This window comes from Sinohyriopsis cumingii, chromosome 5 (genome assembly GCF_028554795.1).
Source record: "Sinohyriopsis cumingii isolate HCF-2022 chromosome 5, ASM2855479v2, whole genome shotgun sequence".
NCBI classification, from domain to species: domain Eukaryota; kingdom Metazoa; phylum Mollusca; class Bivalvia; order Unionida; family Unionidae; genus Sinohyriopsis; species Sinohyriopsis cumingii.
In genome coordinates this window covers 1,767-73,855 of record NC_142965.1, presented here as the reverse complement: position 1 = coordinate 73,855, position 72,089 = coordinate 1,767, and the positions used below count along the sequence as shown (strand labels likewise).

At 35.6% G+C, this 72,089-nt stretch overlaps 1 protein-coding gene across 1 annotated transcript; it reads right to left on the bottom strand.

Moving 5' to 3' along the window:
* Window positions 1–27,821: 27,821 nt before the first annotated feature.
* Window positions 27,822–67,141, bottom strand: LOC149798498 (uncharacterized). Its single transcript, XM_089957297.1, has 8 exons — window positions 66,932–67,141; window positions 60,398–60,540; window positions 57,698–57,809; window positions 53,916–54,031; window positions 31,355–31,478; window positions 30,662–30,804; window positions 29,103–29,229; window positions 27,822–28,727 (listed from the first exon to the last, which is right to left on the bottom strand). The coding sequence occupies exons 1-8, from the start codon at window positions 67,099–67,101 to the stop codon at window positions 28,511–28,513; spliced, it is 1,152 nt and encodes a 383-aa protein (XP_089813423.1). The 5' UTR covers window positions 67,102–67,141; the 3' UTR covers window positions 27,822–28,510.
* Window positions 67,142–72,089: the final 4,948 nt, after the last annotated feature.

Sequence of the window (72,089 nt, the reverse complement as noted above, 5' to 3'; positions counted from 1 at the left end):
AGAAACCCAAAGGCCCTTTTTAAGGATTATTCATATGCCTAAAAAAAGATTGCTTCCTGCCTAACAATTTCTTTTTTCGGTAGTATAGTTGTTTTGTATAATAGATTGATGTTCATCAGTCTATGTCTATATGTCTATACCTAGAGTAGCGGGTATTCACGTCAGCCACTTGCAACATTGTTGCCAGTGTTCCGTGCAATTGAGGTCAGCCCCATGCAACATTGTTAGCAATCTTCTGTTTATATTGTCCCTATACAAAACCCAACCATTTGTCTTGTCGCCATAGTGGCCCAGTGTGATTTTAATTATGTTCTTGCTATAGTGGACCGGGGGTGGGGGTGGGGGGCTTGTAATGCTAATCCCCTTTATCGCTAAAGTGACCCCATTCACTACCTATTATGCAATATACGCTTTTTATGCTCTAGAACAGAATGGAACGTATCGCTTTCTGTCAATCTTTCATTAACTCTTCAAAGTTTCGAAAATTATTTGAATGTCAATGATTTATGCAACATATTTTTTTAATATAATTAGTCAGTAAACATAAAATCAACTATATAGTATATCTGAAGAATATGAATTATATCAGACCATGACAATAAGTTAACATTTACTGAGTTTTATATTAATTGCCCCTGAAATATGGGGATGAATAGATGAAGCATAATTTCCATCCATCTATGCATACATCGACGTCCATATATCCAGATACATACACACATGCAAACATACATACATATATACATATATAATACATACATACACACATTCATACATACATACACACATTCATACATACATACATACATACATGCATACATACATACATACATACATAAACACATTCATACATACATACATACATACATACATACATACATACATACATACTAATACTAACCTCTTAATGTTGAGCGCCAAGCTAGGCAGATGTTAGTACCATTTTCGTAAGTCTTTGGCATGACTTCTCATTCCTACGTGGTTTGCATTGAGGGTATGAAAATATGTGTCACAAATGTTGTTAAAACAGAATGGATATCTTTTTAAGTTAAAATGTTTCATAACGGTCATTATATTTACATTAACATATAATAGTTCTTCTGAGGTTGCTCATAGCGAGAATTTATATTGAACCTATCGATGTGCATATTTAATAAATATCAGAGCATTGTTTGCTTCTGACCATGGAAGTAATGCCAAAGGGAAATATATTGACACAGAAAAAATATCGAATGGTCAGGCATTATCATTCTACAGAAGAAGAAAAAAATAATAATAAGCTCAATGTATAATAATTGCTAAAAACTTCTTGACTTATATTCATCGCTGAATATTTTCGCTGGTTAAAAACCTTATGTACAGCGGCATGATACTTTCATTAATAAATATCCAGGTTAAAAGATAAAAATTGAATAAAGACTGTCACGGATTTACATAGTGGAAGAGGATCTAATCTGAACAGATTTAAATAAACTGATGTCAAAACTTTTAATGTTAGTGAGTCAAATTTTTACATTTAGTACATTTAGTAGTGAAACATGGTATTGTCCACAAAATAATCAAAATTTTAATATCCCATTCCTGCAATTTAAAAATCAGTTTCTCAGAATCAAGTATGCAACAAATACATTTTTGAAGAAGCAAATATTCACTCTATAAATTACGGGGACTGGGTTTAGATATTTTTGTTTACCGTTGTCTCATTTATACCTTTATCAAGTTAGTTGTGTTCTCTACATACAGCGTGGATCAAAATGATATCCTTTTGTTGCAATGTACGCGATTTACCTACAGAATGGAACATGTTTCGGTTATGAAAAATTAACTTCTGTTGGGTTGCATCTTTCTCATAGAGGTTGATCAATTCCTAATTTGCCTTTTCAGTTTAACGTATGCCACCACGCTGTGCTCCGTCCAAATCCGTAGGAACCAGTATGTTCTTTACAAGGTTTATTTGAGTGATATGCAGAATACATGCATGCCAGTTGCTTTCTTCTCAAGAAGAAATCGTGTATGTAGACGCTAGCAGAATATGTTCGGTTGGTTATGATGAAAATCCCTCCGTGGTGTGTTACGTGAATAATATAACGAACACATAAATCTATACAAGTTGATATGAGCTAGCAAGTATATTTATCTTACTTTTATTCTATCCACAAACTAGGCGATCGATGTTATGAGACAGTATCTCTGAAAGGAAATAGGTTTCAGATCCGATTCTGGACACTGGACACTGGACACTGATAGACACTACCAGTTAACTCTGAGCTAAGTAATATATCTAATTTTGAAAGTGTGATCACACCGGTTGCACCATACGTATGAAACAACCCCACCCCACCCAACACCCATGCTCAACCAAACAAAAGCACACATATAGACTGATTTATAAGTTTTCCGTCATTCCATGTGCACGTGTGTGTCTGTATTTTTCTTCCATTATGTTATATGTTCATCTCGAAATATCCCATATATCTGTATTGATCAGTCTTCGCGCCAGCATGCTATATTACTCTCTGTGTTTAAGCCTAATTATTGATTATGTACATACAGGAAAAAGGCCTTTTCAATAAACGACTATATTACAGACGACACATACTTCGAAACGTAAACTTAACACTGACTGTGTTTTTCATTTTCAAAGCTGAAATAGGAACTTAAAATCTCAGAGTGTGAAGTACTAAGTAGATGTTCAACTACATTTGTAATAATAATGATGAAAAACCAAGAACGGATAAAACATGCGTAGCTCAAATGTTTTAGAAACTAATGTGGATAAGATTTTGAACGGAGGAAAATTGCAGAGAACCGCCAGCGGCATAAATCCCTGAACTGTAGAATATCTTACACTTATCATGCAACCCCAAGCGGCATCTTCTGTGCAGTTGAGAGTACAATTCAACCGGATCATCCTAATGACATTTCCCAAGAACACGAATATATTTCTTTGTTTTTTGCTTGTTTGTTTTTACATAACATTGGTTTCCCAAGAAAGTATGTTTCAATTGTGAGAGAAAAATAAGCTTATCTAAGATGTGTTCTCTCAGATCAGCCCAAAAAGTGTTTTCACCGTCGTTATTTTACTATTATCAATACTGATTGTATCGTTCTTAAAATGAATTCCAATAGTGCATTTACTGGCACTTCTGATGCCGACTGGATAGCTTCGTACCTCTTACGTGTAATGGAGAACGTGAAACATGTTATGCGGACAGAATAATTTCACAATTAATAAACGACTAGGGCATTTGTAGTGGTAAAATGCAGGCATTTTTGTTACAGGGACATTAAACTGTTGCAATGGGTCCCAGTACTCTATTTGAAATAGCATTGCATCAACTGAGGAAAAATGGTTGTTTTTGTTTTTTCTTTCAACTAGGAGATTTGTAAAATTGTATGAATATACATTATAGCGGCTCAGATACAGTCTGTGTCATTACTAGGGTCTTCACGCTAATCTGTTATATCTCAAGTACGTAATTAGTTACTGCATATCTACGTTAACAGTCCTGCTCTCTCTCTCTCTAACACACACACACACTCACACACACACACACACACTCAAACACACACACACACATAGTTACTGCATAACAATCATTAGAACTGAAGAAATGATCAACACTAATGTTATCAAATTTTCTATTTTAACCATATGTTTTGTCTATAACAGCGTATCTCCTTAATGCTTGATATTATTACAATACTGTATGCACGGTTTTCTTTTAATATTTCATTAAATTTGTTTGCAATCATCTGCTTTCATTTACTCACGTCAGACACATTATCTATACAAAGGTTACTGGCATATAAACAAGCTTGATAAACAATCTAACGTTTGTTGAATAATCGTCATTATCCCTTGACTCGAACTGACTTTTATATACTTTCTATGACAAAATCCACAAATAACGTGTGAATCAAGTTATCCTAACGTTAGCTACTCCAGTCTCGCTAGGTCTATCAATGCGACAATTACCAAAAATAAACTGCTTTCTTCTTACAGTTTTGTTTTATTCATTACCCAGATCATGAGCCTAAGTTCAGCTACACTAATAAAAAGTAGTTTTTGGTGGTATCTCACGATGTGTACATACACAATATAACTCAATACGTTTATATGAGTGATATATATATATATATATATATATATATATATATATATATATATATATATATATATATATATATATATATATATATATATTGTTACACGCACACGGGTATTTACTTGACCGAGCGGTTGTCAAACCCTGGTGCGATTCTCGCTAGAAGTCATAAGTTTCCCCGACTTTCGAAAGACTTCCATACAACCTCAGTTGTAAATCAGAAAGCCCGACGTGTCCATTCTATACTTAAATTTTCCTCTAATTAATGCAAGACCACAGATAAACCAAACTGCCAACTATCTATCAACCGTACATCTGCGTGTTTTGGCTACATTATGTTTCCGTACCACCAACCGTTCACGCCTTAGAACATATATGAGTACTCCCTAACAATGGGAACTATTTTAACTCCTCCACCTTAGACCAGTCAATGTATGCTTTCCAGGCACATTTCGCCGATATAACTGCACCATATTCGCCCACATGGCGACATCAACGGTGTCTGTCAAGTCCCTTTTTATTTATTCCCTTGAGTAATTTACCGGTTTAATACCGTAAGTACTGTCCTTGCAGTCACGCTACCAATGTATACCACTAGATTTTAATATGTACTATTTTACGACAGGGACATTCATTCGGTTTTGGTCGGAATTCACTACTAGTGAACCAGGACATCATGGAAACACACTAACACTTCACTCCGTGACGTTTGCTCCTATTAATTAGCTCATTAGTTCGGGCCAGGAATATCTCCATGGCGCCGAATTCCAATAATCAAACAAGTAATCATACAAATCTAAGAATTGCTTAAAACGGTGCACTACAACCACGTGCACATACTCTAAATTTACTACAATATATATATATATATATATATATATATATATATATATATATATATATATATATATATATATATATATATATATATATATATATATATATATAGTGTTAGGCCTGGTGTCAGGATAATGTGACTAGGTGGGACATGATGCTACATGTATGTGGCATCTGCCGGCACGTGAAAACACAACAGGAAGTCTAAAAAAATTCAAAACACAATTTTGTCACTATCATGTATTTACTTTTGCATGTTGGAGGTTTATTCCTAGCATACTATATCTTTCACCGTATTTCAACTATAATTTTCGCAATCAGAATAGAGCAGCCGTATGAAAAGTTGTCAATTATTAAGGTCCGTGTCCATACGTTGATGAAGAGTTAATCCCCCTCTTGACGCATCCGCTACACGGAGACGGTTCAACAGATGCTACCACTTTTTCCCGGTTCTGAATTCTTGTGTTAATTTATGAGCAAATTCTCAACTCCTCAGTTCAGAACTGCGACTGTATGTTTTTCAGATCCTATCGCGAGAAGCACTAAAAGACCACAGTCATAGAGCCATTTGGCTACTCGGGTTCATGAGGTAACAAAGTAAACTACAGCGTCCTATCAATGAATCTGCACCTAGGCAAAGTGCATCTGCTATATTTCGATGTCTTACTTTCATTATCAATAAAACATGGTTAGACAAACTCATGTATTTACTCGATTGTAAGTTCACCCATGTGTAGACTGGTTTCGATTCTTCCATATCATTTACACTACGAATCGTGAAATTGCCGAAGGATGACCGAGTGGATATGACGACTATTGACAATGAAGCTGGAAATGGTAATATCGCCTTTGTTTAGAGGTTACCGTTCTTGTTTGAATCATTTCATGCATAATCATGCCAGAAATGAAGATTGTCTCCTCGTATAGAGTACGCATGACAATACCGTACAAACACTAATATATACATGTACCGATCACATAAGACCATATTACAAGCAACATCATTATTGCAAAAATGTGCAAAATGGGCTATTAGCTTGGTCAATCGTTCCATAAAGTAAGAATCCAATAAATGGAAAGATAAGTATAGGAAACTATTCTCAATCAAGCCTCTTTTGTAATTTTTAATTTTTCATTAGATCGTTTTGATTCCTTCTTTTTCTAAAGCAAAGAATAAGAATATTGATAAAATTATAACGAAACAAATCATAATGTGAACGTGAATGTATGCATGATGTATGGATGGATGGATGCATGGACGCATGTATGCATGTATGTTCTTGTGTAGAATATATATGCAAATGCATACGTGTATGTGTGTATGTATGTATGTATGTATGTATGTGTGCGTGCGCGCATGCACGCCTTCAACTTCAATATATACGAATTAAAATAAAAGTATATAGCACTGAAGCGCTTGTCCTTCTCTATGGATTAGGAAATTCAGATTTGTAGAATTTTAATAGAAATATTGAGGATAGGTATTACAGCAGAGCTTTAGTAAATTAGTTTTTACGTCGGAAGCAGATGAAATAAAAAAAAATTGTCAATGATGACCAAAAGAACATCTATGATTAATGCTGGTAATCCAATGATGACACGATTCATGTCTTAAATTTGAGCTGAAACCAATTAATATTTAAAAAGTTATGGGCAGTTCTGAGCTCACGTGTATTTCTATGCAGTTGTTGTTCATCTTCATTGTTTTTATTTTAATATTGCTTTTAAAGAAGACTCAGCGAGCGTCGAAAGCGCTTAGGCTAGTTAAAACTACGTATTCAACAGCAAAAATGCAAGCTAAAGTATATCGTTTTCTGAGAGTATATATATATATATATATATATATATATATATATATATATATATATATATATATAATTAAATAATTAAAAGAAACAACAATTATGTATACAAAGACATATATTATACACAAGCGACAGGGTATTATTGCGATAATGCACCACTACATATGTAACCAATACGTTTGACGTGCAGACAAGTAATGTATGACTTTGTAAAAATAAATAAGTTGCATAAAGTTAGGGGAATATAAATATACTTAGGATAAGTTAAATTTACAAAAGGAACTTTATATGTTGTGATTATAGCTGTTTTCCTTTTAAAGCCAATTTTAACTCACTGAATTAGATCTTTAATATTAGATATATATAACTGCCAAATGTTCATATAGCCTTCTAAATTAAGCTCTCATAAGCATTCTATTTAGACAAAAAATACGATGTAATATAACACTTACAGTCGGCAACCTACGGCACGCGTGCCAAAAGGTGGCACGTCACGAGGTTTTGCTTGGCACGCGCTCGTTCGTTTAGTGATTAATCCAGAAATAGTGACACGCTATGTAAAAATGGATTACCGACCGTTGTATAAGTCATCATATCAAAAGTAAGAACATTCATCTTATTTAAACTCAAGACCTATATAACAACGTACGATGTGACGAATACAAACTGAAGGAAGAAGACACTTGTTGCAAATAAAGAGCGTGAAACAATGAATAAAGACCTGGGTGACTATTAATGCTTGATAATGGAACAAAAGATGAACATATTCAAGAAGTATGCATTGGTGTTTCTACAAACAGTACTAAAATTAAAAGCAGAGGAGAAAAATATATAATGCACTTACTTGCAATTGTTAATTCTGTTATGGTCGCTGAAACAAAGACAAAATCATTAGTCACCCGACTCACTTGTCTAGAACGATATTTATGCTGTCAAACTTATACTGCAGCCATTAACTATTGATAGACGGTTACTTTCTTGCTGGTATACGTTTTAACATAGATTTGATAGTGCTAATATAGGAGACGAAACAATTGTGCTAACTAAAATGTGTTATATAATTTAGGTTCTTACTCAGTTTGTGCATGCCCATTTACAAATCATGTAACATTTAGTTTGACAAGACAACACTGAAAAAGAACTCTACATATGCATTTTAACCTGATCATGCAAATTGTACTGTTACAATTTGGCACGATGCCAATACTGTCCACGTGTCTATAAAGAGTCCTACAAGTGTCGTCTATTAACCATTCATCTCTACAGCCAAAGAACATCGTACATTCTTATGAACGCCTGTACTTTCAATTACTCAAACCTTGACAATATTTATCTGAATTTGCAAATAAACACAAAAGATTAGACACTGCGTTATAAAACCAAAATTGTTTACTTTACTAGTAATCCTCCGGAAGACAAAGAGATTACGAGAGATGTATGCCAACTGGTGTCAGCGATACGGTACTTATCTCTGCATTGTAATCATAATCAATTAGTAAAAAGTGATGTTCCTTGCACGATTTACTTGCCTGGAGTACAATCTGAGGAAATTAACATCTTTTACGATCGAATGAGGTTCGGTTATATGGTCGTTTCTTAATAACTTTGGAATCACATGTTACTCGCAACAGACATTTCTCATGTATGTAGCAATCGGGGTCTCCACGGGGACTAATTACAAAAATAGTCACCGGAAATTTAAAAGGTACGTGTCACTCTTATAGTGTAGTTCTGGGAAAAACAATTTAGTTTTAACCTTATGACTTATTTTGGGACCATGATAAATGCTAATATGTAAAATTAGGTTCAAAGTTAAAATTATATCCACATATGTAAACTTACGATCCTGCCTTGTTACAAGTGAACATATTAGTGTTTGAAGTATACGTAGATTTAACGTGATCTTTTACTAACCATTGACCTACACCTGGTCGCATTGACAAGCACACCTAACTACTAACTATCACACCATTTGACTTACCAGCAATCTGCGTAAAGGTTGGTGTTAATTATGACATAAGGTATGGAAGAGTAATACCTAAAGCAGACAAAACAGCATTTTGACTTAGCCTAGATTCAGGCATGTCTGAGTATAATGGAGATTGAGCCCAAGTTTGGCAAACCTGTTGACACTTTGATCTTTATGCTATCGTGCAACCATAACACAACTTAAAAGTCCACATCTGCGATAATAGTAGCAATCAATCAATATCGGCAATCTGAGCTGACAGATCTGTCCTATTTGGTTTCAATCAATATAGGTTACAAATATTTGTTTTGTGGTGATGTGTTTTCAAAATCTGACTTGGTTGTTTCTTTGCTGTCCATAGGAAGTTCGTTGTTAATAAGAACGTTCAAAATACATTTGAAAGATGCTGATCAGCACACCCTGTGGTGACAAAGGGACAAATAACATAATTTCTCAAACAAGATTTTAGGAAGAATTAACGAATCGGAATCGAGGTAGCAAATATACTTATACAATTTGATGTTTCATGCTAACGCGTACAAAAGTAAGTTTTGTACTAAGAACGATTTCATTAAGTATGACGCGAGGAAGTCTTTCTAAATATTGGATCAGTCAAGGTCTTACAAAACCACAGTGAAGTGCCGGTGTTTATTAGCATCGAATGCAATGCTGCCATTAATAGAACACCACTGTAGCGTATGAGGTAGGGCGTACCCTTGAAACAACGATCTTTCTTTACAAAGTAAAGCACCTGTTAGCCTAACTAACAAAAGCATTTTTCCGGAAGAGAAAATTGATGTAAGGAACCCATATTTACGCCGCAATTGGAATATAGCTGATAAAATATGTAATTAAGGAAGAAAGCAGCAGCAGAGGAAGCGAACAGACCACTGGCTGAAAGGTCCATTTTTGAAAACTAAGTCTTACTACGAAAAACGAAACAAAAAGAAAAATAAGGGGGGGGGGGCGATTTTACTGTAATACGGTTTATTTTTGAAAACTTAGGCTTCCTATGAAAACGAAAATCAATAACGTCAAAAGTGTTGTGTACACATGAAGGCATTTATCTGAGGTAGCGTCTCCTCTGCTGCTGTAATCAGATCATTATTATATATCAACAATGGCACCTGCTGCTGAATCTTATACAACTAGATTAGCTAGAGAAAGATTAGAAGCAATCAAAAAGTTTTTGCCCGTTCGTGATTCTCTTATATAAAAACTTTAAGAACGTCAAGAAGTACAAATTGAATACGCGGAAGGTACAGAAAAATTATTCAAACCTGTTACAATGGTTACTGAAAAAGTTGTAGATGCTACTGATGGTCTTCGTTCAACGTTACAACGAACTGCTACAGATACTAGACAAATAGCAGAAATAACTGACATAGCTCCTGCTCCGCCACCCCCCGCAGATCAAGAAATACTTGAAGGTATTAGTGAAATAAAAAAGGTTCTTACACCAAAACCAGACCTGAAAGAAGCGGAACCAGAAAAACAACAGGTTAAGTTACTTGAAAAATATAATGATATGGCTATTAAGGCAATATAAAAAATAAGAACAAAAGAATTATCTATCTTGCTTTGTTTGCGGCTTCAAATTACAAATTTAGAGATAGATATTTAAAACCTGAGCATGATAAACTTGTGAGTAAAGAAACATGGTATAAGTGGATATATCGCATATAAATTAACAGAGATTAAACATCAAGTGATGATATTATATATCAAGCATATAGAGATGAAATAAATATATTTTAGGTCCTCATTGTTCTCGACGACAACCGTCTCAACAATAACTTCCACAGCAAGAAACTTCCTTTCGACTTCCTCCACCGCTGCAGCAAATAGAGCGACAACAACAACAATCAAAGTCACCCGAGTCACGAAATCATCGGCCACAAAAAACCACAACCTAAACCTAAACAAATTTATACGGATAAAGCTCTTGAGTATTTTGCTGAAAATCAGGATAAATTAATTGACGCTGCTGCAAATGAATATAATCACAGAAACAAATATTTAAAGCCTGGATATACTGCAAAAGTGTCACCTGAATATTGAATTCCTGTATCAGATATTAAGTTAAAGGATCCACATAGTGTAGAAAAGAAACATAAGAGGAAGAATTTTATAGGCCAGACGGTTCCCCTGGCGCTACAGGAAGTGGTTTTCTACTCAAGGAAGCGGTCGTATTGCTTGTCCTGACAGTGTTCTTTCTGATGTAGAGTACAGGTTCTGATTGGAGAAAAACGTGCATGAAATAATTCGCCGGAAATTATTAATGCAATATCTGATATTTGTCGAAGATTGTTCACTGGCGGTGTAATGGATATCAATATTTATCTCAGCATTTATCGTTCCCTTATTGATGAAATTGCCGATGATTATCACAGCGACTAAACAATTAATTAATCAGTATAGAATTAAAAAAATGATTACACACACTGTTCAACGTGGACCTGTAATGGTCAGGTTCTACATTCACAACTGCCAACGTACAAAGCAATTTACGGAGATGGAATTGGTGATAATGTTATGTTTTGTTTTTTTCAGAAGGTTGGCTCCGAAAGCAATACCGAAAATTGTAAAACAATTAGGGATGAAGGCTGTTGAGGCTGTTCGTGATAAAGGCATCGGCGCCTTTGATAATCTTGCTGGTAAAGAGTTCTCGACAATCAAGGATAGACTAGCACGGTTAATTAGACGAAAACCGCAGCGATTAGAATTACCCAGCACTGAAGTTATGCCTGCAAATGTCAGTAAAATAATAAATCAAGCCGCAAATAAAAATTATCATAGTTAGCTGGTGAAGCAGAATAAAATATAGCTTCAAGTTTAAAAGCGGGAAGTGGTCTTCGTGTCAGACGTTAATAAATATAATAAAATGTTCAAACCTGTATCCGATCCGGCGTTCGATATAGACGCACCAGTCCTCAAAGATAAATCGATACGTGATGATCAGTTTTATTCCTCTGACGCACGACAACCAAATCTTGGTGGAATAATCGAATTACTAGTTCAGGATACAAGTATCATGTCGTTGTTTGACAGTGACACATATATGATTGATGGAAGAAATATTGAATCAATTGAAAAAATTGTTGATGTTGCTACAACGATAATAGATTTAACAAGATATTCAGATGATTATACAAGATCAGCTGGCCCGACAATGATGTTCGCCAAAGACACTTCTGACCACCCAGACAACAGACAGTATAATATAAGACGACCAAGAAATTTTGCCGATAACGCTGACGCTGATGTGTGAACGGTTGTCATGGTGCTAATCCAGATTTCACCATAGGATTTTCATCACGACGATCAATGTTAAGAGGTGATCGTATAAGATTTTCATGCGCGATTCCATTATCACACATCTGTGGATTTGGCAGAAATTTTAGAAATGTTATCTTTGGGGTAATACGTACAATTGCATTAGTAAGAAAAGCTACCGACGATGGTGCAATTTGGCGACCTGCTAGTATTGCTGGTAAAGTAATACGGACAAAATTTTAATTGTGGATTCCGATAATGACTCCATCAATTGCTGAAAAACAAACATTACTTTCTTTTATGGATTCAGGCGGTAAATCATTGCTATCATGGTGGACAGTGACCACAGACAGCGTTTAGAGTTTTGTTAATGGTTTATTTACATGGCACATAGCTTCATATCAGGGTGTTTCCGCACCACGACATATATTTGTTGCTTTTCAGGAATTTACTCGAATAAATTCACAAATACTTAGTCATGTGATATTTGACAAACTTGGAGTTAATGAAGTTTCTTTGCGGATAAATGGACATATTAAATTTTGATCAAAATCACGTAGCGCGTGTATATCATCTTATGATGTCATTCATACGACGTGATCACAGTATAGATACTGGTCTGCAAATGTCACATCTAGATTTACAACATTGTATCCAATCAAATATTTTCGTTGGAACATCTTGATTTATCTAGACAATCTGTCGTTGGTATTCACTTTCGAGCTCAAGTAACACAACCTCCTGTTGCCGTGGCTGGTCCACCAGTCGTTCATGGTAACTACAGAGCAATTGCAGTTATTCTTTCAGAACAAATCAGTGTTACTTGAAGGTGCTGGTTGTAGAATGCGAGCTATTGATGTTCCCGTAGAAAACATGTAATTAAATCACTCACCATATTAAACATATGTCCTATAGTCACGTTGGAGTTACTCTGACTTCCGGTCAGGTGAAAAAATTAGAATAAAATTTCGCGAGTACAAACGGAACAAAAATATCACTAAAAAAAGATCAGATGTCTAATGGCGGTCCAAACAAAGTATCATTAACCATGAGTTAACTTAAACATTTTAATAAAGCCTTGGAATCAATTACGGGGTTCAACTTCATATTTCTCCGAGCGCTATTAAAATATGATTAAAGCTGGTGATTTATTTCCACGTATTGCAGCTATTTCAGCGTTAATGGCCGATGCAGCTCCATTTATTGCAAAAAAAGCTGAAGCTTCATTGAATCGTGTGAATTACCAATACAAGTCATCATGTGAATTCCCAAAATAACTCATAAGTCCCAAAATAACTCATCGCCTGATTCACTGGAAACATCTGTATATGAAAGACGGAACATTTTTCTATCTCAGTCTGGACTGAAGTGCAAATCAGCAGAGGTAAGTGAAGTATTTTCTTCAGTAATCTAGAGGTTGCGTTTTACACAATTGTATTATATCACATGGTTGAGAAATATAGTATACTTTAATGATATATTATATACTGCATAATTAATTACGCAAATATCAATGTATTATTTTAGCTATTAAAAATTTAAACATGACTACATAAATATATCTGATGAAATAAATCATGAAAAATATATTTCTGATTTTGAAACATTACAAGAACTTAAATTCGAAGGAGGGATACACACTGCCATCATAATACATATGTAAAGCAAATTCAATGGGATATGTTTCAATCTTTCGCTATAGTAAGATAAACTGAAGTAGGGGAATTCGTCTCTCTCTCTAATAGACAAATAGAGTAGAATTGTCTCGTGAATACCAAGCAAAAAAGACAATCAACACTCGCGTAAGCAATTAAGAAAGATTATATCTGAAAATGAAAGTCAGGGTCATTTCGTGAAAAATGAAAGTGTAAGTATATCACATTTTCGTCTTTTTATTTTCACTAATTTTAGTCGATTTGTCAGTAAAAAATGTCTTCCTGAGTCAATCAGGGAGATTATTATGCATTTTTTCTTCTCCTGCTTCAAGAATGTGCTGTCTTTTGATAAAATCATTAAAATCGTACATATAAACTGAAACTCAAAACCTACCAGTGTCTGGACTCTCCTCTATATGTTCCCACAGCTGACTCTTTAAATATCCTGGAGTAATTAAATGATACGAGCGTTTATCCGATGCAAAATCAGACCGTTTTTGGTTCTGGTATTGCCGCTGGTACCGATGGAGCAACTTCAGGCCATACTAGCACGGATCTGATCGACGATTGATATATATCAACGGTTTAATCCGGTGAATTTATTTATGTCCCGGTCCGTCACTGATTTAATTCTACGCTTGAATTCATCATTGATTTGTTCAATCTGATATCTGTAGGTCGGTATTCCAACAACCTGCCAATCGTGTGTTTCCCCATTGACAGAGTCAGGCATCGGCAATAGGTTTATTTTAATTTGCAAACACTGACGAATTATTCCATTGCAGACCGCCAAATGATCTTCACCGGATATTAAGCCAGATGTAGTATACTCGCAACTGCGCAAGAGCTATTTCTTTTACTGCAATCGCGGTTGGAAAGTTAATACTGAATTCAGTGTTGGTGGAGTTTACTGATATCATTGTGGTTTTCAGCCGATTTGCATTTGCGACTATCTGCTGAAGTAGTTCTCTCATTATTTAAACCGTCAACATATTTCAAATGGTGGTTTTCTAAATCATCTTGGTATAAACCAACGACTTCATTGTATGTCTTAAGCAATACGTCAAATTCAGAAGCTGATATCGATTCATCGTTAAGGCTTGATGATATCAACGACGACAATTTAGCGTACACGTGTCTTGCCGTGTGTAATTTTACAACATAGTCGTGCAATTATTAGCTCGTGCACGTATATATCTTTTTCCCGATAATATTAAAAACCGCAGCGAGTTTTGCCGATGATGAAACATCATGCCATAATACTACTACGCCAGTACCAGCAGTGAGCGCAGATACCGAGTATACAGCAACATCAAATGAAAACCACACGTCTTCTATATTTTTTTTAACTTTCGTTGTATACTTGTCAACGATGGTTTTTAGATCTGTTTGCTATTCACGTACTTGCTCATATCGAAAGCTTTTTTGAACGCTTAACTCTGTTAAAGCCATTATTAGATTTTACACGGTAACCAAGTTAGGCGTTTCAGAAACAAATTCCAAACACCACCAGTAAGATGCTGCGGTTAATTTCGTAGCAACAGCTTCTATTATAAGTATTTATTCGTCTTCGCTATTAAACACAATAGACACAACCCCGGAAAACTTATCGGTTGAACGACGCTAGGTATATGTAGTGTATATACTAAATTCTTCAGCGCTGGACACAGACAACCTGTACACACCAGTGACTTCCGCTGTATGTTTGATTGCACTATTCTACTGTGACTATGATGAGAATCCCGATGATAATGTGCATACGACGTGGATGATCTCTTTGTGAGGAATTTTAATCAGATTAATTTTGTTAACGATATCAGGAATTCCACTTATGTCAACTTCTGGGTTTTTTATCGTTTCAATGCTCGTCTTGACATCAGATAGTTTCACGTTAGCAGTCAACCGGGTGCCAAAGAAATCATCTGCGGTTTCATTAAGTTTTCGAAAGTTTCTAAGGAGATTTGTAAACGCACTTTCTCGAACGTCATACTCGTCCCGCAGCGTGGACAATTTACCATCTACGGTGCTGTAGTTAACGTCCACATATTTTGTTGTTGCGGCATCTTCGTGGGATGTTGGATCACTTAACTTAACACGACTATTTTCTTTCCCTTCATGCTAAGTTCACCTATCATTGTGTCGCAGATATTCTTCAAACGATTAGCAATTCTTCTTGCAATTTCATTTCTAATTTGCGATATAGATATATCTGAGTCTCTGATCTTACCTCGCTGGTAAACACAGGGATGTTATCCGTGGCAGCACCAAGAATTCTGCGAACTATGTCTTTCCACATGACGTTATTCGTTTTTAAAACGCCGTATTTATCCTGAAAAACAACAACTTCATCTCGGTCAACTCCAAAGAGTTTCATAATATCAGTGAGTTCGTCTTTAGTCGCGTAATTTCACAAAACTATTACGTCGATTTTATTTTACTTTTACTAGTATCACCGCGAGATCGTCCGTAAATATATACCATTATTCTTTAAACGAGACACTTGTAGAATTGCGCACGACTTTGTGAGGTGGTAATTTTGATTTTGATACAGCGTCGAATACAGCAATTGTTTCACGACCGCATATATGTGTTTGTGTAGGTAGCGTTGAGTACCAAACCGGGATTTTGTGTGGTGCGACATAGTTGATAAATTTCTGCGGTGGAGCCAACCCATACGAATCGAAATAAACAATTCCACGGGGATCAATCGCGTATGCTACCCAATACGTTCCTGCACCGGTACTATTATCAAGATTAATAATACCTGCCTCTGTGTTGTTTGGTCGTTTCGGTAACTGATCGCGCATAAAAACACCTCTAAAGATTTTGATATTTTGTTGCTTAGCGTCATCAAATAAGTTAAAATTTGACAACGATGAAATCATCGAAGTGTTCCTGGAAGTCTCGTACCTTTTCCCATGGGATGATTTCCTGGAAGTCATAAGTCCTTTCTCGTTGCTTTTCTAAATGCCATTGCATCAGCAGTTGCAACAGCACCTAACGCAACTGCTTTTGCAACTGCTGAAGCTTCAGCGGCTATCAGCGCTGGTATCGCGGCGAATAGTGGAAATATGCCTCTGGTCTTAGCAGTGTATTTGATGGCTCCAATGGAAAGTTCAAGTCGTATTCCAGTTTTGGATTATTTGGCTTTGCAAAAGATGTTTAGGTTGCCGTTCTGTCAACGACAACTTATTTTGACCGCCTTTGATTTGCCTGTGTTTTAGCGTAATTGTCGCTCCTGTTTTTTTTTTTTCTTCACTGACGCCGATTGTAGATTTTTAATCTGACCAGAAGTCAGACTGACACTAACATGATGGTATGATGACATTTTCTGCTTATTGTTTGTGTTTTTAAACCGCCGCGCGGTTACATGTTTTCTACTGGTGTATGAATGACGCTCATTGGACCACCAACACCTTCAAACGACATTGTTTTTTCACTGAGTATAACCGCAATTGCTCTGTAATCAACACCACCGCATGTATTTACGCTGCCTCTAAAGTGGATATCAACAACAGATTGTCTGAATAAATCAAGACGCTCCTGCCAAAAGCAATAGATCGGATATAGATTTATAAATCAAACTGTGATACTTGTAAACCAGTGTCTATGTTTTGATCACGTCCCAGAAATGACATTAATCGTTGATACACACGGGTTATATGATTTTGTTCATAATGTAATAGTATATTTTCCGCCGGGTCTTGTTGTCCGTTTACCCGCAAAGAAACCTCGGTTACACCAAGTCTGTCAAATATTATATGGCTATGAGTTTGTGAGTTCAATCGTGCAGTCTCCTGAAAGGCAACAAAGATGTGTCGCGGTGCAGAAGCGCCTTGCTGTGATGCTATACTCCACGTAAACACCTCATTAACGGCTGTTCTATGCCATGACCGCAATGATTTACCGCCTTGATCCATGAAAGTCAGTAGTTGTTGTTTTGTGGCGATCGCTGAAGTTATTACCGGCATCCATAAGGTGAATTTTGTCAGTACTAGTTTACCACCATCACCAATAGGTCTCCGGATAGCGTCGTCGTCGGTAGCTTTTATCACTAGAGTAACTGTGTGTTTAGCTCCAAAGATAACTTTTTTTAACAGTTCTGCAAAATCCATAGACGTGTGACATGTATCAAACAATGCCATGATGCCGTTGTTAACAAATCCAACTCTAACATCATTGGTGTATATAGTATCACCTGCTTTTATAATCTCACCTTCTATCTCAATAAAAGCCCCATAGTATAAAAAGTACACACTTCTATCATGGACATGAAATCAATATTTCCTTGATTTCAGTGGATGGTAATTTTACTGGTTGTGATCGGAACGCTTGCGGTGAACCTCTATGAGGTTTATGTATTATTCTGTCTTTGATCGCCGAGAACGCTTTACCAGCAACTTCGCTGATTGCACCAGGAGCTTTTCCACGAATAACCTCAATAGCTTTCATTGACAATTGTTTTGCAATTGTCGCGGCTTTTGGAGTTATTCTAAAACATAATCCCAAACCAACATCACCAAATCCATCTCCGTAATACGCGCTGTAAACGGGTAATCGTGAACCTACTATTCTAACCAATACGGGTCTATGTTGTTGATAATCTTGTATGATCATCTCATTTGTTATTTATTTGTTTAATCGTGGTAACTGCTAGTCACTGTGACAGTCATCAACGAGTTTATCAATAAGTTCCCGGCAAATATAAATATATATGATGCCACCCTGAAATAATAGTTGACAAATATCAGCTGCTTCATTAATAATTTCCGGATTATTATTACCATCTCGTTTTCCTCCTATAAAAACTCATAGTCGTTGCACGTTGTTAAGGATGTTAGGCCAAGTAACAAGACCACTTCACTGAGAAAAAAAAAACACTTCCTGTAGGTGCATCGTGAAATTCTCCTTCTTTGTTCCAAAGGTGGAGGAAGTTGATCAGGTTTTTGCTGGGAAGTTTTTTTGTTCTTTTTCATGTTGTTGGGGTTTTTTTGGGGTTTTTTTTCGTTCTTTTATTTGTTTTCGCTTTTTTGTGTCGTTGTTCTAGTTTTTTGGGTCTGTTCTCATTTTTGTTTTCTCGTTCTTTGTGTTTTTGTTCTTGTTGCTGTTCTTGAAGCTCACCATAGAGTCCTACACCATCTAAATAGATGTTATAATATAAGTCTTCTCTATCTATCTTGGTTTATTTTAAACACCCAATCAATCCATATATCACGACTAACACCTTTAACATGTTCAGGTTTTAAAAACCTTTTTCTCGAGGGATAACATGAAGCAGCAAACCCACCAAATTTTGTTAACGTATCTGTTGTTATTTGCGTACCGCTTTCAGTAAATGTATCCGTAAAATTAATTCCCTTTCCTTCTTTTTTTTTGGTTCTCCTCCAACACCACCTTCAAGTGTTTCTTCAAGTTGAATAGGTTAAGCTGCAGTTATATAAGTTGGAAGATCTCGTAAGATCGTTTTTGTTTGTTTACTTCTTTCTTCTATTTTTTCGATTTGTTTGGCTGTTTGTTTTGCTGAGGGACGATGCCGTTACGATTCTTTCATTAACCATTGTAACGGGTCTAAATAACTGTTCTGTACCTTCTACAAATTCAGCTTGGGATTCTTGACGAGCTTGTTGCTTTTCTTTAACAAAATCACGGACTGGAATATATTTCTTAATTGCTTCTAATCGTTCCTGAGCTAATCTAGCTGTGAAAAATTTCAGCGCTGGGGCCATTATTTTATATAATATTGATTTAATTAATAACAGCAGCGGGTGCGACCTCTCTGTTAAGGTAACCCATATACACCCTTTTCCCGGCCCTTCCAACAGAGCCTTCCTTCTTGAAAGCTTTAGTTTTCCTAATGGAACCTTCCTCAGTTAAGGTAAGCCGTATGGATTTCTTTGCTCGGATTTATTGAGGTGGGTTCATCCTCTCTGCTGCTAGTTGCCAATTTAATTATATTGGAATGGTTTACAATATCTGGTGTTTAAATGAATCCGGTAACCCAGTTTAACTTTCGTTGTTATTGCAACTCAAAGATCTATTAAGATGAACACTTTTAAGCAAAATGATTCGGCTGTTTAGTGCATTGGTGACCGATGGGCTCGTCACATATTTATTCCTTCTTTAGTTTCTATAATGGATTTTCCATATTCAGGTTAAATTCTGATGCTACCGTTGCGTCTGTATTGCACGTATCACCTTGAGAATAACGGGGATTACTAATGAACTAATAGTTGCATCTTTAGTCCTAGAGAATATAGCCTACTATAAGATGAGTTTTTCTTCTAAGCAGTTTAGTCATCACAAATTATTGAGATCCTCATGCACGATTCCTTGTCACTGGATTATGGTATGACTGAAAGAATCGGAAGAAGTAAACTGATTTAATCAAGCCTATATAAATTCCAGTATATCAGATTCCGGCAATATGTTACATAAGAATTTCATACCAAATGTTGCTAAAGGTCGAGTATATTGCGAGGAGAACATGATGAGCTACATATTTCTTATCGGCAGATAATACTGTAGAGTTTGATTACATGCAAATGTCAGGACTTCAGCAACATTGTGATGCATCTAATGTATGTGCATGATTTAGATTTTCATCGTATCTTTAACGGGTTCTTAGACATATCGCTAAAATGTCTGCAGCTTGGCTGCTTAAAGGTATGTATATCAGTTTGGTTGCATGCTGCAGACATGTAGCATTATGTTCCACTAATCGGAACAATCCTAACACCAATCTCTTAATAGATATTGCCAAGCTAGTAGCATTTTATAAGTTTTTGGCCTGATTCGGCCGGTTTTTGAACCCGCGACCTCCCACTACCGACACAAACGACCACGTGACAATATCTATGTTAATTTGAACTATCTCTGACAGAAACAAAAAAGCTAGGTGCTAATGGATCAGCCAAACCTATACCAGGTACACGACCGGATAGGTCTTGAACACTCTTAATGAAGTGGACTGCTAACGAACGTTCTTTAACAGAGATCATTCTTTAAGATATAAACACTAGCTAGGTGCTTTTGTTTAACTGGAAAATTGGATTTGAATGAACGTTTTACGTGTTGTCTTAGTCATTTCCCTATCCTTATAAATAATGATGTACATGAATCATTGTCCCTAATAAGATGGCGTGTTATCTAAAGCTTCCAATAGGCCCTATCGGTGACAAACGTGATATTGATATCACTCAGTTGTTTATGTCCGCCCTCACTATTGACTGTGTCGTATGTCTTTGATATTTATATCAAAGTCTAAGCCGCATGATTTATACATTTTCAGGACACATATATTAGCGTCCGTATCGTAGATCTCCGTGTTTCTATGATTCACTAGTGTTATGTATATTTAATTTTTATTATTTGTCGGATTTGTTCTCGATGATAACATTTTATATATACTTGAATTTTACAATTGACTTAAGCCTAAAATCAACTAGTCCGTACAAGGGACATTGAGTTTTCACACAATATTATACATATTTAATATTGTTATGCGAGCATAGATAACATATTAGTATCATTATATTATAAATGTTAGTAAGCATTGTAACTTTCATTTGTGTCTAGGATATTTACATTCCAATGGAGGTCAAAATCGGGTGTACCCGAAGAATGAGACGCCGTCAATATTGGAACTTAGAACTTATTTGAAATACCACTTGATTCTGTTGTAATTGGAATTGCTACAAATAAAGTAGCCAGCGTAGGGCTTTGACCGGATATTGACGTTTGACAAAGTTCGTCGTTTGAAGGCTTATGATATCCAGTGTGTTTTCGGGCATGCCTCGTTGGCAGTACACTAAGGAACACGCTTTGGCAACTTGTGGTAAAGAAGAGGGTGGCGAAGGTATTGTTACCGGAACAATATCTTGCAAAGAAGAAAGAAAATCGACTAAATCCGAATTAAAAGCAACCTCTTCTGGAAGTAGGACTATGCTGACATGGTTAGCCGCTACTATTCCATCGCTTCTCGTCTCCAAGGCCGGTGCACTCCAATTCATTGTCATCTTAGTTTTCATCATGTCTGAAAACTCTTTCGTATATATTCACTGCGCACTGACGGTAGCTCATCTATATAGGAGATGTGACGTCACAGCCATCTCTTCGGAATGGAAGACAGAATCAGCAGTGTGATTGAATTTTGTAACGCGTGTTAGGATTGGTGAAATAACTGAATCCGTTCCGAGCCGCTCTTTAACTATAAATAACCGCAGTTCACTTCATTCTCTTCACTTGTTCTTTTCACAAGATGTAGACTAATGTTAAATCATCCACTCTCGTATCGTCGATGCTGTTTCATACGGACTTACCCATGTATACCCAATCATCATGGACAATTATTCGGATCACGGATACGGGCGTTTAGAAAAGAATAATATATGTGGAGAGACAAGGCTGTCCTCATCTACGGTCCAGAAGACAAAAGTTTGAGGACGATAAGAAGACCTATCCGATACACATTGTGTTAACGGAATGATGTTAATATAAACCCCAACGCCCTTTTCAGGTCACTCGAACAGATTTGCTTTCTTACTAAAATATTTTAGTCGGTTGAATAGTTGTTTGTGATAGAATAATGTTCATCCATCTATGTATGTATGTATGTATGTTGTATGTGTTATATATGTATATGTCCCGCCAAGTGTTCTATGTTTTTCTCTGCTATTTGGTTCAATTGAGGTGAGCTCCTTCCTACATTGTTACCAATCTTCAGTACCGCGAAGTCACCACACCTGTTCCATTTGTATTGTCCCTATATAGTCCAACCCATGTTAAAATTCCCTATGTTCTTTGAGAAGGTATACTGATGTAATCTGCCATGCACCAACAACTTGAAGAAAATGTATAAACAGAGAGAAACCTCAATTCTAACTTCTTTTTTTCAAAATTGATTGTGTCTTTACGGAACATAACTAAACACTAATAAAGGGTGGAACAGGGAATATACACATAAAAGCTTTAATATTTCTAAATAAATGAGGTGATATTTCTAAAGTTCTTAGTCAGTTCTGGATGCTGAGAAGAGTCCGTTGGGTATTTACAAATACAGAATTACAGATTTCTGGTCCCGTTGCAAGTGCATGTGTGTTTTTGAATGGCTCAAATTGGATAGATATTTTCTCGTGACACTTGTAAAGTGGAGACTCTGTGCAAGTGTCAGAAACTAAAGTCACATAACATTGTACCATTTATAAACATTTATATTTTAGGTCATGTGAAGTATCACAAGTCAGTGTTACAACAAGAGGTAAAATCTAGTTGGGTTTGACAGTTGGTGTGTAGATACATCCTGCCAACTTCACTCACATTGTCTTGTAATTTGGTCTTAAGAAAGATCACCTGTGCAGGTGCAACAAATTGGTAAGAGCAGTAGGAGACGTCGTCACTGCTGTCGAAAATGGGTAGTTCTGTTAAAAATGGATTAATTTTTTTTAAATATATCAAATGAGGAAACAAGAGTGTTAAATCATGGTTGGTAGATATGTTGTTCAACGACAAAGTAGAAGTACGAGCTTAACGGATACTTAATGCACGGAGGGCCATGTGCTACCCTCAACGGGACACTAAAAACCAGTTTTTACAAAGTACCATGGAAGACTTGTACAAGGCTATTTTCAGCGGAACTTGAAGTTAGAACAGCAAGGATATCAAGTTGTGGAAATGTGGGAACACGAGCAGGATCGCCGTTTGAAAACCGATCCTGAGTTTTAACGCGTCATGAAACGTTACAAGCTGGTGGACCCACTGAACCTGGGGAACAGTTTGTACAGAGGACGGAGAATACTATCTTTCTGCTGTACCGGGCCGACGAGGGGAAAGGAGAAGAAATAAAATACTTGGACGTGTGTTAGCTGTATCCTTACGTATTCCAATATCGTCACTTTTCCGCAGGACACCCGCAATTGTTGACGGAACACCTTGACCTGGACAACATTCGATAATATGAAAGATTGATCAAGTGCAATGTCTTGCATACCACGGACTTTTACAATCCGTTTTATCTCGCCATTTCCAAGGAAAACTGATGTTTCCTTTATACTGTACTTGTGCCAAAACGTGCAACCAAGACTGACCTTTTGAAAACACTCAGGAAGAACGCTCTTTGACGAGAACGTGGGTCAGCGTGTAATTGTTTAAAGCTCTTTACCTGGCATACCAACTGTTAGATGTGTACAAGATTTACCACGTTCCCAAGACAAAACAGTACCACGAGGACAACGAGACTCAGAAGGGTCATTCGCAGATTACGTGTATGCCTTTATGAAACTGAATCAGCAAGCCAGCGGCTATCCTTCCTGGTAGACCACTCATGAAGACCACAATAATTTCAAATAGAAATACTGGTAACAGGAAGGCATTACTTTATACGACATGGAGAAAAACGAAGGAAGGCGATCGTCTGCTAAAGTTATGTTAAACTGCTTGTTGGGTAAAATGGCACAATAACCCTGTTTACCCAAGACGAATTTTTTGACAGAATTTTCCCGCTACATCCAAATGATTCACGACAAAAGAAAATACACGAAACACGTGGACGTCGTTCGCGAGGACTTGATCTTAGCCATTTACGAAGAAAAACTGGACATTTTAGAAGCAGACAAATTTGGAAATGTCATCATTGCGTCTTACGTGACAGCCCATGCTTGCTTAAAATTGTTCGAAGCTTTAGAACTGTTAAGAGATCGCGTCCTGTACTTTGACATGGACAGTTGCATCTACATCGATCGCCTAATTCAACGTCGCCCTGACATGGAAGGGGACCGTTTAGGAGCCTGGATGGATGAGCTCCCCGACGACAAGGTTCTATGGTTTGCTAGTGGCGGTCCTAAAAATTACGGCTACGAAACGAATACCGAAATCCACAAGCAAAAATGCACACGGACTGTAAAGTGATATGGCTGACTCTAAATGATCCCACCAGTCGATTGATGAACTTTGGCATGATGCAAGAAGCGCTGCAATCTGGAGAGGACCACCTACGAACCGCACAAAATTGTACCTTTACCCCCACACCAAATCGTCATTCCGACCTTGGAAAAACTATCAAATCGTGTACCAGAAGCGGGAACGGCTTCAAAACGATTTCACATTACCGTACGGACAGGCCAATGTTGACAAGCATATAACAGGGAAATCTTTCAAGACCGATACATTATTGTGACTACAAACGCCAAGCGAGAAAGAATAATCATTTCACACAGCAATTAGTAAGTGAGAAAAAACTCGAGTGCGCTGCTGTGCCTGATTGATCATATCACCAATGCAGTACCAAATCTTAGCTGTTTATTTACTAACGTCATGGAAATCTATGTGCAACCAGTGGGACTTCCAAACTACAAGACTTTACTTTATAGACATAATGATATCACCCAGTATCAGAAGGGACGCCTTCCATGAATGACACTTCATTCCAAGGACAACCGACGAGAACGATGAATCACTCTATGCATATGAAAAAAGAGAAGGAACACATATCATTGAACTCTTTCACCACCATACAGTCACATCAAAGTGGGTCCAAGAAGTGAAAGGTTCAGCAGACCTAAGGGAGTATTTTAGCATCAAAGCGACTCAGACAGCGACTTCAAGAAAATCTAGGACAACAATTTACACCTACACGGTGAAATTTAAGGACTTTGCGTATGATGTTCCAGCCGAAGAAGCAGCAGGTTTCGTTACGGATATATTTGATTCACTGTTAGAGGAACTCAATCATCAGTGTCAAGTCAACGATCAAGATAGTTTGAGCCTATATACGTATCAGGACAGTTTAAACTCACCTGTATGTCTCGGGTTTAGCACACCTGCAGAATTAACTTGAACCAAACTTGTAATGGCCATTGAGGACATGCAGACGATGACAGAAAAAATTAACATCACCGATGGAAAAATGACCATTTATATGACATACATTGTACATCCATGGGAGAAGACAATAACCTATATTGATCTTCTTATCGATAAGTGCACATAGCACGATGGATATACCAACATATCTACAGATAAAAGGAGTATGTGATGGGAAACATCTACGCTTGGATACAAGTGGCAGCTGACCAGATTTAAACAACGTGTGTGGCTGATAGAAAGATAGGCACGAGTTTTGTCCTGTTTGATAGTTTATTTTTCTGCTTTAGCTTTTCCACAAAAATGGACACTAAATGTAGTATGAAAAATGTCATTCTTTTATGAAATGCATATACGTTGTATATATTTTTAGAAGGCATTACCATTTATTTCAAAAGATAGTTTTCTAGAACCAAGAAATATATATCTAGTTAATAGGTTTGTTCCATGTCCAAATTTATATTCATTAAATGGATAGTGCTCAGAACAAAGCACAGGCCATGGAGCCCATGAAATATATTTGAATCAATGTTTTGTACTCATACAACAGACTTTTCTTTTTGGAGTCTCTACCATGTCTGTGAGTCTTTCTTTGGTACATCCTTGTCCTCTTTTCTGTGTGTTTGTGTGTATTACTTTGTTTCTGTATGGACATGTTTGTCTCTACCAACCAGTTGTTCTATAAATACATTTCACCATATTAATAGTTTTGACCCCCTCCCCATAAACTCCGTGACCACACCCATGTTCAATTTCCATTGGCCTACAAATGACATTCTAGTATTGAGTTCCTTTCGTCCATAAATTCCAGGGCAACTTTATTGTGATAGAAGTATACGTGAAGCTATAAAATGTTGAGGCTGTAGTGCAAACGACCAAATTTAGCATAGAATTCTACCTGAGGCTATATCGTCCCATATCCTACATAGAAACTTGTCTGTATGTGCAGTTACTTTTATTGAAGTAGATTAATGTTAAGGTCACTACTTACGTCTCCCATAATATAGTCAGGGTATAACGTGTACAATTTCGATTGTAATTCATTTTTCAAGATTCAAATCAAAACTAAGGATATGTGAGTATTGGACTCTGTGCGCGTATGTTTATTTCATTAGATTAGTTTTCAAGTCATACTTGTTTGGATAATTATTTCAGTGTGCAATAATATAAATATAATTTTGATTGTAATTTGCTCCATTAGATTGGAGTGAAAATTAGTGCTGTGTTTGACTTTCTGTGTGTCTTCCAAGTATTAAGATTAGTGTTAAATTTAAATTTTACATTTCGTGATCATATGGTTATATGCATGTACATTTTGAATACTTTGTTTTAAACATTTAAATTAAAATCAAACGTACGTCACTGTTTGTTTGTTTTTCCCTCCAGTTTCTATGTATTTAAGTACATTTTGTTATTAAATGACATTTTCATATTACACAAACATTTTCCGACATATAATTGTGCAAGGATAATTTTGATTGTAATTCTTTTTATCATTATAATATAGTAAAAACAGTGATATGTATATTTGGTTACGGAGTAGATTAGTTTTAAGGTCACAGTTTACTTTTGATGACAATTCATTTAAAGTGTGCTTTTGTGCTTATAATATTGATTTTTAATTTGTATCTTTACATAATAATCAAAATTAAATATGTGCTGTATATGTATGTCTGTCTCTCTGTGTGTGTATGTGTTTGTGTGTGTGTGTGTGTGCGTGTGTGTTCAATTTTTTTAAAATTTAAGTAGATTAGTTTGAAGCTACACTTTACCATTTATGAAAACATACTTGTGGGATAATATGCTTTTGAATGTTTTCGTTATGTTGATACCAGTTATATAAAGTATTTGCTTGCATTTGCGTTTGTGCATTTATGTGTGTGATTATATGTATATGTGCATGTATATCTTACATTCAGAGTGAATAGCATTCATATACATTTGATTTTGATTTTTGTCTTTCGTTTGAAAAAAAAACTTAGGAATGTGACTTTTTCTATAATCTGGTAGATTATTTTGACAATCACATTTTGAAATTGTTTTCTCAGGTAATATTAATATGCATTTATATTTCTTTTTGTTTTCTTTCTATGCTTTGAATAAAAGTTAGCGATATGTGTATGTGTTTGTTATACATGATTTATTTTAATAAGTTTATTTCAAAGTCACATTTTAAACTTTTGCACGAATGAAGGTAAGTTTTAAAGTCACACTTTGGTTTATTGATCGTATACTCCGACTATATATACATATATATATATATATATATATATATATATATATATATATATATATATATATATATATATATGTATATGCTTTGATACTTTATTACACTAAAACAGAAGCTTTACTTCCCAGATTTGATAATCTTTAGACCGTCTTCCTTTATTTGATTGGCTCTTGGATTCAATTCATAGTATCATCCCGGTGCCTCCTTTTTGTCTCTTCAGTCAGCATTATCACACAAGAAATTGCTGAAACGTGGTATATTAGAACACTGATATGGACACGTTAGCGAGTTGAAATTTGATCAGCAGTTTCATGATTTATACACATGACATGCGTCTACATTTTAGATAAAACTCCTGTGATAGGCAATGTTTTATAATATGAAACTAGTTTCAGGCATAGTAAGTGATACGAATATAACACAGAATGTAAAAAAAAGATGCAATGAATAAATTATCTGATAGTGAGATCTTAACGATTAGCGATGGAAATAGTTTATGTACAGTGTCATGATTAGTCAATATAATGAACCACATAAGCCATGATTTATTAAAGGAATCTTGAAATATAGGAAGGTTATGGCGATGATAATAACCTCCTTTTACGAATGAACACAAAATAAATTTCGATTTTGAACTTTACTGTATAGAGACTGAATTTTAATTATTGTGCATCAAATACATTTATAAGGGAAGTACATGAGTAAAAAAAGTCAAAAGGAAGTAAACAATGGGCAATCGAGTGAGCAAGGAAGAACTGTAGACATGGTATTCAGTTCTTAAGAAGGAAAAGCAGGACGAACGAAAGCTGAATCAAAGTCAGCCTAGTGGTTGTTTCCATGGAACTTGCGGAGGAGACTTTCCATGAGCCACATCCATCGGCCAATGGGAACACGACTGGAGACCACTTGATGTAGTAGTCAACGACTTCTTGCCCGCATTGTTTTGCAATGATACTATTCATGCAGCTTGTAGTACCCTGGTAAATACTGTAATGAGAACATATAATAACATTTTACCATTGTATTTTGTACGGGAAATCGGCACATGCATTTAATTCAGAAATTGAAAGAAACATTTGTTTTTTTTTTTCAAAACGGTTGACTCTGACTCAGTGAGATAAAATAATTAACGGGATATATAAAGTGCAAAAAGACATGAATGTGTGAATAGGACCGAATAAGCTGCAACGCTACAAAAATACAAAAACTTCTTATGAAGAAGATATCACGAGGAATGTGTATGAAGCATGATGTTATACTCCATCAAAATACAGAGATGTGTGATGTGATGTGATTTTGATTTTTAACGTAGCTTTAACAACAAAATACAGAGAAAAGACTCCAATATATATGCAGACGTACCCGCACGACACTATGTCGTATATCGTAGAAGGTACAGAACTCATCGTGCTCAACATCCGGCTAAAACATGCCTGGAACTCCTGCGATGCAAACTGTTGATCCAGACATGTAAGTTTCGAAGTCAAAACTATAATAGAGACAAGACATTTACAAACATAAAATGTAAAACATACATATCAGATATAATTCGTTCGGAGAGAACGTTGTGTTACAGTATGCGCTTTATTTCACATACATATCAGATATAATTCGTTCGGAGAGAACATTGTGTTACAGTATGCGCTTTAATACGAAATACTCCCTCTTTATTAATCATACATCATTCGTAGCTTATATGCCATTTCATGAACTATCTATAAGGCAGCTTATCGTAGGAACGACGTTGCGGCCTGTATTATAACCGTAGTCAAAGTCAGACTAGGACTAAGTGTTCCCGGAATTTGGGAAGACATATAACGGGATTTCTCTCGATGGTCACAAGTAGTTGTATAAGTGAAGCGGAGTATGGGTTATATGAAGCAGAACAGCTGCAAACAGTCCACAATTAGTCACGGATACTAAGTTAAATGGTTACTGCTGAGTATCTTTATACCTGTAAAGAGCATATAAAATTGTCCATTGTTCACTGGTACTTGGTAACATCAAATGAAGAACGTATCATGACCAGAGGACAATTCACTGAGACAAATCATTTATATTAGTTAAAGTGAAGCATACATACAAAAATACATACATATATACATACATACATACATACATACATACATACATACATACATATATTTATTTATTTATAGATATTTTCATTTATTTGTTCAACCGTACAAAGACAGGCAAGCGGAAACACAAAACTCAGAGTTTGATATTGATGAAATTTTTCCGACTTGCTCAGTTGTTTTATTTAAAAGATGGTCAATTTGGACCAGAAATTATTTTATTTTCAAAGACCTACTGGTTCACTCGGTCATTAGTGAAAAAATATATTTGGAATTTTCGGTAAACATAAACATAATTTGTATACCCGATGTGTTTAACACACACACACACACACACACACACACGCACACACACGTGCGCGCGCAGCCCAAACACGATCGATTCTGGTCTGTTCTATTATTAAGAAGGGATGGACTGAAACGGTGCAATTATTTTAATCAGAAATGAGTGTGTTTGTTTAGCCTCGCTTTGGGCATCTTTTGGTTACAACAATGCATTGGAATATCTCCGGTATGACTGGAGTGATTCAAAAGTCCGCATATTTTCAAGCACCAAAAATAAAATGGAATGTGTAAGGCATTACATTTGCATTATTCAAGGCAATTATTTTTCTATTAAAGCGGTGACATGAATAGGCTCTAAAATGGTTAATGATGGCCTAAGATTACATAATCAACAAAGTATACGTTTGATCTTGAGGGACAATGCGCACCCACATAGCCTATAAAGAAATAAATGTGTTGTAGGTCAGTGGTCGCTTTTGTGGGTTTTTCATAGGGAAGATGAGACCAAAATAGTGAAGAATTTCTCATAATACACATTTATAAAAGAAGAAGACTTACTGTTGATGTCTTTACATCCGTAATTCACTAGATATCGTGCAGGCTCCAACTGGATTCCAAACATTAAGGGAATGGTCATCAGAGTATTGAAGCCTCCACAAATATTACCGTTCATCATGCATTGAACATTGGACCTGCCGGATCTGTTCAGACAGATCCATGTTGATTAGGCGTTTAAATTATCTAATTGCGTAATATTTACAACATAAACTGTGTTGTCAGGAAATGAACAATAGAATGATTCATGTGACCTTGTAATAGAGATGTCTTTATGAAACGGTGAATGAAAATGCTGCAGACGAACGAATGCACATTATTATAATCATTATGCACGATGGTTGTAGTGGTGGGTGAGATCTTAATATCTTTATTTTTTTCGTTTGAAGGTTTCATACGTGAAATCAATTTTATTAGTTTGTCGGGATACAACATCTAAATCTTAACCTGATTTTGCACATTAACTGAACTAATCTCTCTTAAACAGTATGGAATAGCCAAAACCTTGAAGATTATTTCTTAATAAGTATTTACCATCGGTACAACTGTAGTATTTAGCTAAGTAAGACTTTCTTCAATGTTACATATCAGCAGAAGGTATAGTGTATCAGTCGGTCTATTGTTTTAATTAAATAATATAGACAGGCACAAAACTTTAAACTAAATAAAGACAACTAATAGTTATGCCCCACATACCCACATATGTACTGGATCCCATGACCTAAGGCTGGTAAATCTCCGACTCGACTTTGGACCGCGTCCAGTGGCATGTTACGCTGGAAGTTTCCTCCACAGACACCATAATCAGCTATACATTTTTCTGTGAATAATAATAATAATAATAATAGAAATACCAATGTTATTGAAAAAATATATCATAGATGTTGCGGGAATCTTTTACACATTAGTCATGGGTGAAATAAATGTATTTTTTTGGATGATACAGAGGGGAAGCGAGAGCCATGAAATTCGTCATCCCAAGAATTTGGCGAGAACCCACTGACCACTCAAGCAACTGCTACTTCTGCATGGTGGACCCTTCCAAACATAGGACTGGCAACAATCCACCTCCTATCACGTAACCGGACCTTCCTGATCCGTCGCCCTGGTGTCACACTGCCACGAGCTCCCTGTTTGCACTCCTCCAGAGAGAGTATCCGTCTTTAGAAGTGATCAGCAAGTCAGAGAACGAGGAAGACGTTACAGATCCTGATGATAATTGCAGATGTTGAGCTGAGGAGAGAAACATATATTACCGTCTAGGCTTAAGCAGTGGAACCTGTTGGATGAAAGTGTGCAAGTCGCAGTTAAGAGGAAGCGTCATCAAGATTGTTCAAGCTTCTACTCCTGCCAAGATTAGCTCTGCTTCTGCTACGATGTGATCAGACAAACAGAATAGCAATGTAATCATAATGAGTGGTGCCACTTCATTACAGTTCATGAAGGAGCTCAAAGCCGTGCTGCTCCATCGTCGGAACAAGTACCCATCTCTTCACCCGACTCAATCTGTGTACCTCAGAGAGGATTACAACAGTATCAAGACCTTGCTGGAAGCCTTGAAGTATGATGGGTACAAGTGGGCGGTCATCGGAGACTACAAAATGGTGGCGTGCCTGATGGGTCTCCAAGACGGTTTTACCAAGTTTCCCTGCAATCTTTGCCTTTGGGACAGCAGGGACATCAAGGCGCACTACCACATGCAGGACTGGCCACAGCCGACCGAATTCTCTGTATACAGGAACAACTTCAAGTAGGAGCTACTGATGGACCGACATAAGGTGCTGATGCCACCACTTCATATAAAATTGGGCCTTATGAAACAATTCGTCAGAGCTCTAGATAAGGAGTCCGCAGTCTTCAAGTACCTTCGAGACTTCTTCCCCAGCTTGTCTGAGGAAAAGGTCAAAGACTGTATTTTCGTTGTACCACAGATAAGGAAGATCCTGGAGTTGAATTAATTCCCCAAGGAGATAACTAGCAAGGAGACAACGGCTTGGAACAGCTTCGTCGCAGTGGTTCGTGGCTTCCTGGGCAATCACAAGGTCGAGAAATATGTAGAGATGGTTGAGAAAGGTGAGGAACTACGGCAGAATGGGCTACAGGATTCCCTCAAAGTCCGTATCCTTGATGTTCATCTTGATAAATTCAAGGAGAACATGGGAGCGCACTGGGACGAGCAAGACGAGCGTTTCCGCCAGGATATATTGAATTTAAACGCTGCTATCAATGACAATATCACAAGAACATGATTGGAGAATACATTTGGGGCAGATTCGTGAAATTGATTTACAGTATAACCGTAAATCTAAAAAACCAATTATTTCTAAATCTTTTGTGGTAATTCTTGTATTTAATACAAATGCGTATTAAGTTTGATTCATGTGTTGTTTTTCCTCACTTTATGTGAACGAAAACACAATTTCACCCGTTTTCTAATTGGGAATATCTAAATTTCAAAATATCACTGTTCTGGTCATAACATCAAAGTTTGTAGGGAATAATATCCATTTTCTATACTTTCTAAGCATATTCAATGACGAAATAACACTTACGACCTAAGAATAAATGTTAAGTTAGTTTAATATATAAATTAAAGCCCAGAACATCTCATTACGAAGTAGAAATAATGAATAACAACGGTAAAAAAGACAACAACAACAACAACAACACCAATATTACTACCACAACCACTACTACTAATACCACTACTACTAATAATAATAAAGATAATAATAATAATAATAATAATAATAATCTATGTTTTAGAGGTAACCCATTTAGTGAACAAAACAAATCTGAATTGTGGCTCTCAGTGGTGCTTTATTCAGTCATGGTTGTTCTAACATAAACCGTTAATAACAACTCTTCACATGCCAAGACTACTGTAGGCATTTAACTTTGAAACATCACCGCCTTCTTATAGAGCGGTACTGCGTAGCTCAAGCGTTTTTATGACACAATATGTATTGCCATTTCGGCAGCATCTCCTTTCACCTTCATATGAAATGACAGGAAACAAACTACCAAGTACAAGCAATATATTTTGAGTTCACGTTGGTAATGCTACCTGGAACGTTTGCTCGGGTTTAATGCTAAACGGGGTTTTATATGTGAAACAGTGGTCTTTTAGAGGAAGTAGTTATCTCAATGCGGAACATTCACTACTGAAGAGTAGTTATTATGCTAAACTAACGCCATATGGTCTCGGTTTTAACAAAAACGTGTAAGCTATTTACATACTAGCACCCATCAAAAGGAGGGACAAGTGGTTGTGGTTCATGAATAGGCAAATAATATTGCTTAGTCGCAAAAGTTTAAAAGGGATTGAATACACGTTCAAGCAATTTTGTTTTGGTTAGTGGGCTATTTCGAAAAGCATATGTATCTATTAGTATAAAAATAAATTACTGTTTGTTTATTTTTGGGCTGATATTGTCTGTTCTGGTGAGGAGCGACAAGGCTTTGCCTCTCCACAAACAGTATTCAGTTTTGGTGTTTATATATTGGACTTTGTCCGCAGTACGTTGAATGTCGCGTGCGCTCCTAACTTCAGAGACTCTGTCAGAATTTGCAAACCTGACAATGTTAACATCGTTTCAAGAAGCGAGATATTTCAAAGACATATTGATGATCAAACTCCTTTTTGAAATGTTTACCTACTTTTCCTTCCTTTCGTTTTTTCCAATATTTTTGTCCTGTTGCTACAGATCATTAATGATGCTTTGGAGTACCGGTCTTTTCTACATCGCGGTAGATGGTAGGGAATTAACCCCAGTTTAAAAGACAGCAGGTACAAAATTCATAGTCATCACCTCATCACTCAGTAAAAACAAGACACCCTACCCACCCACCCCCAAAAAAAGAATTAAAAACGGCACCGATAGCTAGATAGCCCTATGTCATTTTGAAAGATGATAAGTAGTACTGGACGCTTGACACGAGGTTACTACACATAGCATAACCTAGCTGTCCTACAATTAAAAACTTGTATGGGTTTCTTTAACGATTTCTGATACTGTTGAAGCTCATTCTTCAGCTTTATTATGTTTTGTACCTGTCTACCTTAAATAAAATCACCCGTAATCTAACGTTTTGATCAAACTACGAAGCAACTTCCCACCTCACACCATTAGTATCATACAGACATACATATGTCAATCTTGTTAGTACGTCTTTGTTGACAACTTAATTCACCGACGATGTACGCTACGTGCTCAGAAGCTATCGTTTTTTTGTTAAGCAACTGGCTTCCCATGTAGATTTCTGAAACATCCGCTGTCTAGTTTTACGTTCTTCCTATTCATATTAATAAAGATCTTTGTTTTTCTACAATATTAGTTATACAGAAAAAATCAGCATTTTGAGCAATGATCAACTGTATGTGGGGTACCCTATTTACTATCCTTGTGGAACTAACTTTAGGCTGTATTTTTGTCACATTTACAGGTAATTCGATGTAGACTTTTCGCTATAATTCGTTTCTTTTTTTCAGAATGAAATACCAGATTGATTCTGTCTATTTACCACATTACATACACCTGTCTCTTTGTATTTTGTTTGTAATTTGTTTGCTGTATTTTTCTTACCTAGGTACGTAACAGTTGCCAACTGGTGTTTCTTCAGCAAAAATATCCTCTAAATATGCTAGTATTTTGTATTTGACTAGCTCCATTTAAATTAACATCAAATGAATGGTATTTGCAAACTGAAAATTCAATGAATGCTTATAATTACCATTGTTCTTGTACAACATTTCGTCATAGAACTTAACTTTACATTGCGTATATTTTTCTTGTGATCTAGTTGTAAACGATTGCTTAAATTTTGTCTCTTTTGTTGGTTCAGTGATGCTATTTATGACGAGTGTAGGACATTGACACATATTTGTCGCGTTATCACAATTGTATGGCGCTTTTAAATCTTGAACTATGATGGTTTAGAACGTATTACTGTCTGGTTTAATGATCAACGGACATTTTCATAGGATGCATATTTTTAAGCTTTTATTTTCTAGTAGAATTCTTTCCTTTTTATATCTGTCATATTCTAAATATTAATTATTTTCTATAATCCCCAAAAATGTTTATACTTCTTAAAACCGCTATTTCGATCATATGTATATGTTTCATTAACTCTAATAACGGAATAGCTTTTGTTTTCAAACTTACATACTATTTATTTTTCATTCTTATGGTCTTCAGCATAGTTGACCGATCAACTTATTTCCACTCTACGCAATGTGCAACAAACAGATATACAGCAATATTGAAGCTCGAATGGGTTGTGTGTGTTAGATATTTCCTAGGGTCCTATACATGTTCGTGTATATGGTTAAGAGGAATTTAAACCAGTTGTGATTAGTTGCCTGTTTAAGATATGTCAATTGGTACTGAGGGCTACAATGTCGCTTTTTCTCTTTTTTACACCTAAGAATGGCAAGAAAATTAAATAGGTTATGTTGCTTTTTCTCGCTTAAATATAGGTATATTCTGAAAATAGTCTTGGAAATATCCTTAAATATTGTTGAAAATTATATATTTTCTTGAAAACAAAATTCTGGTATTCAAAGATTCCAGGCAACTAAAACCTGATAGCTATTTAAATAAAATGGGCAAATATTCATTATCCCTAAGTCCCTATGCAAGTCTGACCTATACTGAGTACATATTTGAAATTTGAATTTGAAACTCTACCTTGGAAATTAGAGCTTCAAAATAATTGGTAAGGAACATGAGCTTCAATATTCTATTTTGCAATAGAACAGCCAACACCACAGATGAATCGACACTATATACGGGCTTATATTTTCCAATGTTGCCAACCGAAGCTGCTTGAATGATAAACCTTTTGCATCGATTGCTATTGAGGCTTTAGGGTCTTCTGAAATCATCTTTTGTTTTCCTTTCCCCTTCGAACAACGAAACGGACATGGTTTAGACTAAGCCATATTAGGCATCTTTAGTAATGAAACAAAGTTGTATTTTCCAAATTGGTTAATGTTGATCAAATTGTTCCATTTATTTAAGAAAATAGCAAAGAAAAGAATATAAAGGAAAAAGCACCTTGTAGTTGTAGTCGTTATGGTTTTAATGTCATTTGTTAACACGTGATTGGATACACATGGCGCAAGTATATTTGGAAACGGAAGAACATGGCAAATCCCGGTCAAAACCGACATTTCACAGAAAGCTACTGGGAAGATTTTGTTCGCATAACCACGTTGACCGAGCCCGAGACTCGACCCCATGCGGATGAATGTGAGATGTTTGCAATCCGTAAGCTTAAGCAGCAACGAGGGTGAACAGACCTTTTGCTGAAACGTCATTTTAAAAGAAGTAAAACTTCCTACGAATTTCAAAAGAGATCAATAACGCCATACCGAAGCCTCTAACTAACCCAGAGTTTCTCTAATTTGGTTAGTTTATTGTGCTACTTTATTTTTGTCGAAATTTGTGTGTGTGTTGGTTTACCAGCTTAACCTTTCATTGAGGTCATACCCTCTCTGCTGCTCTAATTTATTATATTAATCTCTCAACCAAATATTTTATCAAGACCTATATGATATCGTGATCGAGGACCATGTAAATTTCTTGTGATCATTCCGTGCGGAGTAGCTTGCGCTATTGAAAAGAAATTTCTAAATCTAATTATGTCCATATCAACTCAACACCAAGTCTGATGAATATTTCGCAGAGTATGTGTATCGACTCCATTAAACAAAACTAAAATATTACAGATATGTCTGATCACTTTAGGTATTTGTGTAGATCGTTGAGCGACATAAATCCTATCAGTGGTTTTATGTCTACCTCGTGAAAATATTATAGTTGAATTTGATTGTTTTTCCAGGACCACATCATCGTATACTACGAGATTATTAATAAATCCATCAAGGTCAGCTACAGACGGTGTTTCATCAATATCGGTGAAAAAACAACAATATCAGTTCCATCTTTGTCCAACAATTTAGCATTTTCATTTTGCGTTTTGATTAAAATATTTAAGCACTTCGTAGGATCGCTGATCGTCAACTAAAGATACATTATCCCATTAGCCATCTCATTATTAGATTAAGCAGTAAATGAGCTTTACCAGACCCAAATGACCTATGATAATTGCTCTGATCGAATTTCGTAGCGCTGGATAATGTGACTGGTTTTTGCTTTCGCGCCGCTGAGAATTCACTGACATCCATGTTATAAAAATATAATAAATAATATGAATCTATACTGTGTTCGGTCTAGAGCATCCGCCCCTATTAGACGATTGACAACAGTAATAACAAAAATTAAAATATATGCACTTACAAGTAAATGTGTAAAATGTGGTACAAAACAATATAAATTTATTTCTACCAGTAAAATCGATGGTGAAATCGCTACGTTATTAGGAAAATTAGCAGGAACTCCATGGGCTAAATACCCAGGAGAAAAACATCTTCCAGGACATAATTATTGAGGTCCTGGAACTCGTCTTGACTTCATAACCATAATTAACTAACACCTCGTGAATATCTCATAAATGAAATTGATAAAGCGTGTCATATTCATGATGTTGCATATAAAAGCAATGGTTTACAAAATAGACATATTGCAGATGTGGAATGAATTCATGCATTAAATTCCATGAAAGATTTATATTTTAAAGACAAATTAGATAGATTGGCAATAAAATCTTCGATAAATGCTAAATTATTATTCGGAGCCGGTAATTAATTAACCTTATTAAAATAATGGAATCGATTTATTATAGCTCAAGGGGTAGAGCAGGGATTAGTGAACTCGCTGATGCAGCAAATGTTACACGTTATGTTGCTGCAAAATGGTTAGCACTACAGGCAATATGGCAAATTTAACTACCATCACCTAAAAAATTTCAACATGTACGTTCTGATGTCAGTACTCCTAACGAAGTTCATCAAGTAGGTATTTTATTTTTACCACATGATACTATTAAAATTGGAAGACGTTAATTAACATACAAATATCCGTTAACTGTCGTTGACGTTCCAAGCAGATATAAGGAAGCGAAATCATTATCAACTAAAACAGTCACTGGAGGTTTCTTCTGATTTTGAACGAATTCATCAACGAGGACCCTTACGATGGCTACAGCTATTACAGGTTGATCCTGACAAGGAATTTCTTGGTAAAGTATCATCTCTGATGAAAGAACATAATGTCGAAATTACACGTGGACATACTGCAATTCATCATGATCAGGCAAATGTTGAACGACACAAAATTCCTGCAAATGGGTTTCAAGATTACCAAGTATAATAGCTGCGTTAAATAATGAAGTTACTCGAACAACTGCCACGATACCTATCAATGCAATTACATGAAACATATACCAATACAAAGACATGAACTTTCAAAACAACTAGTATGCGGTAATGTTAATGTCAGGTATTTATATGAACCCGGTGAACTTGAACGTGGTACAAAAAAGAGGGACTGATCCTATTTAGGGTATTCCGACACAAAATATCTAGCGTGGTAAGACGCACGGGTAAAAATGCAACCTACAGACTAGATTCAACTGCTCCTCAACGTGGATTTGTACGCGAACAATTGCAGGTAATTCCTAAAGGCACACAATTACTATCGTCATCACCTTTGTAAACTAGCACCTTGACTTCTGTTACATTCAAGACCGGTCAGCATGACAGTTTCACGTGTGTGACCAAGACTACTATTAATTTTATCTACCGTAAATTGTCTTGGATTATTATTTAAATACTGCCACAACATTACTGTCTTACAGCTCGCACAACGATTATTCTGTTGTTGTTTTAGCGTCAAGATCAAAGTCGCGTTTTTGTGTCACATTGTTTATAGCTAACTAATTGTGTTGTTACTATATCATCGCTATTGCCAGGCAGTTTGACTATTTGTTCAATGAAGTATATGATAACGCTCCGCAACCTAGATATTTTTTACCTCTAGAAACTGCGAGGTAAACTAAATTCGACCATTCGATACGGTCATCGAAGATCCAAACATTTGTATAAGAGATGGTTAACCCTTGAGACGATTGAATAGTCATTATATATCCTATCCTCCATGGAGTTTTGTCAATTAACGCGCTCTCAACAACACTGACATCAACTAAACCAATATCATTTAAATTTTAGTAAAATTAAAGTGAGATACCTACAGAGTAATTCAGCAGTTACCTCCCTTTTGATGCCAATGACCTGAAAGAAGACATACCTCCGTAGTATATCTTTCTCCGTAACTTGTCTCATCGTAATTAATGTATTAAGCATCTATGTTTTAATTAATATCATTGAAGTAACATAATTATATAATAGTTCCAATTAGAAGAAGGATAATTTATGGTTTATAACTTACAAACAATATCAAGACAGAAAAACACGCGGTTACATGTACAATTTAACAAAGCTATTTTTAGATCTGTTTCATAGGAATATATATTTTTCAAACCTGACTTTGTCAAGGCAGAAATATATACAAACAATTATTTTATACATTGTTCTGGAAAATAGAAAAGAAATCCACGCTGTAATTTTACTCAGTATTATAATCATGTGTAGCAATCCAACTTTATAAAAATTTCTGAAACATGTATTCATAAGATTGGAATGTAGCGCGCTGCTAATGCGGCTGATTCTCTCCATTGGAGATGACAGTTCGAATCTCATGACTGCCATACTGTCGACGGTAGCGCCAATCGCTGTTTTTCTACATATCTATGGGGAACCAGCCCGATGGGATTTCATGTACACCTTTTCGCCACGTCGAACAACGTGGTGAGTGCCGTTTTGCAATCTCCCCGTTGTTTTATACTGGAGGGAGGTGTAGATGAAATTGAAAGATATAGACAACCTACTGAATATTCTAAAATTTCGTTTCGCTTAGAAAATTCGCTTGGGGGGGGGAATGTTTATGAAAGAATCTGTGGCTCTTCCAAAAATTAACAGTAGCATCACGTGAGTTCTAAATCTCCCTGAAGTGAAAACCTCAAACATATTCAGAAAGAATGTCGACTAAAAGAAAAGTCCTGTGGGATGCCGAGAAGATCATAATAAAGACCTCAAAAAGGACCCTATTGAAGGCACAGAGGCCAATTAAGTTAACCCATGAATGACAAGCGCTCACCATGCTACTGTCTTCTTTTTTTGTTATAAATACAATTTAATTATATATTATATATGTATATAATTAAACATATATATATATATATATATATATATATATATATATATATATATATATATATATATATATATATATATATATATATATATATATATATATATATATATATATTTATATATATATGCATATATGTAATAAAATAAATTGTTAAAATACTAATGCTATTAGCTCTGCAATTAAACAATTAAAACATGACGTCATACAAATTCAACTTGTTCCTGAAAACATTATTTACTAATTTGAGTCAATTCATCAGCAGAATATCGATTGATTACGCAGCAAATTATGTTACAATCTTTATCAACTGTGATAAATACAGAATTAGAAAAATTCGTCCCACTTTCAATAGCTATTGAAAAAATTATATCACAATTATCTAACGAATACGAACAAAAGAAATATCTATGCACGCGTAAGTCAACTGAAAAAGGATTATATCAAATCTTGAAAACAGAAACGGTGTCACTTATTGTTGTTGTGGTTGTTATATGGTTTAACATCAGTTTTCATCACAAGATCGGCTATACATGGCGGCCAGTATAAATGGTGGAGGAAGAACCCGGGAAACCCGCGGAAACAACCACCGAAACACGAGAAGCTACTGGCAAGCTTTTTCACATAACCACATCAGCCGAATCCGAGACTCTAACTCACACAAACAGAGGTGAGATAGCATTGATACGTAACGGTGTGCACTTTAGACCACTCGGCCACCCTTGGCCCCCGGTGTCACTTATGAAAGTGACTGTAGTAAGAACGTCACTAGTGATGAAAATGAAAGTTGTGACTAGTGATTGTGAAATTAAAAGTTAATTTTATTCTGATTATAAAATGTTGATTTTTCGAGATTTTAGTGAAATTTAGTCAAAATTCATCGTTTTTTCAACGATTTTAGTCTATTTTGTCAGTAACAAATCAGTGAAATTGCAGATTGTTGAAGGGTGAAAAGTACAGCGATTCTTTAAATCATTTATTGATAATTCGTAAAATTTTCATGAAACACAGTCCAAAGTAATGTTTTTTTTTTTTTATATAAAAAAATACTGAAATATAGTTGATTATGATTATTTATTTAGCAGAAGAAAGGAAACATTATCGATTTATCGATAAATGATTTAAAGAATGGCTTGGGGTTTTCACGCAATCAAATTATAAAATTTGACTAATTTTCATTTCTTTTTAGTTGCATATACCCAATCAAGTTATAAAATCTGACTGATTTGTATTATTTACCTAAGAATCTAAGCTATAATCAGTTAAGAATACATATTCTTATATAATATATTTTGTTTTAAAAATCATTTTTAGAATACACCTATCTATAATGAATTCAATTTTGTATTCAAACTAAGACAACTTTGTTTTAAGGTGATCAAATTTAATGCAGAAATGTACATACATCATTATCTGATTTATATCACACGTGATCATAATACTATGTCCTCGCCGCAGTTCATGTAATTGTCCCTGCGTCAACAAAATATCTTCGTTGCCGTGTTCATCAATAACTATGTTAACACTAAATTCTTCTGTATTGACAAGAAACTGTGTCATTATTGTTCTGATGGCGTTTTCAAGTACCTGCTTCTTGTCGTGTATGTTGTTACATTATATAATATGCCTCTTGATGAGCTAATTACTTATAAAACACTCTGAAAATATATCTCTTTAAGATCTTACGTACAAATTTATATTAAAACTTATCCACGCAAGTTAATTAAGTGTCCGCATCGGTCAGTAAGTTTGAAATGTATTCTTATAATAAATTAGCATGACATCGTAGATAAACAGAGTTAATATCTTCTTGTACTATCAAATATCCAGGAGGTACTTGCGGTGTAAAAGTATACTGAATATATCCTTGTTGAGCTTGATTTGACTTTTCAAGATCTATTTGATAGCTGCCATCAATTCCATCATATACACTATTGACGGTGATAGTTGATGTTATATTTACATTTCTTGGTGAATTATATCGCCCGCCACCGTATGGATCATTGTTATGTCTTAATAGATATGCTGGTGTGGTTAATTATTTCCATGACTCGAGTATTTCGGGAAAGGTTTCGTTGATAATATCGTTAAGTCTTCTATTTAGATCATCGGTTTCAAATCCTGGTAGTACAAATTTTAAGAAATTCGCTTCAGCTATTTTATAATGATTAATATATAGTTGAATGATGCTTGTTATTTCTTTTTCTACTTCCTTTATCATAAGCGCTAGCATTTATTATTTCGATAATAACTCGATTAGCAAATTCAAGATCTGAAACAATTTGATTTAAATGTTGCATTGTTTCATTAATGTTCATTTTTAGATCGTTATCATGATAATCCAGGATATAATTGTGTAATGCTTCCACTAATATCGTGAATGTAGTTATATGTTCAGTTTTAATTTTATTAGCCAATGATCTAAAATCTCTTTCATAAACAATTTCAGTGAAAGTTGATATATCAACATCAGTTATTGAAAACAATGTTTTAGGAAAGATTCTACCATTGGAATGTTTAAAACGATTATCTCTATAATGACGCCACGGATATCCAACTCGATATTCTGGAGTTGTTATAAATTTGTTCTGATTTTTTAGAAATTAATTTAACTTCGGTTCTAGTGGTCCATGATATTCTGGTGGAATTTCAGGCCAACCTAAAAGAGCTCTAACTAATGACTGATAAATATCTACCTCGCAACCTGGAGACTATATTTCAATTGCAGCTGATAAAATTGGTTCGTGAGCTGTTACAGTTATTTTTGAATATTTCCCGTTAATGATTTTATTCTACGCTGGAATTCATAATTGATTTATTCAATTTGATAATTACCTGAAGGAATAGCGACAACATTTCAGTCTGGTGTTCCATCATCTTTATTTTTATTTGCAAATACAAGTGAATTATTCGCCTGTAATCCACCAAATTAGTTTGATCTGATATTCAGCCAACTGTGATATACTCTTAATTGTGCAAATGTTATTTCTTTCACTGGAGTTGCAGTTGGACGTAAAAACTAAATTCTGGATTAGTTGATCTTACTAATATCATTGTAAATTTTAATGGGGTTGTATTATTTATAACTTGTTGAAGTAGCTCGTTCAATGTTCTTATTTAAATCTTGAGTTTCTAAATGCATCACAGTCATTGCATCTTTGTAGTATTTAATCATATCCGTGAACTCACAATCTGATATTTTCTATCGCTATGACTTGTTGATAATAACGAGGACAATCTGAAGTATGCTAACGTCGCTGTGTGTAATTGTATTATATAATCAAGCAATTTAGCATTTGTGCACGTGCATATTTGTTTGCAATGATATTAAAAATACCGACAATTATTGTTGCAGCTGAAACACAAATTGTTACAACTGATATGATGCCATTATTATTGTTGATAATAATACGTCGGTTCCTGTAATAACATCAGACGCTAAATAAACAATTATATCAACAATAAGTACACGTCTGTGATATTTCTTTACTTTTACAATATACTCGTCAACTATATTTTTTTAATTTTGTTTGCTATTCACGTGTATAATTGTATATAAAACGTTGAACGTTAATCGGAATATACATAGTGTATTATTTAGCTGGGAACTTAGCTACTATTTCAAGGCATCAATTAAAAATCAATCAAAGTTTTATTCATTTAGCTTCCACAGTGACTGTTACCTCCTCGGTTTGATCTAGCATCACTAACATAGATCCAAGTGACGAAGTCAGTGGATGACGCCGTGAATATTATAACTCTTACAGCACCGAGTACTGAGAGCCTGTATATACCGGTAACCTCAGAGCGATGTTTAATGGATTTATTGACTGGTAAACATAATGCTTAGTCAGATGATACTGTATATACCAGGTTCATAATCTGCTTGTGGGGAATTTCAATCTGTTCAATTTTATAACGATATCAGGAATTCCACTTATAACACTTTCTAGTTTTTTTCTAATATCGATGATATTACTCTGCGCTATAGTGATTAACTCTGAAAATGATTTAGGATCTCTGATAACACCTAATATCTTAATAATCGATTCGATATCTGACATATCTGTCTTAATTACGTCAACAGTCGATGGATTTCCTCTGCGAATTCATCAATTTTTATACTATTTCGACGAAGATTTAAAAATATACGTACGTGAACTTCATACTCAACTCGTAGCCTGGTTAATTTTAGTATCTACGCTATTGTAGTTGTTGTCTACATATGTATTTGTTGCGGTATCTACATCAGATGCTGGATCTTTTAAAACAACTATTCTATTTCCATTCATGCTAAGTTCATTTGTCATTATTTTACCGGTAGATCGCAAACGGTTAGCAACACTTTTTGCAATTTCATTTTTAATAGTTGCGATTGATATACCTGAGTCTTTAATTTTAACATCATTAGTAAATACCGGAATGTTATCCGTGGTAGCACCAAGAGCTATAAGAACTATATCATTCCACTTAATAGTACTAGTCTTTAAAACACCGTGTTTATCCTGAAAAATAGCAATCTCATTTCAATCAACTATAGAGAGGTTCATCATATCGGCAAGTTCATATTTAGCTGCGTAATTCGACAAATCAATGTCATCATTTTTTTCTTGCCTCCAGTGATAACACTGTCAGAAGATCTTCCGTAAATATCAACCATTATATTTTAAGATCTGTTTAAAACGACGCGGTTACTTGTGTACTCGTGCACGACTGTGTGAGGTGTATCGGAAGATTTTGCTATAGCGTCACGTACAGCAATTACTTCACGGACACATATCGGTGGATCTGTCAATGTTTGTGTTGGCAATGTTGAATGCCAGACTGGAATATTTTTATTATCTTTGCATATTTCAAATATTCACTTGGTGGTATCAACCGATACGAATCAATATAAACAGTTCCAAGTGGAGCAATTGCGTATGCAACCCAGTGAGTTCCTGGACAAGAACTGTTATCTAGATGTTTAATTCACGTATCAAAATTGTTTTGTTGTTTTGGTAATTGGCCACGCATAAAATACACCTCTGAAATTTTTTATAGTTATTTTTTTATCAGCATGGAGTAAATCAAAATGTGATTAGGCAAAATTAGAGAAGTGTTCCTGGAAGTCTCAGACTTTTTCCGTATCGATAAGGGGTTCCTGGTAACCTTCAGCCCTTCCATTTATATATCCTTTTTATATTATTTTATCAACAATCATACTACCTACCTTTGCGGCAGTACCGCTTAAAACACCAAGTGCAGCTGTTGTTGCAGCGGCTATTACAGAATCGGAAATATACCACCTACCACAATTACACCTTTACTAGCGCTCTGAAAAGATGAATTAAACTCCGGTTTTTTATTCTGAAACCTTTCTAAAATGTTTGAACTGGGTCTTGGTTAATGATATCTGGTTTGGACTAGAAATTTGATCTTCTTTAGTGTTACTTTTGTTCCGCATTAACTTGCAAGTTTTGTTTGTAATTTGTTCAGCTGACCTGAGATCAGAGTAACATTAACGTGACTATATGACATTTTTATAATATGATAAGCGATTTAATTACATGTTTGCTACTGGAGCGTCAATAACTCTCATTCGTCCACCAACACTTTCTATTTACATTGATTTATCGATGAGTATAATAGCGATTGATCTGTAACCATCAGCCAGCGGGCAGTCGTGCTACACGAGCTCGGAAGTGTATATCAATGACATATGCCTGAATTAATCAAAATGTTCCAGCGAAAAGTAATAAATCGCCTATAATGTTGTGAAATCCCGTTGAAATATTTGTAAACCAGTGTTAACATTTTGATCACGCCCCATAAATGTCATCAGCCGATGATAAGTATGTGAAACATGATCCCGTTCATAATTTATCAAAATTTCTTCACATGGTTCTTCATGTCCGTTTATCGTCAAAGCAACTTCATAAACTCCAAGTGAGTCAGATATCATTGGATTCCGTTCCTCTGAATCTATTCTAGCATTTTCCTGAAACGCGATGAATATATGTCGTGGTGCAGAAACCCCTTGCTGTGATGACATTTGCCTTGTGAATAACCCAGCCGCATTCTTTTCAACGCTTTTTGTTCTTCAGCAATTGATGGAGTCATTACATGCATACACAGTGACAGTTTTGTTAGCATTAGTCTGCCAACATTAACTGTGTCTGGTCGCCCTATTGCATCAGTTTCAGTGGCTGTTCTACGGTGTGTAAGCTCCAAATATAACTTTCGTAACATGTCTACAAAATTCAAAGACATGTGATAATGGAATCGCATATGACAAATTTCCCTCATCTAACATTGATCTACGTGTGGCAAATCCTAAGTTAAAATATTCGTTCATCGATGCAGCTTCAGTTCCAGCTGCATTTAGTACAACGGTACTACTCTCAGGCCGATCAATGATGTCATTTGCAAACATCATTGACGGACCAGCTGACGTTGAATAATCATCTAAACATCTTACAAGACCAAGTATCGTCGTAGCAATATCAACATTTTCGAGACATGATTCAATATTTTTCCGTCAATCATGTATATAGCACTGTTAAATAATGCCATGGCACCATTATTAACCAATCCAACTTGATCATCAATTCCCTACGGTGTATCATCTTCTTTGAAAAGTCTACTTTCTACTTTAATAAATGCTTCAGCAGGTAAGAAATATCTGCTCGTATCTTTAATTTGTAATTCGATTCGTCCATGCTGATCTGGTAATACACGTGCGTGATTAAAAAAAAGAAACTGATAATCGTGTAAAGATTTGTCTTTAAGAACCGGTACCTACATATCGAACTCTGGATCGTATATACGCTTGTACATTTTATTACAATTGTTATCGTATATACGCTTGTACATTTTATTACAATTGTTATCGTATATACGCTTGTACATTTTATTACAATTGTTATCGTCTAATACAAATAAGACTTCCTGCTATTGCAGTTGTCATTATATTTTCCTTTTCTTTTTCTGATATAGGAACACCAGCCAACTCTACTAGCTTTTGATTTACAGATTGATTTATTATTTTACTGTCATTTGCAGGCATGATTTCAGTACTGGGTAATTTTACTGGTTGTGGTTTTCTTCTTACTAACCGAGCTAATCTTTCTCCGATCGAAGAAAATGCTTTACAGGCAACAATAGCACTAATACATTTATTACGAGCAGCCTCAATAGCCCCATCCCTAATTGTTTTGCAATCGTTATTGTTTTTGGATCCATCCTTCTGAATAAACCCATAACAACATCACCGAGTCCATCTCCGTAAATTGCTTTATAAGGTGGTAATCGCGCATTTGCTACTCTAACGATGATTGGTCCACGTTGAGCATTATGGATAATCATTGCATTTATTACTTATTTATCTAATCACTGTGACAATCACCAATAATTTCATAAATGAAAGAACGATAAACACTGATATCCATAATACCGCCAGTAAATAATCTTCGACAAATATCGGATATTTCATTAATAATTTCCGGCGAATTATTTCAGCACGTTTTTCTCCAATCAGAATTTCTAATATATCTACGTCAGAAAGAATATTGTGAGGACAAGCAATAAGACCGCTTCCTCTTGGTGTATTTGAGTAAAAATCACTTCCAATAGCACCTGGGGGGGGGGGGGCTTGTCACTTTCTACATCATACAATTCTTCTTCTTTGGCAGGTTTTTCAGCTGACAGTGATTCAAGTGAATCGTCTTCTTTTTGTCTCTTTTACGTTACGCTTAAAATCAAGAAAATACTAGTCATTATCTTTGATAGGTTTATTAGCAGATATGAAATATACGTCACTGATACAATCATCTTCATTTTTCCAAGAATTAATATATCTATGTTTTACATATTTTTCCGTTTGACGGTAACCCCGGGCGGAAACCTTTGCTAATTCATTGTATCTTGAATTACTGATATCGCTAAAACCTTTAGTTGTAAATTTATTTTTAATATCAATTATTTCTGACTCTTTTTATTTAGGAGAATGTGGTTGTTTTTGTTGTGGCCGAGGAATTAGTGACCCAGGAGAATGTGCTTCTCTTTGTTCGCGTTCTGTTTGCTGCGGAGAAAAGTTGATGGGACGGTTCTTGCTCAGGAGGTTTCTGCTCAGAAGGTTTTTTCGTCTTTGTCTTTCCTGCTAGTTTTATTCCTTTTTATGCAAGCTTAGCATGATCATCTTAAGTCATATATAAAATATCAGTTATAACTAACTGATGAAAATTCTGATGTATACAAAAACTCCAAGTTTGCCATGCTATACGACCTACATTATCGATATATTAGGGCTTTAAATATCTCTGTCTTTGAGCATAAGTTCTGGCAGCAAAAGTTCCTAATTCATCTATCTTAATCTTTTACGTTACTTGTATACCTTCCTTAGCAAGTTTTATCCTTAAACTTAACTCCTTTCCTTCCTTTCTTTATTTTCATCTTTTTGTGTTCTTTTATTTTTTTTCTTTATCTCCACCTTCAACAAAAGGAGGCTTAGCAGCAACTATTGCGGCTGGAAGTTCTTTTAAAAGTTTGTTTGTTTTCTTAGTATAGTTAGCAGTCTGTTCTAACGTTGGACGAAGACCGTCAGTAGCTTCTGCAACTCTTTCAGTAACGTTTGTAATAGGGTTAAACAATTTGTCTGTACCTTCTGCATTTCTGCATATTCAACTTGTGATTCTTGACGTTCTTGGAGTTTTCGTCTAAGAGAATCACGAACAGGGAAAAATGTTTTCATTCTTCTAATCTTTCTCTAGCTAATCTAGGTGTATAAGATTCCGTACCCGGTGTCATTATTGATATAATAATGATTTAATTACAGCAGCAGAGAGGGTGCGACCTCAATGAAACGTCCGGTTGGTAAACGAAAACGTACATACAAATTTAGAAAAATACTAACGACCAAGACAAAGTGACAAAATAGACTAACACAATCAGAGAAACCTTCGGTAAAGTTAGAGGCTTTGGTTTAGCGTTAGCGACCTTTTTATATTTTGTTCGTATGAGGTCTTAGTTTTCAAAATAACGTTTCAGCAAAAGGTCTGTTCACCCTCCCTGCTGCTGCGTGTCACGCCATTCGACAATCCGGGGCCCCTTAAATAGCATGTCAGGGTGGGCATGAATCATGTAAAGATATAGTTTCCTTCTCTCGTGTGGTGGGTATAACTACGGCAACTGCTTTCGTCACGTCTATAACATTGTGTTTTGTTTTGGGATATCGATGATAGGTCTAGATAGACCTGTACACAAATCCGCCTCTTTAAAATGTACAGTACCGATAATTGTTGATAAGAAAAAAATCGTATCTTGTAACTGCTACACACTACTTTAAAAGGCTTCTTACATACAAACATGATTCACAAGCAGACAATCCAAGTCGAACTTAAAGCTAAATATTTATCATGTTGAGTAAATACAGGAACTGATTTAGGTCGAAGTAAAAGAGATAAAGATTTAAACCAGTTCGGACGAATAATATATCTCGCTTCACAGTCTGCGTGATACAGACGGTTTGATCTGTAATAATTATATGGTAAAGATAATTGACAATTACAATGTAGTCATGGAAATGAATATTATAAATGTTGTTACGTAGTCATGGAAGTAAAGTATGAACATTATAAATACTGTTATGTATTCATGGCAGTATGAGTATTATAAATGATGGTATGTACTCATGGAAGTATGAGTATTATAACAAATGTTATGTACTCATAGAAGTATGAATATTATAAATAGTGTTATGTACTAATGGCAGTATGAGTATTATAAATAATGTTACGCACTCATAGAATTATGAGTATTGTAAATAATGTTATGTACTCATGGACGTATGAGCATTATAAATTCTGTTATGTACTCATGGAAGTATGAATATTATAAATTCCGTTATGTACTCATGGAAGTATGAATATTATAAATTCTGTTATGTACTCATGGAAGTATGAATATTATAAATTCTGTTATGTACTCATGGAAGTATGAATATTATAAATAATGTTATGTACTCATAGAAGTATGAATGTTATAAATAATGTTATGTACTCATAGAAGTATGAATATTATAAATTATGTTATGCACTCATAGAAGTATGAATATTATAAATAGTGTTATGTACTCATGGCAGTATGAGTATTATAAATAATGTTATGTACTCATGGAAGTATGAATATTAAAAATTATGTTACGTAGACACGAAAGGATAAATATTGCAAATATTTTTTCGATGTAGTTAGTTTAAATTACGGGTGAAATCTAAAGTTGCTAATCCAAGGAAAACCGATACCATTGCACATGTTACCAAACATTCTTATAAAGTGGAATACATTTTCAAGTGAATTTAAAATTTCAACTGGCATCGATAGTCGATGGTGAGCCGTTGATGAAAATAATCACTGTTTGTCTAGTATTCAGTCTTAGCGTGACAACACTTCCGTGCAAGGTATGAGAGAGAGAGAGAGAGAGAGAGAGAGAGAGAGAGAGAGAGAGAGAGTTGAAGCAAAACTATTTTTTAATCTTACTACAAGGCTCAAAGTACATGTGGTCAATGATCATATAAAGGTTTAAACTTGAAATATTTAGAAATGATTTGAACTCGTATACAGTTGTGAGGGTGGAGTAGAGAAAATAGCAATAATGTCTGCGTTTGTTTTTAAGTACATTAGGTTTGTTTTCAAGGGTTTATGGCTGATGAGAATACAGAGGACACCTTAAGTACAGTAGGTTTGTTTTCAAGGGTTTATGGCTGATGAGAATACAGAGGACACTTTAAGTACAGTAGGTTTGTTTTCAAGGGTTTATGGCTGATGAGAATACAGAGGACACTTTAAGTACAGTAGGTTTGTTTTCAAGGGTTTATGGCTGATGAGAATACAGAGGACACTTTAAGTACAGTAGGTTTGTTTTCAAGGGTTTATGGCTGATGAGAATACAGAGGACACCTTAAGTACAGTAGGTTTGTTTTCAAGGGTTTATGGCTGATGAGAATACAGAGGACACCTTAAGTACAGTAGGTTTGTTTTCAAGGGTTTATGGCTGATGAGAATACAGAGGACACCTTAAGTACAGTAGGTTTGTTTTCAAGGGTTTATGGCTGATGAGAATACAGAGGACACTTTAAGTACAGTAGGTTTGTTTTCAAGGGTTTATGGCTGATGAGAATACAGAGGACACTTTAAGTACATTAGGTTTGTTTTCAAGGGTTTATGGCTGATGAGAATACAGAGGACACTTTAAGTACATTAGGTTTGTTTTCAAGGGTTTATGGCTGATGAGAATACAGAGGACACTTTAAGTACAGTAGGTTTGTTTTCAAGGGTTTATGGCTGATGAGAATACAGAGGACACTTTAAGAGACATAAACGTCCAACGGCAGTGTCCGAAGAATGGAGATAAGAACGACAACTCTTACTTAACTCAGATTCCGAATATTACAATACTATCCTGAATACATTTGGTCTTATTGGTACCTAAAACAAAAAAAAACTTATGTTCCAAACTTTACCAAGTTTTCGAATAATATTGTTCTTCCATGAAAGGTTTAAGAGAGTGTGTGGATATTTTAACAAAAAGTAGAAATGCGTACTGATTCTACGGAGCAACTCTTGTAACCGATCGGGTTTTGAATTAGTCAAAGAAATACAGCTGTCACAAATCCAAATGCGAGTCAAATCGTTCGACACACATTGATGACCATCAGCCATACGGTCTTCAAAATACCTAAATATAACACTTCATGTGACTGGCAGATAAAATTAGAGATTATGGTAATAACATTGGTCACCAGAACATGACCCCGAACTCTGATATTAATAATATTATTAATGTGGACATATTGTAAATAAATTATGTTTTAGTAATGTTTTATTATTAAGCTAAAATAGATGTGCAATTATTCTTAAGAACTTCTAAATTAAGAGATTTTGCATACAAATATGCATCGAGAATGAAAATATTGTGAATTTTAAACAAATAGGTTCACGAAACAATGTGATGCCGCATTTAGTATACTCCAACTGTTATAATATTTAACAATATTGTGATTTATATGGTACCCACTGTGGCAAACCTGGCATCATAATCACCCTTATTTGCAAGTGATATACTCTTTTTGTTAATTTGGTATATGGTGATACTTGCTGTGCCACTAGTATGAATGAGTACGTCTTGAAATTACCATGAGATACCAAGCCAAAGGGACTCAGACTATACAGAGGCCAACAGAATAACGAAATTGTAGACAGCTTTAACGACACTTTAGAAACGTTCCTGGTTATACCATGCCAAAGAAAAGTTTAATTAAATTCCTTTCCCAAGGACATACCGAGACAGTCTACACGGATTGGCTTGAGTGGGTATCGAACCCGCAACCTTTGTATTACGAGTCCAACGCACAGGAAGAAGAAGAAGAAGAAGAAGAATAGGAGGAGGAGGAGGGGAGGAAGGGGAAGAAGGAGAATATTTACATTCCCGTTATAATCAATTCCTTACATTTTCCAGCACAATTATAGTAATAGTAGTTGGGTTGCTTTTTCTTGGTTTTTTGCTTTTGATGGTGGTGTTGATGTTATAGCTGTTGTTTTGATGTACTATTTGTGACAAAGAGAATTTTGGTTTCCATATTTCAAATGCAGCTCGCATGTATACATTTTTCACATCTGATTCTACACAACTTTACGATATAAAGGATACTAGTATCATTAACTACTATTACTTAATTCACCATTTATATCGGTACTATTACCACTATGTTAAGGGCCCTGAGTGGCCGAGTGGTCTAAAGCGCTCTCCATTACTGATCAATGTCATCTCACCTTTGTTTCCGTGGGTTCGAGTCTCAGATTCAGCCAGTGTGGGCATGTGAGAAAGCTTGCCAGTAGCTTCTCGTCGGTCGGTGGTTCTTTTTGTCAACAACAACTACAACAACAACCGCTATGTTACTGATCAAATATACAATGATTACTACTACTACTACTATTGATACTGCTATTGCTTCGCCTTACTGTCGATGACGGTTAAAACAGATTCTTAAAATTATGTGAAGGTTTTGATTTGAAACTGTACGACAAAGAATTTAATTCAGTACCTATTGGGCATGATTGATCTGGATACAGTTGCAAAGCATCACGGTAGACTTGGCCGACCGCGGGGCATTTGGTTTGCACCTCAGTCAAACCACACATCGCATATGCAAATACTGTTCTGAAAAAGAAGATAACAGGAAGTTTATTACACATACATACATGCAGACAGACAGACAGAGGTAATGACGACGCTGTGAATATTTCTTATCTGTGGGGCAAGGCTAAACAGTCGCACAAATAACACACACACACACACAAAATAACGTGTACAGAGACTACATCGTACATGTTCCTACTAAATGAAAACCATAGTAAGAATTATTCATATGTGTAAACCGACAGACAGAACACACACACACACACACACACACACACACATGCAAATATTATGCACACTCTAGGTGAGAGTGCAATGTATAAAAAACATTATTTAAGAGAACGGCCACCATATAATTTGATTTAAGTTAAGTTTTATTAGAAATGAGCATGGAGAAAGTTTTAATTTTTAAATTTAACCGTAACCAAAGTTACATGCATAAAAGCAACACATCAGCACCGTCGCTTCTTTTGGATCGTCACGTGCACGATCTAATTAGTGGGTGAGGATGAAATTATAATAAGGTTTTGTTAATACAGTTGACCTATATTTCAGCAATTCACAAGCAATCGCGTTAGATGAATTTTCATGCTGTAATTCAGTATATTTAACAGTATACCATAATGCCTCTCGAAGCTGACCTATCATGACTTGCACGGATTGTAGGGCTGACCATAGCGACTAGATCAATTCACCGGCAGAAAATCACATGGTAATGTTGTTGGATGTTCATTTTATATCGTCAGACATATAATTCAGATGTATATAAATATTCGTGATGAGAAAGAACAGCACATTTAAACCCGTAGTATACACTTTGTAGAATGCCCAGGACAGAGTTGGTACTTATAATTAACTGAAGCGAGCATAAAATATTTTGAGTTGTCATTTTTTTCACATTTCCAATTTCCAATTTCCTAAGCATACTGTTAATTTGCTAGTATATCCGTTCGGCCTTTTAGGCGATATTCGTTGTTATTTTTGGCAACTTTTTGTTTCGGTTTGACCAGATTTAGCAGTATTACATTGACTAAATACAGGAGGTAGTTGATGAAGGCTACCGTTCAGGTATTAAATTAACTATATGCAGGAGGTAGTTGATGAAGACTAATGGACAGGTATTAATTCAAAAAAGTACAACCGGTGGATATTACCGGTCGGGCAAGAACGCCGTGAAACACATCAGAATAACTTTCTTCATGTTGTCATTTCAGTTCGCATATATTTTATTACCCTATGTTGAATAACAAAATGAACTAGAAAGTAATTAACAATGACTAAAAATAGCCGTGTTGCCCGATCTGTAAGAAGTCTCGATACAATGTTATTACCAGCGAAAACCCAACTTGCAAAAATGTAATTAAACATTAAATCCACACAACACCTTCACCTTTATTACGTTTCAAAAATGTCATTGTCCTTAAAATCAAACGAAACCATCAACTTTCTATTTTTTCTGGGACTCGTTTGGATATTAATGTATTTGCACTATATGAAACACTGTGGGTGTTTTAACCTAAGTGTCTTTATTAGCCGTGCGCCAGTTAATCAAAATATTCCATACACTCATAATGGCGTACAGTTACCATTATTTAAAAGAGACTCTTAATTTAATCGTTTTAAATGGATTATACTAGATCGCAAACAGACTGTCGCTCTTTTCTGACCAAAATTCACTGAATTTATGTGCATAGGTTCAGAGAAATACTGTTTAGTAAATTTTCTGTAATACAACACTAGAATAGTTTCCATCCAATGTTTTGGAACAAGTCACCGGAATAATTAAGCATTTAAATATGCTCAAAACAGTATAAAAAACGCGATCGAAATTGAGTATCAGATGTCACTGTTGTCAATAGATGGTATTAATAGGTCTATAATGCACCTGCTGACGATTTCATTCTTTCGCTCTGTATTTCTCCACTGAAGTATTTACGATGTGGATTTGGATATAGATTCCACGAGGTGTTTCGATTGAGCATAATTTTAATATTAAACTCACCACAGGAGAAGTGATTCTTCCGCTGGAAATGGCTCAAATAAGAAAACAATTTAGAAAACGGATTCGTACTACACTTAAGATACCAAGAATACTATTAATCCCGGGGTCCGTATATTACATATATTTTCTTATACCTATCTGATGCAAACTGTAACCCAAAATGTCAAGCAATCAAGGGCTTTTCTCACATGATCAGCAAAGTACGTCAGAAATAGTAATGTAGCCTTCAATGCACATTAGACATGTATCCACCGTGTGTGTGTGTGTGTGTGTGTGTGTGTGTGCGTGTTCGGATTTTAATGTAGCGTTAACAACATTTGGTAGTCACAATATCCTGACACCAGTCCGAAAAATCCTAACACTAACCTCTTAATGCTAAGCGCCTATGGAGGCAGCTGTTAGTACCATTTGTATATCTTTGTTACGACACGGACGGGGTTCGTAACCGCGACCTCCCACATTCGAGGCGGACGTTCTAACCACTAAGCCACTTGAGCGGTTGTATGCAACTTGTATTCCAAACCACATCACAAGCACATAAAATCATAGTGATCTTCATGGCGACTCAACTGAGATAACATTCCTTGGCCGAAACAGTCACATATTGTGTCTTTCAAGTATGCACTCACTAGACAACTTCAATTTACTAAGCTTGTGTAGAATCAGTTCATCATCTTATTAGAATGTTTTTGACAAGCATTCTTTTGACACGATTACATTGTGCATAACGTACTTTAATTGCGCGAGCGAGTTCACTTGCATTGTTTTTGGTGATTTGTTTTTTTCTGAGTATTACTCCACTGAAGTAATTCTAAAGTGGAGGTTGATATAAATGCTACGAGATGTATCGACCGAATCTAAAAGAAAACTTTTAATATTAACCGTCACACCTGGATGAAAAGATACCTTTGTCTCACAGGACTCAGACAATCAGCATATGATTGGCATTTTTGTCTTTAAATCCTAAACGGTTTACAAGGCAATGTTGATCATTAGTTTATCCAGAATTAAAGCAAAGAAAGAACCATATTTTTTCTACAATTTGTGTCGCTATTGGTTACTGCTTTGTATGAAAAAGAGAATGCAACGTTTTTGAGATTTCGACCTTCAAGTACATTGCCGAATTGAGCCGCAAAAGTGGTTCCTTCCATCAACAGTGCGTTCATTTCAGGTATCATTTTTCCATGCTTTATAATTCATTTAGTATTGGTATTTGATTGGAATAATGTAAAAACTATGGTACAGATGTAGAAATTCAGACAAAACATATTTCATTAAATTGATGTAGGATTAAAAATGATTTATTTATACTTTGGCAAATCAAACTGGATAGATATTATTTTGTCTTGAAAAAAAAGAAATTTGAATCCATGAAGCATGATTAAAATCAAACTTTGTCGTGTGTGTATCTGACGTCGACAGCCTGAGTGTTGTTATAATTCTGGTTCAGAAATAAACAGTGTAGACTCGCTACGTATATACTTTACTATAAATGAAATTTACGGTTCCATCTAATTTCTATGAATATCATGACATGTATCATTCAAGAGACAGATCTATCTTATATATTCTTTTTGTTATGTTTAAATTGATGAATTATTTTCTCAATTTGTACTACAATTGTATGCCATCTTGTTCGTCTATTTGTCTGTCTTATGTTATGTATGTGCAATCGTTGTACACACCTGCAAGGTGTCCCTTTGATGACCTGAGGACTGGCAGAGGCAGGCATAATACATGCAAACAATGTGGTAGACGTGACCAAACCATTCAGGCATGGTAGGTTCTGCTCCAAGACTAAGAACAGTAAACAAAAAAGAAATCAAAAGTTAAAATCCAGGTATATGCGAATAGCTATTTAGCTATTGAGGGTTTACGAGTTTTGAACAATATGGGAATGGATTTCCTGTCAAAAGGAGTTTTATCAAATACTCGTTTGTGGAAATAAGACAAATTATATTTACGACAGCAAACGATCATTATCCTCCATAACAAACGGCTGATTACTATTAGTCCAGTCGTTTGCTTCTAATCCGATAGAAGATTTAATGGGAGAGAATAAGAGCCTCAAACTACGTTTTAATCATGTACTATATTGTGTCAGTAAAATATGCAAACGAATTGATGCCAATTTTGACGCCAATTTTGAATATATTCATTTTTTCTTCTTAATTATTTCTATCCGACTTTTCATTAAAATTTTGTAAAAGGCACCTTTTATTTAACTTTCTGTCATTAGTTTGATAAATAGGCCCATTTATTATATCGTTCCTTGTGGATACGATGTATGGTACAGATACGATGTATGGTACAGCTATATCGTTCCTTGTGGATACGATGTATGGTACAGCTATATCGTTCCTTGTGGATACGATGTATGGTACAGCTATATCGTTCCTTGTGGATACGATGTATGGTACAGATACGATGTATGGTACAGATACGATGTATGGTACAGATACGATGTATGGTACAGCTATATCGTTCCTTGTGGATACGATGTATGGTACAGCTATGAGAAACCTTCAAAATGGAAATGCCCCATTTTGTTGATTCTTTTCGCGAGGCACCCAATCTCCACATACAGCTGACTTTCGCGCATGCGTGTAAGGGTCGTACTTTCTTTATCCCCGTTACTTTAACATTAAAACTGGTGTTTCTTTTGTTGTTTTGTTTTCAGTGCCATTTAAAATATATAATTATTATGATATATGCTTAAACAAAATAAAGATAAAAAGACCATCATGTAACATTCTCGTCCTGGTGAAGCTAGATGACAACAGATAGCTGTAGTTGTTTTCGCTCCTTTTTTAAACGCGGAAGTGGTTGACATTTTTTACGTCATCCCATTAGAAATGTTGTAGAAGTAAACGTTGAAAAGTATCGTATTTAAATAAACAAAATTAACGTGCATAAAATAATCAATATAAGCAATGTATGAATGACATTCTCTAGACATGAATAAACAAAATTAAAAAAGGCAAAACAGCCATAATATGTAAGTGTCAGGATCTGAAAGATAACTAATTTGATATTGGATTACGCTTATCTATTGCTTGCCTATAATACGCCACGGAAAACGCACAGTTCTTTTCCGCATATTAAAGACTGTAATATATTGTCTGCGCTTTTGTGTTTGAAATTTGAATGATAATTATTTCTTTACTCATGGCATAAGAATTATATAACTGAACGTTTTCATTGCATAAATATGCACATTCATATTTGCTACAATCTGCCTGGTTCATTTAACAACGACATAAATGTTTTAAAAATACCAACCAATCTTTAACAGCAATTTTCGACCGTACTGTATAAAAATTATAAATACAAATTATAAAGATTATTACATTGCTACCAGTATATCACGTATTCAGGGCGGCGCGTGTATTCCAGTGAGAAAATGATGAAGTCAAACACTGTTATTTGTCAAAGACATATACAATGTTCAGGAAGTATAAGCATAAATGTATGGATATTATAGAAATGATCTCGTTTTATAATAATCAATATAGCGCTGACAGTTATCGATAAAACTAGTATTCTTGCACACAACGTAAGGTACTCTGTTAAAAGTAATGTAATTGCTCATAGATTAGACCTTGATACTGGTATATATATATATATATATATATATATATATATATATATATATATATCATTAATATTCACGAGTTTTAGGATTGACAATAAAATTAATCTAGTGATTCTGCTTTTCGTATACATGCGTAATAGGCGATGGACATTTTCCCACTCGGGCTTACTTCCACCTGTTACACGTGCTCATGTGTTTAAAGTTTGACTCGTATTTAAAATTGAGACGCATTCATTGTCTAGAAAAAAGAATACATGAAGTTGAAAAGTTGTTAGAAAGGTCATACTAGTTCTTTTGAATTATAACAAAAAACAAGTTATTGTGCCAGTATTAAGTGCGAGTACACTTTCAGAAACATGTAGACCATATGGAAGCAAAGCGGATATTTAAAACGTATTAAAATACTTTGCTTTAACTACCATGGCGATACCATGTACTTGATAGAATATTTTAAGGAATTTTAACAAATGTTATAAATAGAACTGCCATAAAAGAATTTATGTGAAATTTACACAATTTAGACGTTTTACTGATTTTATTGAATGAAGATCTTTCTTCTATGAAAAAAAAAAGATTTTGATCAATTCAAGGAAACATTGTTGTACGAAAAAACTGTAGAAAGCCTATGGGTACTACTGTAATCAGTAAATGCCTTTGAGAGATGGAGAGGGAAGGAGATGGAGGGAGGGAGATATTCCTATTAATTATCAAAAAATAATAATTAGAAATGATGAAACAAAAATAAAGTTTCAGACAATCAAATAAAAGTTGGTTAAAATATATAATTTACCAGGTAGGTATCCACACATTTCGTTTAAGAGACGTTCGTCATAGTTGTTCAATATAGATAGAGTCCCTTGAGGAATACTAAATGCGTTTGCGCACACCTTTATTCCATTGAGAACACAGATTAGAGCCTGCTTATAATCTGATCTGAAAAATAATAATAATAATAATATTAATAATAATAATAATATCAACGACGACAACGAATGGTATGATGATAATGCGTGTGAAAATGATCATACAAAATGCTGCAACGGAGCTAGATTCGACCTTGTATGTAAAAGACAGCCAATTCCCTGCAACAGAAAATCTGCATTTATCGCAAACATGGAAACAAATGAAATAAACCAATATTGCATCAACTTTTCGGCAATTACATAATTTAGAACTATCGATGCTCTGATGGTCAATAACGAAATTTAACGGTGTTAATTTATATCAAAGTTGTTGTTAATACGCATCAACATATAAATAATACGGATAAATATGCTTCTCCTTTTGAATTCGCTTCTCTTTTTCTGACAAACGAATCAATTTGTGTTTTTTAAGAAAAGTATCTGCGGCAAAATTTGTTCCCGAAGACTGCCGCAATCACCACAGCATGGTTCCATCACAAAAAACGTAAAATAACACCCTTAGTTTCTTTTTAGAGAGAATACGAGTTAATGTCGTGTTATCTGTAAAGCTCGATGAGATTTATATGGAGACAACATTGTAGGCTTAGTAGTTATACCTCATCCGAAAACAGTGTAGCGAAACCACCGCGTGTGACTTGCTCCGTCACTTGCACCGTATTTGATTTAAACTCTATGTTGGCGTCATCGGGGGTATTCAAACATTCAAAATCCGCGTAAAAACACAAGGGACCTTCATCTCTTAAAAAAACATTCTTGTCAGGCTCTGGCTTAATTCTGTGCTATGATTTATCATTGATTCCACTATCGGAAAATACATGACCGTCAAGTAGCTGTTGGGTACTAAATAACACGCTTGCAGCGTTGACATGGAACCTTATCAGCTTGTGCGTGATGTGCCGGTACACTGTTCGAGAAAGATCTACACATAAAGATACAGCCGTCAATGTTGCCCAACAATAACAGATCAATGTCGAACCACACGCTTCGCACGGTGAATACTCGAATCGGTTGGGTGAATGCTTGTTGTTGAAGGGTTTAACGCCATTTTTCAGCGCAAGATAGGCTATACATGGCGGCCAGTATATTTGGTGGAGGAAGAACCCTGGAAACCCCGGGAAGAACCACCGACCCACGAGAAGCTACTGGCAGGCTTTCTCACGTGCCAACGTTAGCCGAGGCTGAGACTCGAACTCACGCAGACAGAGGTGAGACGGCAGTGATCCGTAACAGTGAGCGCCTTTGTTCCAACTAAATATATAAATAATGATATCAGTGGTGAATCGTTCAAACTTAATGATGTCAGTAACCTTAATAGAAAACTAAATGTTACTCAAGTCAGTTCGCCAGGTGATCTTTGTATTTTTGAGACAGGTCTGTGTGTTCTCTTACAGCATTTGCCGCGGGTAAGATGCCTAATTCAAATTGCATGTCCGATTAAAGCTACATATCTTCGTTGCCTGGTGTATAAGCGTGTGGTGTGATTGCATGCTAGTTCATATTACCAACATGCTTGTGCAGCTTACAAATGGGTCAAGGAATCAAATGGCGAATATACAATGCATCTGTAGCGGCGATCGAGGCTACGATACGACGAGCATTGTATTCATTAGCGATCGCACGTACAATTTCAACCATCGTCACCCGTGGATGAATCTTGATATGAAACTGCTGCTGTTGCAAGAAACTAGCTCCTAGTCAAATGTGGTAGCATTCCAAGTGCTTAAACACACCGGCTATGCATGCGCCTTTCGGTATCTTTATTCTACGATCTCACTGTGGATTATATTAATTGATTGACAGTTGCTGTCGCAGCCATCAGGGGGTTCATCTGGGATACGTTGTACTGAATCATTGTTGATTCCGGCAACATCAATAAAGTCAAAGTAGTTCCTAGGATTGTTGTGTAAAAGGGATCTATGAAGCTGCCCAACAATACTTGGTCCAGTTGGCTCAAGCAACCACCAATGCAATGACTGAAAATTCGGCAATAGGAAGCGGATTACGGTTGTGAAGAGGCCGCAAAAGTTATCAAGCAAAATTGATACTGTAGAACGTTTCGACAATTACAAATTCAGCGAAGCATCCAATACCATTTTAGTTATGGACGTCCTTGTGTTGATAGATCTAAGCGTCTGTTTTTTTTCAGTATTTGTATCTAAGACTTACCATCAACACAAGAAACAATGTTTCAAGTGTATGACACGTCTCTGTATTTTCTCCCGTTTGAGACATTCTTGTAAATTGATGGAAAAACAAACAAGTGATATATGCTAATTACCCCGGTTACCAATAATAAAGTTGTAAGTGTTAATAACGGTAGTATGGCATTGTTCAGCAACGCACACAATCTCATAGACGGAAAGGAAATCGAATAATCTTTAAAAGACATCGGCAAGGGCAGCTTCTGAAAAAAAGTGCAATAAGAAACGAGTATGGGTTCATATTGAGGCGTTTTTGCAGGCAACGTTAACTGGAAATATCACCACGTGTCTAACCCAACACAAATCAATCAGCTTAAAGTGGTCAAATCAAAGAACACATCAGTGACATTAAAGATAGTACTTGTGGAATATTTCCACATTCCAAAACGATTCCACCGTTAGATATGGCTGCAGCTGCCACGGCTGTTAAAGCGGTTGCATATGGGGCAGTCGGAATCACATATGGGATCGCTTTAAGAAAGGGGGTTGAAGGCCACATAACGTCTAGTAGATTATTACAAAAAATGAAAAGGTCTTCGCCAACCTCAAAAGACTTGCACACTACTCTCAGGCAAACGCATTGGACCGTCCGGGACGACTAAAAAATATATTATGTTAATGTATCGCTGTTGAAATTCACAAAGGCGCGTGCATTAAGCAATTTTAATTTACTCACGATGACAAAGCCAGTCAAGAATTTCTGAGAAGTCTGTATGCGGAATGAACTTTCGTCGATGATTCTACGTATGTGTGAAACAGGAATCATTAACATGGATTGAACAACAAAACCTATAACCCGTTGGATTGCAGACACAATTACGCTTCAACACCTTCTGTATTTTGATTCATACTGGCTTACAGCGCCTAATGAAGGTATCGATATTGGACAGCCCCCAAATAAGTGGACAATTGAAAGCAGAACACCTCAAGCAATAGTTGGTTTTATATTATCACTTAGAAGCTACACTTGAAACATATATAGAATGTTTGTTGAGGTGTACGTAAAGGCAAGCACGGCAATCCGACGCCGTATCAAGGATTTAGACAGATTTGCAAACCAAACCTATTTGATAGAGCTTAAGAGCCGGATAGTTGTTGACATTTGTGAGATCAAACTGAAAAACGTCCGACGTCTGAAGTGGACACCAAACCCTGGCTTAAATAAAAAGAAAGAGCCAGGGAATCAAAGACGCTAGTACATTTTTGATTCTATAGAAAAGTTATATCGATGTTTTCGAGGATGGGACAAAACATTCGATAGATATTTAGGTCGCCCATATAACTCCACGACTTCCTGCTGTAACTCCATGGATCCTAGATAGCGAAATATTAAACAAAATAAACTGGTGAACATAAGGATTAAATATCAAATTTTGCCTTTATTTTCCATGCTCCGTAAAATGTCGTTCGAAGACCTAAACATCACATATTAGAGGTTGGCGAGTCCGGATCATATTTGTTTATTTTGACCGGAGCTTAATGTGTTTGTGGTAAAACAACAACATTAATAAATGATCAGCTGCATCTTGGTTTAACAATACTAGTAATACGTTTTAAAAAGAAGGAAATGTTGCATAGTGTTTCAAATATACAGTATCAACGTCATTATTCGTAGGAGACGAAGTTTAGTTCCAAGTAATCAAAGTTTATCCGAGAGGATACATGTTTGTGTTTAAGACTGATTATTACATATACTTGATGGATTCTGAAGGTGGTGATGTTATTGCGGAATGTAGCGACGGGATGTTGAATCAGAAAACAACGGAAGCTAACGTCAATATTAATTATTTTCCACTTGTTGACGTAAATCTACTTCAGAGTGGTGCTATCAGGCCCTCTTATACGCTCAGATATAATATAAGCTAGGGCAAGATATAAATTGATCACTGGAATCACCTGTCTGATATACGCCTTGTAACTTGAGGCCATCTTCGAGTCATAGCATAAGTATGCGAAAGCTCCCGGCCAAAAGATACATCACCCTCCAGCGTGAACGCAGCCAAAGATTGTTTATATTAAGATGAAGTGAAACACGTTGTGGCATGCATACATTCCCCGGCGATCATGTTAAACAGACATTCTCAAGTAAATTGAGAAAAATCTCGACTGTTATTAAACAAGAGCGCATTTGTCAGAGTAGATTTCTTGGACGACAATGATCATAAGAGGTATAAATCAAAGACGTGATCAGTATGGTTTTATATGAACGTGCTGTCACGCCTCAGTAAAAAGCAGCCACCAGAGACTTAATTTTTTCCTCGGCATATATTTTCTATGATAGCATGGAAATTGTAACAGTATGACCAGCATATCCATCAATACATTTCCACAATGACAATTTAATAGAAGAACTGTAATGGGCCTAATCGTAACATAAGCCAGAAATAACGGAAGCGAAACAACGGCTGCGAAATAAAATCGTTAGGAAATCCACTTTACACTTGAAATAGAAACGAATGTATCTAACTGCAGATGCTATTTCTGGAATCACCGCAGCCGCCCTTGGTTTTGCATGAATTGTGACTACAACAACCATCATCGGTACACCAGCCGGATTTGCACACTGGGCTATATCGATATTAACCCGTGTCGTGGGTGATTCTGGAGACATAATTTAATTCAGGCTGCATTCGCAGGCGCATGTCTATTCAGAACTTCTCGCAGCGGCAAAAAGCAGACTCAATACAAGTAGTATGCTATATTCGACGGCTTTTGAAGATACACCATTAGCATGGATGAGTTACAGACAGTTCTGGTTGAGAAGAAAACCCACCGAAATCTCCGCCCTCAAATGCTAAACCATGGCGTAACCGACCCAAAACAGGTAACTAGTCAAGTTAGTAAACGTCGAGTAAAGAAATGCCTCTTTATATCGATCACACTTAGCTAAGTGTCGATAATTTAGCTCGTCTCATACATGCTAGCTCATAGCAATGCGATTCCCAACCGATGACCTTTCCAAACGTTTGATCTTCGCACACGTTTGTATGTGTAAGTGTAGCCCACACATGTTAACATATTCTCGCTCTCAAAATGGAGCGATCCCGAGTTTGTATGCGTGATTCAATCCTCGTTCGATTATGAGTCTGCGAAGCGAGGCCGATGTCATGGGGATAGAAGACTTTGCTTTGACTCTAGGCGGGGACTGCGGTCTTAAATCTTCATTCTCATAAACGAGGTTACTAAATCGGCGTTATATGCACTTATGACGACCTAGTAATTAATTCTCATGTATCTACACAGTCATTCCGGATTCCTATGAAAAAATCAAGGTATATAGAATTAATAATAGAGAATTATAAATATACACCAGACAGAAGGGAAAGTGATATCCATATATATATATATATATATATATATATATATATATATATATATATATATATATATATATATAAGGGAAAGTGATATCCATATATATATATATATATATATATATATATATATATATATATATATATATATATATATATATATATGGGGAGGCGTGGATGTGTTTTAAAATCACTAATTGAGAAAGAAAGTTTGAGGTGTCTCTTGACACTAGGGTCTGGCTTCTCCTGTAAGAAGATTCAGGAAAACAGTCTGAAAATCTCCCAATGGGAGAAAAGACAGACAGAGAGAGAGAGAGTTCCATTTAAATGATATTTTCCAATTTTCAATTCAACTAGCATCTTCATCTTTGGATTGTCGTTGAATACATGAAGGCATCAACAGCAAAAGAAAAGAAAAAATTGTGAAAGACAATGTTAGGCACCGTACAAATTCCTGGACATTTGTCAGCAAATTGACTTCATGAGTAAATTGACCTCTTGCTTCAAATCTTAACGGCCGTTAATCGACTGTCTCATAATAAAAACATTCCAACGGCAAACTAACCAATCTAATGCTCGGCTGTTAGTAATTTACCTCGTCTCTTCACACTCCACCTTTAAGCGGAGTTCATACTCCATATGGCAAGCGGCAGAACTAGAGCCGTACGTCACCTGTACCGCATTTATCTTATAAAATAAACAACTTCAAATCCCCACCTAGAACTCTTTCAAGACTTTAAAACGTATCTGCAAGTCGTCACGGTTCTTTTAAATCAGAGAGACACCGATTTTAAAGACAGTTATACTAACTAGTGAGTAGAGAATTCATCTTTTCTCCGGGAGGAAATATCCTTACCTCTTGACTATGCTGTACGGATTTTATTACCTTTCACAGAAGATTTTCACAAGTACCAACTGCGACGTAATTGTTGTGTTGTACCCAGAAGAGGCGGTAACATTCGACATATTTGAAATAGCTTGGCTGAATATCCCAAAGCACTGGTTCACCGTCTGTAGATATTCCTGGGTACATGTCTGTGCTTGGACATCAACCATGGTTCCTAAAAAAATAAAAATACACTAAAAGAAAAGCAATATTAACACCACATTCATCAACGCTAATTAATTCAGTAGTATACGTTTCGATATGTTACTGATGACACTATTTCTTCCTGTCGTTCTTGGAGGGCTTACCACTGTTTAGTCATTCACAGTATCTTACTGTATGAAAATCAATTTTTTTCTGATGATCCACACAACTCGGAGTCTCCAGTATCCATGCCTTTTTGTTGCATGATCAACGATTGGGAGCTATGCCTATGACAAAATTGATGGTGATGACCTTGAACCCCATCGTTAATAAACTTTATATGCCACACTGCTTTCAATACTTTGAATGTGCTCGATTTTTCAATTAAAACATTAATTCAGAGCAGCTTCGAATTCTTCAACATGAAGCAGTTCAATTCAATTACATTTACAAAATGTGATAAACAATTAGCATCAAAATATTGTAAGCTGAAGAAGTCAGTATTGCATAATTGCATATTCCTCCAGACTGTTATTAAATGTTGGTATTATGAGCAAAGTATTTTACATTTATCTGCCAATAGCAATTATTATTATTTTTAAACATCTCCATTATTACTTCATTATTATCTGTATAAAGTGTGACCCGCTTTACGCAAGCATGCATGAATGCTACTATTTATGGACGGATGAATGAATGGACTTTTGATGCACTGATATATGTAGAGAAAAATAAACAGCTAAGTCGGAAACTTCTAAAGGCAAAATGTTTCATTACAATGCGAAAATCTCGACAAATGCAGTCTATACTCATTTCATGCAGAATCGCAAAGAACACTTATATCTTCATATAAAATTGGCATGGCATCCACTAAAGTCGGTCATGTAAATTAGACATGGTGCCCAATAAAGTCATTCATGTAAACTAGGCATGGCACCCACTAAAGTCAATCATATAAAATAGGTATGGCACCCATTAAAGTCTATGATGTAAATTAGGTATAGCATCCACTAAAGTCAACCATGTAAAATGAGCAAGGTACCCAATAAAGTCAATCATGGAAACTAGGTATGGCACCAATTAAAATCAATCATGTAAACTAGGTATGGCACCTATTAAAATCAGTCATGTAAACTAGGTATGTCACCTATTAAAATCAATCATGTAAACTAGGTATGGCACCAATTAAAATCAATCATGTAAACTAGGTATGGCACCTATTAAAATCAATCATGTAAACTAGGTATGGCACCTATTAAAATAAATCATGTAAACTAGGTATGGCATCTATTAAAATCAATCATGTAAACTAGGTATGGCACCTATTAAAATCAATCATGTAAACTAGGTATGGCATCAACTAAACTTAATCATATAAAACAGGCATGACATACATTAAAGTCAATCATGTATAATAGGCATGGGACCCACTAAATTCAATCATGTAAAATAGGTATAGCATTCAATAAAGTCAATCATGTAACATAAGCACGGGACCCCTTAAATTTAATCACGTAAACTAGGCATGGCATCCATTAAATAGAAAAATATAAAATAGGCATGGCAACCACTAAAGTCAATCACGTGAAATAGGTACGGCATACGCTAAAGTTAATCATGTATAAAAGGTATGACATCCACTAAAGACAATCATATAAAATAGGCATGGTGTCAACTAAAATCAACCATGTGAAACAGGCATGTCATCCATTAAAAGCAATCATGTAAAATAGGAATGGCACCCAATAAATCCAATCATGTAAAATAGGCATGGCACCAATTAAAGTGAATCATATAAACTAGGCATGTACCCCACTAAAATAAAGCAGGTAAACTAGGCATGGAATTCACTAAAGTCATGTGTAAAACAGGCATGGCATCCGCTAGAGTCAGCCATGTACAATAGACAGGGCACTCATTAAATTCAATCATGTAAAATAGGCATCGCACCCACTAAAATCAATCATGTAAAATAGGCATGGCATCCACTAAAATCAATCATGTAAAATAGGCATGGCAGCCAAAAAAGTCAATTATGTAAACAACTGGCATGACACTCACTAAAGTCAATCATATAAAATAGGCATGGCATCCACTTCAACCAATAATGTAAAATAGGCATGACATCCACTAAAGTCAATCATGTAAAACAGACACGGCATCCACTAACGTCAATCATGTACAATAGGCATGACATCTACTAAAGTCAATCATATAAAATCGTCTTGGCATCCACTAAAGTCATATATAAAATAGGCATGGAATCCAATAAAGTCAATCATGTAAATTGAGCATGGTACCCAATAAAGTCAAACATGTAAATTAGGCAGGGCACCCACAAAAGTGATTCGTGTAAAATATGCATGGCATCCACTAAAGTCAATCATCTAAACAATTGGCTTGAAACTCACTAAAGTCAATCATATAAAATAGGCATGGCATCCACTAAAGCCAATCATATAAAATAGGCACGGCATACACTAAAGTCAATCATGTTACCAAGGCATGGAATCCACTAAGGTCAATCATGTAACATAGGCATGGCAGCCACTAACGTCAATCATGTAAAATAGGCATGACATCAACTAAAGTCAATCATGTAAAAGAGGTATGGCATCGACTAAAGTCATTCATGTAATATAGGCATAGCATCCACTAAAGTCATGTATAAAATAGGCATGGAATCCAAAAAAGTCAGTCATATAAAAAGGCATGGTGTCCACTAAGCCATGTGAAATAGGCATGTCATCCATTAAAAGCAATCATGTAAAATAGGAATGGCACAAACTAAATTCGATCGTGTAAAATAGGCATGGCACCAATTAAAATGAATCAGATAAACTAGGCATGGAGCCCACTAAAATAAAGCATGTGAACTAGGCATGGATTCCACTAAAGTCATGTGTAAAATAGGCATGGCATCCACTAGAGTCAACCATGTACAATAGACATGGCACTCATTAAATTCAATCATGTAAAATAGGCATCGCACCCACTAAAATCAATAATGTAAATTAGGTATGGCATCAACTAAAGTCAATCATGTAACATTGGCATGGCAAACACTAAAGTGATTCATGTAAAATATGCATGTCAACAAGTAAAGTCAATCATGTAAAATAGGCACGGCATCCACTAAAATCAGTCATGTAAAATAGGCATGACATCCACTAAAGTCAATCATGGAAAATAGGAATAGCATACACTAAAGTCAGTCATGTAAAAAGGCATGGCATCCACTAAAGTCGTGTGTAAAATAGGGACGGAATCCACTAAAGTCAATCATGTACTGTAGACATGACACCCATTAAACTCAATCATGTAAAATAGGCACTGCACCGACTAAAATCAATCATGTAAATTAGGAATGGCATCAACTAAAGTAAATCACGTAACATAGGCATGGCACACACTAAAGGGATTCGAGTAAAATATGCATGTCGCCAATTAAAGTCAATGAAGTAAAATAGGCATGGCATCCACTAAAATCAATTATGTAAAATACGCATGGCATCCACTAAAATCAATCATGTAAACAATTGGCATGGCATCACTAAAGTCAATCATATCAAATAGGCATGACATCCACTAAAGCCTATCATGTAAAATAGGCACGGCATCCACTAAAGTCAATCATATCAAATAGGCATGACATCCACTAAAGCCTACCAGGTAAAATAGGCATGGAATCCACTAAGGTCAATCATGTAACATAGGCATGGCAGCCACTAACGTCAATCAAGTAAAATAGGCATGGCATACACTAAACTCAATTATGTAAAATACGCATGGCATTCACTAAAGTCAACCATCTAAACAATTGGCATGACAGTCACTAAAGTCAATCATATAAAATAGGCATGGCATCCACCAAAGTCAATCATGTAAATTAGGCATCGCACCCACTAAAGTCAATCATGTAAACAATTGGCATGACACTCACTAAAGTCAATCATATAAAATAGGCATGACATCCACCAAAGTCAATCATGTAAAATAGGCATGGCGTCCACTAAAGTCAATCATGGAAACTAGGCGCATCATCCACTAAAGTCATGTGTAAAATAGGCATGGAATCCAATGAAGTCAATCATATCAAAATAGGCATGGTGTCAACTAAAATGAACCATGTGAAACAGGCATGTCATCCATTAAAAGTAATCAAGTAGAATAGGAATAGCACCCACTAAATTCAATCATGTAAAATAGGCATGGAACCAATTAAAGTGAATCAAATAAACTAGGCATGGACCCCACAAAAATCGAGCAGGTAAACTTGGCATGGAATCCAGTAAAGGCATGTGTAAAATAGGCATGACATCCACAAGAGTCAGCCAAGTACAATAGATATAGCACCCATTAAATTCAATCATGTAAAATAATAATCGCACCCACTAAAATCAATCATGTAAATTAGGAAAGGCATCAACTAAAGTCAATCATCTAACATAGGCATGGTACCCACTAAATTGATTCATGTAAAATATGCATGTCACCAACTAAAGGCAATCATGTAAAATAGGCATGGCATCCACTAAAGACAATCGTGTAAACAATTGGCATGACACTTACAAAAGTCAATCATATAAAACAGGCATGGCATCCACTAAAGCAATCATGTAAAATAGGCATGGCATCCACTAAAGTCATGTGTAAAATAGGCATGCAATCCAATAAATTCAATCACATAAAATAGGCATGGTGTCCACTAACATCAACCATGTGAAACAGACATGTCATCCATTAAAAGCAATCATGTAAAACAGGAATAGCACCCACTAAATATAATCATGTAAAATAGGCTCGGCACCAATTAAAGTGAATCATATAAATTAGTCATGGAGCCTACTAAAATCAAGCAGATAAACTAGGCATGAATCCACTAAATTCATCTGTAAAATAGGCATGGCATCCACAAAAGTGATTCATGTAAAATATGCCTGTCACCAACTAAAGTCAATCATGTCAAATAGGCATGGCATTCAGACAAATCAATCATGTAAAATATGCATGC

Bases quoted from the DNA above. Each gene is read 5' to 3' on its own strand.
- LOC149798498 (XM_089957297.1), bottom strand. From the start codon at position 67,101: ATGGTTGATGTCCAAGCACAGACATGTACCCAGGAATATCTACAGACG. The intron at 57,810-60,397 runs GTAAATTATATA...TACTGTTCTTAG, and splicing joins AATGTGTGGATACCTACCTG to TCTTGGAGCAGAACCTACCA. The intron at 54,032-57,697 runs GTGTGTACAACG...CTTCTTTTTCAG, and splicing joins ATCAAAGGGACACCTTGCAG to AACAGTATTTGCATATGCGA.